Source organism: Cibotium barometz, chromosome 10 (assembly GCF_041138505.1).
Source record: "Cibotium barometz isolate CiBa-2024 chromosome 10, ASM4113850v1, whole genome shotgun sequence".
Taxonomy (NCBI): domain Eukaryota; kingdom Viridiplantae; phylum Streptophyta; class Polypodiopsida; order Cyatheales; family Cibotiaceae; genus Cibotium; species Cibotium barometz.
In genome coordinates, this window is record NC_141055.1 from 18,961,048 (window position 1) to 19,033,136 (window position 72,089).

General features: G+C 42.9%; 1 protein-coding gene across 3 annotated transcripts; it reads right to left on the reverse strand.

Moving 5' to 3' along the window:
* Window positions 1–16,341: 16,341 nt before the first annotated feature.
* On the reverse strand, window positions 16,342–48,765 carry LOC147634627 (UDP-N-acetylglucosamine transporter UGNT1-like). 3 transcript variants are annotated; one of them, XR_015266769.1, is made up of 13 exons: window positions 48,582–48,765; window positions 43,644–43,852; window positions 30,750–30,826; window positions 30,383–30,538; window positions 30,159–30,292; window positions 19,522–19,652; window positions 19,372–19,416; window positions 19,187–19,284; window positions 18,995–19,102; window positions 18,803–18,859; window positions 18,597–18,679; window positions 16,670–16,741; window positions 16,342–16,581 (listed from the first exon to the last, which is right to left on the reverse strand). XR_015266769.1 is itself a non-coding variant. In XM_086803762.1 (12 exons), exons 2-11 carry the CDS (start codon window positions 43,768–43,770, stop codon window positions 18,605–18,607), a joined length of 1,008 nt encoding a protein of 335 aa, XP_086659888.1. In that variant the 5' UTR covers window positions 43,771–43,852; window positions 48,582–48,765; the 3' UTR covers window positions 16,342–16,741; window positions 18,597–18,604. The 3 variants fall into 3 exon arrangements, 2 of the variants coding, with proteins under 2 accessions (XP_086659888.1, XP_086659889.1); XM_086803762.1 differs by having other exon boundaries at window positions 16,342–16,741; XM_086803763.1 differs by lacking the exons at window positions 16,342–16,581; window positions 18,803–18,859 and having other exon boundaries at window positions 16,603–16,741.
* Window positions 48,766–72,089: the final 23,324 nt, after the last annotated feature.

The window sequence follows — 72,089 nt, forward strand, 5'->3', positions numbered from 1 at the left end:
CGTTTTGTTTTCGCTCGATCAAATAGAGTTCTCTTGCTGCACTTCAACACCAATAACCTTGTCTTTAAAAGCCATGGATAACGGCTATTTTAAAGGTCTTGAAATTTTCCTTAATCATCACAAGCATCAATGTGATGAACCATCGACTAGCCCTTACACCACTAAGCAAAGGTTCAATGCATGTACCTTGTTGATTGGGCAATTTGGATTTTCGAAGGTTTCACATCTCTATTCAAACATTTACATGAATTGAACAGGATTAGTCGTTCCATTGTACTTGTCCATAATTTTGGAAATCTCTACAGCCGTGTTTTTGGATGAGTCACTAAGGCAGTGTGGGTGCTCTTGTGGTTGGGACCTCATTTAGTCCTTGGGCCACCCTCTTTCCTAGATTAGTCAATATGTCTAAGGTTTGGGCATTTAGGGGTTGCAAAGAGTAGCACGTCTAAAGGTTTAGGATGTGTGGTAGTGCTAGGCAAGGGACCAAATCCCGGAGGGATTGATGTGATAGGGGGTGTAAAACCCGATGACACACTTGTTGTTGACATGGCAAATGGTATTGGGAGGTGCATTTGGGGCATGGATATCAATGGCTCAAAGTCAACCATTGGGTTCAGTTTGGGTGTGGACCCACATAATCCCTCTACCATTGCCATATCTTGACGTTGCCAATTTCTCCTTGATAAGTCCACACGTGTTTTTTTTAAATAGATTTTCTTACAGTCCGTTCACAGCCTCAAGAGGCATGGCACACCTTTCTTTAAGTCAAACGAGGGTTCGTTCGCCTTAATTTTCTTAGGCGCTAAGTGCACACAAACGACCTTAGAGATATTTCTCCAAAAAAAGTGTGTGCCACTGGTGTCTCATATGGAAGATGTCTCAAAAGCGTGTGAATGCCCTCTTAGAATGAACTTTTCTGGAAAAAGTGCATGCTAGTAGCATCCCAGATGGAAGAGGAGGTTCAAAACCTATTTTCCATCACAAACTCAAGATTTTTTTAAAAAACTTCCAGAATAATTTTTCTTTTCTCGCAACTCGTTTTTAAACGTGTTCTAAGAATTTGGAAAAAAAGTTATATAGGAGAGTTGTAGTATTTTTGGAGTACTATAACTTTATCTCTCTCACTTTTTTGTGATTTTGTTGTTTAGATACTCAAAAAGTAGCCTGAATATAGAAGTGTTACAAGACACCGAGCGAACATAACCGAGCAAGCCCCAAACTCGAGCGATTGCAAAAACCATATAGTGCTCTAGGTGATATGGTCTAGAATTGAATGTCAATTTCGTGTTGGAGATATGGTGTTTTGGTTATGGTGGTTATGGTGTTTTGATTGAGATTGCTAAGAAGATCAATTGTGAGTGATGTCTAAGTTAGTGTGTTGGGCTGTGACTAGGGACAGGGTTAGCTGAAGGTCAACAGTGGTGTCATCTGAGTGTCAGGATAAGTTAGCTAAAAGTGTAGAAGGATAGAAATAAGACTTTTGGGTTGAGAGGAAGCCATTTAGGGTCAAATCTGACAGCCAGAAGTCTATCAAAGTCAGAATGAGTTTTGTGACCTGAAGGATATCAAACAAGGTCAGCTCTAGAGGTTAGCTGATGTTAGATAAGGGACTGTAGTGCTGAGTCATTGTGGGATCTAAGGTGTTTCAGGGTTTGCAAGTGTCAGAGGAAACAAAAGTGGAAAGGTCTAAAGTCAGCTAAGTTAGGGCTCAATTAAACAGGAGTCAGTATAGGCAATCAAGCAAAGGGGTGTTGACCCCTCCTTTGAGTCCTCCTTTGAGTCCTCCTCCACTAACCCCTCCTCCTCTCAGTCCTCCCCTCCTCTCAGTCCTCCCCTCCTCCTCTAACTCCTCCTCTGACTCCCCTCCTATGACCACTCCTCTGAATTCTCCTCTGACTGCCTCCTCTGATTCCTCTTCTAAGTCCTCTATTCTTCCTCCTCTGACCCCTCCTCTGACTCCTCTGACTCCTCCTCTCACCCCTTCTCTTGTGACTCCTCCTGTGACTCCTCCTTTGACCCCTTCTCCTGTGACTCCTCCTTTGACTTCTTCTCCTGTGACTCCTCCTTTGACCCCTCCTCTTGTGACTCCTCCTCTGACTCCTTTGACTCCTCCTCCTCTAACCCCTCCTCTGAGTCTAACCCCTACTCCGAGTCTAACCCCTCCTCTGAGTCCTCCTCTGAGCTCTCCTCCTCTTGGGTTTGAACCTATTGTGTGGATGGTTGAGTTTTGTGTCATAGGACACATAAGTGGGAAGGTTTGAAGTCATTTGAGTCAAGGCTGAATCAGAAAGGAGTCAGTAGTTTAGGCAGTCTCAATAGAGTGGGTGTTGACATGATCAACAAGGTTTTGGAGCAAGGGATTTGAGGGTCTAACACCTTCTCTTAGTCTTGCCCTTCTCTGATGCCTCTGACTCCTCATCTGACCCCTCCTCGTTTAAATCTGCTGCGTGGATGTTGAGTTTTGTGTTGTTAGAGGACACAGAGGACACATGCAAATTGGACATTAGGTGCAATACTAAGTGCATTTTCAACAAACTAAAAAGCCAAGATGGAGTATCTATAGGACAAGTGTTAAGGAGTTCATGATAATATTCTAATTAGATGTTCTTTACTAGGAGTCGTGGGCATCCAACCACAAACACGTGTCCATCATGGAGTCAGCACGTTTTAAGAAAAAGAAAGCCCAAGACCTTAAGTGACACCTCCAACCATGGGCACCTGTCTAGTTAGTGGCTTGAAGTTTGATCTCACAAACTTTTAGCATCACTAAGAGACGTGGAAATGGTTAATTGGTCAAAAATATGTGAGCTTCAATTTTAACTTATGCAATGGACGCATAGGTAAGGTATAATTGGGCCAGCTGGAAATGGATACTATCCGTGACATGACAGTGCCATAGTGTTTTGTGTGTTTGGAGGGTCGGTGGTGCGGGTGGGCCCGCGAGAGAGAGAGAGAGAGAGAGAGAGAGAGAGAGAGAGAGAGAGAGAGAGAGAGAGAGTGTATGGGGTGGTGCAGTCTTAGAAGGCAAATCGATGGAAATAGAGTGCATGTTCAAGAGGTCGATGATACCAAAAAGGGAGGAGAGGCCTTCATAGCTATGGCCTTCGTTGTGAATCCTCACCTGGTAGCCATCTTTCACAAAGTTGAGGAAGGCGTTCTACATGTGGGGTGGAGATCGAGGGAAGACCAATACGTTTAGCTTGGGAAGTCTTGCTTCTGTGAAGCGAAGGTTTTGTACAAAGACATCCAACAAGCTAGTGTAGGCACCTAAGTTTGAGGTGGTGAAGTTAGAGATGCCGTGTGATAAATAGCTGATGAAGCTCAGATTAACGAGCTGAGTGGCCCAAAGTAAGGTCAGCGGACTTCATAAGAGCAAACAAGCCATGAGATATATTGCATTTCTATAGGAATAATATGGCCTTGTAATCTAGTCCTAACCATTATGTTAATACTTTCTTATAGAAAAATCCTTACAAAAGTATTCTCTCTTTGCTCTTTGGATGGATGTGAATATATGGTACCTATGGCCACCACGAAAGGTTGCCTTGTGGCAAGCACTACCTGAGGGTGCAAAGCTATGCAACTATTGGGAGGCATAACAAGCACTCTCCTTAGAGATGGCATGACAAGGGCACCTATAGTCCGCTTTGTCAGAGCCTAGCATAATGCTGATTTAATAGAGCCCATCGTAAGGAGTTGACTAAGGATGAAAAATTGAAAAGGGTAAAAATGTCTCAGTTGAAGTGGTTTGGGAAGCAATTGTCTTGTGAAATGAATCACACATATTTTATGTTAGCACGAAGGGGTCATGAAGCAAGGGTGTGAACTATTCGGTCACGATTTCAGAGCTCCCACCTTACTTATGTACCTTGTAAACACAAGTGCTTTGTGTTCTTGCAGGTGCTTAATTTAGATGCACGGAATCATTCCTTCATGCATCAGGCTACTCTGTCTAAGGTGGAACTATTTCAAGCCCTGTCAGGATGCAGGTCTCACACTACGCCTTGACAATATGTCTTGATGTTGGATGCGACATCATAATTAGGACAAATGAATCCAACTTTGTGGTGTTGGACAGAAGTAAGTTTTGGGTTTGGGTTGTTTGTTCGTTATTTGGTCCTTCAAAATCCTTATAGACTATTTATGTGAAAAGTGTATTGAGATTGAATTTTCCTTGTTTTGAGGTGTTCCACAACAGAGAATTTTTATTTTTTGCAATGAATCTTTGGCTAATATGAAACTGTAAAAATTTGCTTCTATGAGGACTCGAGAGGAATATAAAGGCAAGTGAGAGTTCTATTGTAGTGTTGGATGTAGGTTTGTTTGTTTTTGATGGTGTAGTGTTTCCATTTTTGAAATGGGACTGAGATATATTTCTAGCTTGCATAGGTCAAGGGGACAATGAAGCCAAAGAGATGAAATTTTTGGATGCTTGCTTAGTGGGAAAGTTGAGCTCCACTGGCTTCTTGTATTTAACACAAAAAATGTATGTTTTGATATCATCATTGGCAAATTTGCTCACTAGATTTTTTTGCACTCGCTCAAAGATGCTTCCTGCTCGGTTTCGGTCACTCAAAGTGTGTTAATCCTCCGAATATAGTATGCGGTCTTTTTCGGGCTATTTTGGATAATTTTTCGCACTTTTAAGCCCTTTTGCCTCGATTTTCGAGCTGAATTTTGAGGCTATTGGTCAGAGACCAAAACAATATGTTTTTTCCTCGGATTCTCAAAAAAATTTTGAAGAGCTCAATTAGGGCTTTCCAATGAGCACTAGAACGTGCTCATCGGCCTCATGGTTTAGGAGATACAGGTCTCCAAACTCTTTTTTTTTTGCTATTTCACGGACCTATCTCACACCGTGAATTAGAGGCTATCTCATGCCGTAAAGTAGCTCGCGTGAGGTAGATTTTTTTTTTTTGCTACTCCACGGACTTATCTCGCGCCGTGAAGTAGAGGCTATCTCACACCATGAAGTAGCTCGCGTGAGGTTTTTTTTTATATACTACGTCACACGGACCTATCTCATGTCGTGAAGTAGCTCGCGTGAGGTAGAATTTTTTATTTTTTTATTTTTTAAATATTTTTTTGGCTACTTCACGAATCTATCTCATGCTGTGAAGTAGAGGCTATCTCACTACTCTACAAGGATAGTTTTTTTTTTAATGGAGTTTAGAGATAAATTTGAGTTTTCTTGTGGGAGGGAATATTTTTTTAATTTTAAATTAGGGAGATATGGGTATTTTTCCAAAAAGGTAAGTGGGAATAAAAAAAATCAACACTTTTATAACACCCCCTTATACCCTTCATAAATGACCCCCAAAATGGACAAGTTGACAACTCATTAGCATCTTTACATCAAATGCTCATCAGCCACTAATGAGTTCTGTAAAAAAATGTGATTAAAAATTAATCAAAGATTAACTCTTTCACTAATCTTTTTCTCTTTTGGACTAATTAAGAGCTCTAATTAACCAATAATCATTAATTAATTCACACCATTGAGCACATCGTTGAATAAGGCATGAAATTGCTAAGCTATATGCATCAACTAATGTGTAAATGAATCTATAATTAGAGATTAATTAAACTCTTAATTTTAGTCTCTTCTCTTTATAAAAAATTAAGCAAAAGAGAATGAAATTCCTCCAATTAATGAAAAAATTGATGTAATTTGATATTTTGATGCATCTAGATGCTCTCAAAACACTCAAGAACACTAACTTCAACCTCTTATGTGATTAAATTGGACTCCAAACAACATATTTATGATTTTTTTAACTCTTACAATGAATTAATCGTTCCTAAATGAGAAAAACCAGTCCATTAGCAAAGATTAATCAATTCCAAGAGTTTTTTTAACGTTTTTGGGTATTTTTTGAGAGATTAAGCTATCTTAATTGATTTCTAACACACTTATGCAAACAAATCTAACGTACGAAAATTAAGCAAAAATGAACGATTTTCATTCTATGTTAAACTTTAAAAAAAGAGCTAAAAATCACTAAAAATGCATTCTATTACATTTTTTGATGCAATGGAAGCAAGAAAGGCCTAATACACTCTATGTGCAAGACCTAGGAACATTAATAACCAAATTAACAACAAGAAAAATAATGATTTAAGCTAAAGATTAAGCAAAAAACATTCTTTACAAAATGCCAAAAAGAAAAAAGAAAAAAAAAAGAGAGCTATTCCTCACCAAATCACACACAAATCCCCATCAAAACCATATCTTTTTTATGGTAAACCATTACTCAAGACAATGGAAAATGGGTAATGTGTAGATTAAATAAATACAATGAAAAAAGCCAAGGGATGGCTTCCCGGCGTACAGCGCTGGCACAGCGGTGCCAAAAATGTTATGGCTAACCCAAACCCTCGTCAAAACACATCCAACAAGAAGATTACCTGGCGAATCGCAACTGTCATGGTGGGGATCTTTCCAATGGCCGAGCTCGTAACCCTTGAGGTTTCCAAGCTGCATCACTCCTTGAGTAGCAATTCCGGTGTAGCCTCCCCTTTAAAAATTTCATGATATCCCATGTGTAACTTTTTTCACTCCCCCTTTCACCCCTCTCTCTAAAGTTTTCAACCACCCTTTCTCTCTCTCCAATTTTATATCCCCCCCCCTTGGGGGATCCCTTAATTACCAAACTCCTCTCTGATTTTTTTTCATAACACATCCTCCTCTCTCTAATTTTTTAACACCCTCCCATGTGTGCCCTTAGTTATCCCCCCACCCTCTTCCTTTTGTTTATTTTTTTAATTAAAAAAAAGTCCCCTAGTCCCCCAGTCCCCCTTCCTAACTTTATTTTTTCTAATATATATATACACATATACAAACAAACAAACAAAAATACACAAATACATTAAAAAACAACCCTCTCCTAACTTTCTTTTTTCTACACACACACACACAGACACATGAAGATAAATTAAGTAATAATTATAATACCACCATTGGCGCTACATGGCCAAGGACACTACCCACCATGGCCCAAGCCACTACCACACTGGACGCTAGCCTAAGCAGGCATGTAGCTCACCCTTGCCTTACAATGATGATATAGGTCATTGGCCCTGTTTCATATACAAACACAATGCGAACTATAGAGAGCACGTAGATGTGGGGTTTTGACAAACAAAAGGCTTAAATCATCAATAATGCATAGTGCCTTACACACCTTAGCAAAGTGGTGTGGTTGAGAGAAAGAATAGATCTCTCATGGGGGAGATGACATGTTGTGTTGTTAAAGGTCAAGATTTACCTCATGTTTTTTTTGTTAGAGGTGATTATATGTGCCACTTATTTGCTAAACAAATGCCCCACCAAAGTCTTATAGATAATTATCCCTTATGAACCTTGGAATGATAGGAAGCCCTATATGGCTCATTTGCACGTCTTTGGTTGTATTGCTTATGCTCTTGTGCATGAGCAGCACAGCAATAAACTAGATGATAAGGCAATAAAATGCATTTTTGTGGGATACATCTAACTCTACCATCCAGCCACATCCAGCCACAAAGCATATTTTGGTAAGTAGAGTTGTCTTTGTTGAGAACTTAGTTCTTCGGTCCATGCTTTTATGCAAAAATAGCTAAATGTATGCTCATAGGGACATCTTTGATATACTCCTACTTTTATGCAAAAATTAGTAAAATGTATGCTCATAAGACATCTTTGATGCACTTCTACCTTTGTACAATGCCAAACAACCTATGTGGAGCAAATGAATGCTTAACAAGGTGTTGCAAAAATGAGCCCATACCAACTGGAATCAGCTCAAATTTCACACCACAGATCAGTTCCTATTGATGAGAAAAATATGGATGATGCATTGGATGAGGAAAGGGCAACTAGATAGGCATCCAAGAGTATGCCAGAATGGTTGGTATATACATTAAGGGATAGTAAATTAGCTACTCCTTTTCCCAATAGGATACATGTTTCTCACTATGCATCTTATTCTTTTGTGGATCATGCTCTCATTTCAAGCATATATGTAATGAAGAGAAACATATTTCCTTTAAAAAAGCACATGAAAATGATCATTGGATGCATGCCACGTAGGATGAGTACGACTCAATTGTAAAAAATGACACAATATTTGGTAGATTTTTCTTATAGTAAAAAGGCCATTGGGAAATAAGTGGGTTTATAAGATTAAGCATAAGGAGATGATGGTAGCATTGACCACTATAAGGCAAGGCTTGTTGCAAAGGGTTATACTCGAGAGAAGGACATAGATTATGATGAGATCTTTGCCTACTACAATCAGGTGTATTATTGCATTAGTGAAGTATCATGGATGGAGTGTACATCAATTGGGTATCAAGACTGCTTTCTTGAATGGTGATTTTAAATAAGGAGGTTTATATATCTTAGCCTTGTGGTTTTGTTTAAAAGGGATAAGAGTCAAAAGCATGCACATTAAGAAAATCTTTATATGGCCTTGGCAAGCTCCCAGAGCATGGTATGAGAGACATTAAGAAAAGGTTTTATGGCCTTATACAGGCTCCAAGAGCATGGTATAAGAAGATAAATGCATACTTAGTTGCAAATGGTTTTCGCAACAGTCCACCAACTAAGAGTATCCTCTATGTAAAGGAAAGTAAATATTATATATTGATTGATGTATCACTTTATCAATAGGTTGTTGGGTGTCTCATCTCTATCTATGCAATACGTGGTTAGACATTCAATTTGGAGTCTTTCACTTGAGCAAGTTTATACACAATCTTGGTAGGCTACTAAGCAAGTATCTTGATGAATCATGAATCAAGGTGGCATTAGAGGCATGGCTTTAGGTCTCCACTCTATCTTAGTTTAGCTTTTGATGGCATGGTTGTAGAGGCATGGCTTTAGGTCTCCACTCTATCTTAGTTTAGCTTTTGATGACATGGTTGTAGAGGCATGGATTTATGTCTCCACTCTATCTTAGTTTAGCTTTTGATGACATGGTTTTAGAGGATTATGGTGTGCGTTCTTTAAAACTTGGAACGCAAATGTTGGGTTTCCCATCATAGAAGCCTTGAGATTCTAGTAGTTCGATTAGCGTTAAAACTACTTTAAGGTTAACATGGTTTCACTCTCGCTCGACCTATCGTAAGACACTTTTCTATCTTACCTACCCAAATGGGCACTTATCTCTTGTAAAACGGTACTATAACATATAAAGAAGCCTTACCTTGAGCTTAATGCCAAAGCAGGAACGTCTAAAGACTTTATGTACATACTTGCTTAAGACTAGTAATAGTGGTCGTACGTCCAAGGGCTCCAAAGCTATATGTTTTTTGGACTGTGACCTTGTAATCAACACTGGACAATATTGGGTAATCCTAATAGCTTGGAATATTATGTCGGGATACTCCTTTGATAAAGGAATGAAGGAAGAGCTCTCAATGCTTAAATTTAAGTTAGGGCGAGGCCCCCTCCCCCTAACTTAAATTTAAGATTTAGTATTCACCTATATACATGGTTTTACCCCTTATTGTCAGAAATGACTTATTTACACATGACTAGTTTTCACACTAGACCGACCAAACTTAAACATGATCTCTATTATGCTAGTCTTAAGTAACTATGTACTTTAAGTCCTTGTGTACACATAACTAGTTTTCACACTAGACCGGCCAAACTTAAACATGGTCTAGCCTCTATTACTAGTCTTAAGCAACTATGTACACTAAGTCCTCAGACTTTCCCTATTTGACATGGTAAGGTTGCTTTATATATTCCAACATTGTCTTTAAGTGCTCATTTTTTTGCAGGTAAGATGGAAAAGCACCTTATGGTAGATCGGGCAAGTGAAACCATGTTAACCTATGGAATGGTTCACATACTCTCCTTCCTAGAGTGACCATATCCTCACGTCACCCAAGTCGATGGTGAAGCTACTACCAAGGTAGCATGCATGCGCATTGGGCAAAAAGGAGGTGGGTATGTGTAGAAGCTTCTTTCGGTGAAAACTCCAACACTCTGTTTTCAAAGTGCCGGCCTTCTTTGGATGGTTGATCTTTCGATGGTGGGCAAATAAGAAATCCATGTGTTGGTTCACCATACGGATTTTGGCCATGTCAAAGTGTATATCTAGGTGACTATGGAAGTTGCCTTGGAATGCGAGGTCTACATGGTTGGTGGGTATGTGAGTTGTTGTTCATGGACAGGTAAGGATGCCGTTGAGTCCATCCCATTGTCTTCATTAGCTTCTCCTTGAGTAGTCTACAGTGGTTCCTCATTGAGATTGGACCCTTGTGGAATGATTCAAGGAAGGAGGGCTCACGGATGCGGTTAATAAGGGGGTTGATAATGTCAAGACTTGGGTTGAGCGGTGGAAGAGGAAGAGGATCCCATAGAAGATGTTGTGGATAAGTTGACACGAGGTGGGGGTGGTTGTCACAAGATGGAAGTGTGCTTACACTAATTAAAGAATGGATTCTTCATCAAGCATGATTAATTTACCATATACATAGCCATGAATAAAGAAACACATCTCTAATATAAGATAACAAGGCATCCACATGAAAACTCTTCACAAAACTGTAGTGATGACTCAACATTAGGAACCAGAAGATGGGCTTCCTCCCTCCCCCCTTGAAGGTTAATTCTATTGACTTAAGGGAGTATTCTTATACAAGTACATTGAATAGGTAGCCTCGCCTAGCTATGCACCACCGTTTCTTCCAAAAACTTTAAATGAAAACAAATTAATCAATTAGCTAGCTTGCAAGTAGCCCCGCTACCCACAAGAAACAAGGTTTCCAACACCGCCCTCAAATATTGCCCAGAAATCCTCAAGAGATGGAAGCCCAGCTTCCCAAAATCCAACTATCCAATAACTGATTACCACCTTAGGCAAGTACCCAACACTTCCCAAGAGTCTTCTTGCTTGATTCTTTATTACAAATACATTAGTAACAAGTACAAGACTTGTTATTCTTCACCTCTAGTACCCTTCTCTTGTGGTTTCATACCAGAATGGGGCATAAATAAGGTTCATTAGAGTAGTTTGCCAGTAATAGAGACCTCCCAGGCATAGCAAATGTGTAGAGAAATGGCTGGAATTGTTGGTTATATAGCTCTAATGCTGTTAGACAACTTAAGGCTACTTGAAAAGGTTTGAGACAAGTCAAGAAGGGGGGCTAAAATTAGGTTGTACAACTATTGAGGCACCAAAAGGGGGCTGAAAAAAGGACACCTAGTTGAGAGGAGTGCCAAGAGAGGGCTGAAGTAGGGCGTTCAACTTTAGGCATCAAGTAGACGTGAGGAAAATGGAATGAGAGAGCTTCTCTTAGATGGTAGGTGATCTTTTATAGACTTGGATGATGGGGTAGATAGCTTCACATGCTAATGGATGAAATTACATGTAAAAAGGTGAGGTTGCATGAGCTTGCATTGCTTGTATTGTTGCATGGGCTTGCATGGTTGCATAGGCTTGCATGTAGCATGCATGCAAGTAGGTAGGCTTGCATGTGACATGTATGCATGTAAGTAGCTTTACATGTGGCATGCATCCATGTGGATAACTTTGCATGTAACATGCATGCATATATGTGGGTCTGCATATGACATGCATGCATGTAAGTAGCTTTAGATATGGAGTAGGTAGGCATGCACATGCATGAGCAAATAGTGAACAGCTGTGAAAGTAGAGAGTGGATAGCCCCTCCTCCTCTAATCTCCATAAGTTCTCCTGAGGGCTCATATGATTCGTAGAAGAGGGCGACTAGCTCTATGAAGGGCCCCACACTTCAACAAAGGTGCCGGGCCTCATTTTAATGAGTGTCAATTGTTGGCCTCATTATTAATAAATGTGAACACCTTTGGTTATAACTCTTAGTTGGCCTTCAAATACTTTGTTGTTGCACAAATCCACACACTATAGGTGAACATAAGATAGTTTGTGCAGCACACTGGCCCATGGGTGCAATCCCGATGTCCAAGAATCCATGGGCCCACATGCGATCAAATCTAGGCATTTTCCAAGCATAGAAAATAGTACACATAAATTAAAATAAACCATGCACACAATGTATGTAACTTAATACATATTTTGGAAGAAAGCCCATCTATTCAAATGTACTTGAATCCTTATAGACTATGGCATGTGGCTCTCCAAGATCCATCAAATGCTCATAGCCGCTTTCACATGCACCTTTGTGGCCAGGGTATCCAAGATGCGACTTGCACTCACTCAAGTGGCCATGTTGACATGATCTTCATGGCCAAGGTCTCCAAGATGCAATTGGCACTCTCTAGGAAAGCATGGGCAAGACATGCCATGGCTGCATGCGGTGTCGTACACCCATGTCCATGTATGTAAAAAGATTAGTGATATAATCTCAAAAAATTAAGAGATAGTTATATTCTTCATGGCTTCAAATATTTATTCTCAACTAAAAAGCTTCCAAGATTTGTTGAGGAGATCTGGATATTCTTTCAGGCCCTCCTCTTCCATCCACCTAGAATCCATAGGAGAATAGTTCTTGCTGTCACCATTTGGTCCCTTCACTAGTCTTTATCAATGTTTTGGGACAAGCCCACACACTAAACAGAACCAAGATGAAAATGAGGATTTTTTCACTGAAGGAATGTTAACCCATTTGTAGAATAAGAGCTACTGCCATTATCTTACATCAAAGAGTCAAGGTAGACACAGCGAAAGGTCATACATTCAAGATATGAAGCAAAGGTGTCCAAATCTACAACTTGGACGGACGCCTGCAATGGTCCGACGAAATACTTCTGGTAATTTTCGCTTCAAGAGCGTATGGTAGCAAGTTAGGATAAAGTCCCAAGTGATTTACTTTATGGATATATTATGAGACTAGTTATTATAATAGCATTAGGCCTCTTATGTGCCTAAAGTGCTTGACCAGCACAATTTAAGTGAGTGTAAACACTTATGGCCATGTATATAAGTGAAAATCTCTCATAATACAAAGGACTCTCCCATTGTACAATAGAGTAGCTCTTTCTAGTCCTCTTGTTAATATCTCTCTAATGCATGCTAGTAAGTGTGTGTGAGTGAAGTGAGGTGAGAGGAGGGACGAGTGCACATAGTGCAACGCGACGATGTGACAACACACGTGAGTGAATTTTTTAGAAAGAATGCTTGTTTTTAGGTTGTTTTAGAACGTGTGTGTGTGCACGTGCGCAAGTGTGTTTGGGACGAGAGAGAGACAGAGTGTGTATGTGTGTGTGCTTGTATGCGTGTGTGATATTTGTTGATGATGAACAGGTGTATAGTTCATGACTAGATTGATGGAGACATCACTATGGGATCCGGTACTCTAAGCCATGGGATTCACAAGTTACATTGTATAAGAGATTGGCATATAATTCTTATTCAATAATTGCCACACGTGCTACGAGTGACATGGAGCTATGGCATGCCCACTTTGGCCACTTAAATTTTGGCAGTTTATTATGCCTTAAAAGGTAAGAGATGGTGTCAAAGTTGCCAAAGCTTGAGACCCCTGTCCAACATGTATGTGAGAGGTGCATTTTGGGAAAAATGCTATGGACATCATTCCCAAAAGATGGATCAGTAAAGGACTATCCAAAAATAACAACTTATATATAGTGATGTATGTGGTCCTATGAGGACATCATTGATTGAGAGATATTCCTACTTTGTGACTATTATTGATAATTGATCATTAAAAGAAAAGTCAAGGGCTTTTTACATGCTTTAGACACTTTGTTTCTATGGCTAAAAATGTGTCCATATGTAAAGTTTGCACCCTTCATACAGAGAAGAGGGAAAGTATATGTCAAAGGAGTTTTATGCATATATGGCTCAAAGAGGCATGTAAAGCTGGCACCCTTCATACAAATAGAGGGAGGGATTATATGTCAAAAGGAGTTTCATGCATATATGATGGGCATGGCTTGGGACATTCTCGATCATGATGACGACGTCGATTTCAGGGATCTTCCAGCTACAATGGGTTGCACAAAGAGGACATGGGGTCCACTTTCACGTTTGGGTAGATCAACAGCAAGCATATATTTCCACTGATAATAACAGAGAGAGAGAGAGAGAGAGAGAGAGAGAGAGAGAGAGAGAGAGAGCATCAAAGACGAAGAGGTCAAAAAAGGCATCAAAGAGTAGAAGTAGATAAGAACACAATTGAAAAAAGACGGCAAAGAATATAAGTGGACAAAAACATGGCCCCAGAGGAAAGAAGGCTAGAAGATGAAGAGACAAAAGTGGATGACCAAAACAAAAAGAAAAGAAATGGAGAAGAAGACAACCGAGAAGAAGGAAAGAAAGAAGTAGAAAAGGTGACCAAAGAAGACCCAGAGGAGAGAGGACAAAAAGAGAAGAACTGGGGCAAGAAGCCAAAGCAAGTAGTACAATCCATCATAACGGCTTACATACAGTTCTTCTTGCCGATGCTAATTAGGGACAAAAAATCACTTAACATATTCATGTCATCAGCAATGGAACTGTTATGGAAAACAAGCATTGATGACATGAAAGATTTAAGGCTACTGAAAATGGAGTATGTGTGTAGCCCTAAAATGCATGGTGGGTTGAATATCTTGAATATGAATTACCATCTTCTAGCTTGGAAAAGTACCATGATAGTAACTTTTGTGAAACAAGGACAGCCACGGGAACAGATGCTAGCTGTAATGTGTACATTACAAGGTTGATTCTTTTGGGCATTGGGATCTCTCCCACTAGGATATCTTGGTAGGTCAGGTACAAAGAAAACTCCCAAGCTACCCCTATTCTTCCAGATTGTTGCATGATTGAAAGTATGTGCTCATACATTTGCATTGGGCACATAGGCCAGTGCCTCTTGGAAACACACCAAGAACTGAAAATGTGCATTGAAGCAAAGCATTTGATGCGCCATTGGTTGGGCTAAACCAAGAAGAGCTTATTTTTTAGCACAACAAAGAATTTTCACAGTGGGAGATATCATATCAACCGAAGGCGGACCATTATCGTTTCCACAAGCATGATGGCAATGGCAATTGCGAGCCCATGACCACCATGTATGGAGACTTGTTGCTCAGCTAGTAGCACATGGGGATATGTTGGATATGTTGTATATATCGATTGGGCAACGACAGAATGATTGGCTGCCAAAGAATAGCCAACCGAGTTACATTACAAAGTTTCCTCTTTGTGGAGTGACAACGGCGAGGGCATATAGATTACTACTTCTAGATAGCCGTGTATAAAGGTATATGGGAATCATGTGTGGCATATAAACAAGTCCTTAGGTTGGTAGAAAAGTAATCTCGAAAAAATGTGGCAAAACAAATTGCCTTTAAAATAGAAGGTTTTTCTATGGAGAAGCGTCACGAAAAATCCCAATAGGAGAGTATTTGACAAAGCAAAAAATTACAGCTTCAAATTATTTACGATGCCATCATCAGATGGAGAGTATTTATCATTTGTTAGGACATGCACTGACACAAGGGATTTTCTAAATCGTCTATTTTCAGATATGCTAATCAAATTCCCTGGGGTGACATTTGGAACAATGTTTTGGATCTTTGGAGGATATCCTTCAAGACTACAAGAATATGCTCTTTTCTTTGCGTGGGCTGTGCATATTGGGCTATATGGACACTATGGTTGGATCGTAATTACGAGGTGTTTGCATAACCTCCGATTGACAAGTATGTATACTTCCGTTGATCATTGCATCAGTCATTGCATGGCAGTTTTGAGTTGCAGCAGATTGATCAGCTGAACTATGAATGTTTTTCCGTTGTTTTTAGATGTACTTTAGTGAGATCCTCTCGCTTTGAGGGTCCTCGATTTGACTGTGGTTTCACAAAAAAATGTGTGTGTGTGTGTTTGTGTGTGTGTATACATATGTATGTATATATGTTTCTACATTTATATGTATATGAACATATATGTATCTATTTATATTTGTACAAAAGGAGGTATACTATATAGATCAAAGTCTCTCTCTCTCACACACACACAAACAAGAGAGAGAGAGAGAGAGAGAGAGAGGGAGGGGAGGCGGCTTCCTCTATGGTACTGGCCGCGGGGCGGGGGGAGGGGGGGGGGGCATCACCTTAAGGGGGCTGCTGAGATAAGTGCTCAGAACGGTTCTTTGACAAAACCGTATCTTCCTGTGGCCCGCCACACTGGCGCGCCTAGCAGCGCCGCTCTGCTTTGGAAGTCCGACGGTGGTTCTGCCTCGGACTGGCAGTCAGCCTCTCCTGCACCAGGATCCTCAAAGGCCGGGACCTGGTGCTCTGAATCCTGGGGGCCAGGATCCCCCCCTCCCCCCTGAAAAAGGGGGGAGGGGGGGTGTTTGCCAAGAGATATTAAACCAAAATGAGAAAACAGAGGCAACAATGTGCAGGATGAAGAGGGTAAACTTCGATATAGTAGATGAATTTAAGAGATCTTTCTGGGTTTGATCCAAAGGGTTCTTTCAGACCCCCTTTTCTATAACCTCCACTTTGTTAACAACATTACAAAGCCCGCACCATGCAGAGACACAGAACACAAGGATCATTGTGTGGTCCTTGTTGAGCACACAAGACTGATTCCCTTCTTACTTTGTGGGGAAAAATCCTACATAATACAAAGCCTGTAATGTACGGGGGCAGGCACTTTGAGTATAGCACAAATATGTACCCCCTTGCAAAAACCATTGCACGAAAACTGATTTTTTATACCTCAACTCCATAGATCTTGGTTATGCAACTCCATTCTCACATCCGTTATCTCAAGGTACCAGCTTGCACAACCTGCCATATACATCACACATAAGCTAGCATAACAAATACTGTGGACATACTGTCAGACTGCTCGCACCCGCCCATGGAATGAGGGGGGGGTTTCGATGGCAAAGCTTGCTGATCCATCCTTGACTTGACAACGAGTCCCCCACACACAGGCACAACTATGTAAGGCCCTAATAGACTATGTTACTGCATAGCTTTGAGTTATTTGATAGATTCACAAAATAAGCGAAAACACACTCCAAAGATTCAAAGCATCAACTCCATTGTTGAAAATGCACCCATGTGTGCACTGGGTTCAGAAAAGTGGCCAACTTTCAATCGGTTGGACCTACCAACTAACCTAAATCTATAGCAAGAACAGAGAGCAGACCCCAGATCATCCATTTAGCTTTCAAGTCTCCCAAGTTGTTGCATACTTCTAGAAGTGTAGAGAGGGCATGGAAGACATCACCAATAATGAAGGCATGGCTGCAGCCAGTGCTGAAGGTTCTTTGATGACAATTTCTCCACTTTCTCACCAGTTACTTCCTCTTCCCTTCTTGCAGTGATTTTCTTCTTTGGGAAAACTAAAGCAAATTCTGCCATAAAGAGCATCAAGCCTAAGGTTTTGGCAATAATGATACCCTAAAATTTTCCCCCCACATGGTACTTAGTGACCTAGGTCCACTGCCATATGGTAATTTTGGTCATAGGGGGTTGCCAAGCCTTGTTTTGAGGACATACATAAAACCACACTTTTCAAGATTTTTAGACTGTGATAATGATTAAACTATACTAATGTATGGTTGCAAGTGTAGCTTTGTACGCTGGATACCTCTTTGAGAATTTTCTCCCACAGAGGAAAAATGAAGAAGAGATTTTGAGAAGGATAGCCCCACTCAATCCAACCAAATGTTCTTTAACAATCGATGAACATTGCAAGAGAGAGTGGGGTCCACATGTAAAGTGTATACACGTTTATGTACTTGCAAAGTTTAGCCGCCCGGCACATGACCTACACATGGTCTACTTTTTCATGAGACTTGGCCTTAGAGAGCCCCCTCAAAACTGGACCTCTAGCCCCCACAATCCAACCAAATGTTCTTGGATGGTGGATAAACTTTGCAAGAGTAGGATACACGTGACATCCTTGAAAATTTTGGTCACCATTGGAGTACATTTGGTTGGAATATGCAAGCCAACGGCCTAGTTTTTAATGTGTCTTAGCCCCTCGAAATTGGGCCTCTCACCCGCACAATCCAACAAGATGTGCTCCGATGCTTTGTAAGAGTTACGGTGGAGTCCATATGACACACAAAGTTTGGTCACACCATCGAAGTACATTTAGCTCGAATGTGTAAGGCAAGGGCCTAGTTTTAATGTGTCTCTTGGCCCTTAATTGGGCCTCTCTCTTACACAATCCAATTAGATGTGCTCCGATGGTGGCTACTTTGCAAGAGTGAGACTAAATTCCATATGTACACACCTACAAAGTTTGGTCACCTTTGAAGCACATTTGGTTGGCATGTGCAAGCGAGGGGCCTACTTTTTAAAATGTCTTGGCCTTAGAGTACATTTAGCTCGAATGTGTAAGGCAAGGGCCTAGTTTTTAATGTGTCTCTTGGCCCTTCAAAATTGGGCCTCTCTCTTACACAATCCAATTAGACGTGCTCCGATGGTGGCTACTTTGCAAGAGTGAGACTAGATTCCATATGTACACACCTACAAAGTTTGGTCACCTTTGAAGCACATTTGGTTGGCATGTGCAAGCGAGGGGCCTACTTTTTAAAATGTCTTGGCCTTAGAGTGCCTTGCCTCTTTGATACTAGGCATACATTGTTTCTGTAGGCTGTAATTCTTGTACAAGTGTGTTCAATACCTTGATTGTTACTTTCCATAAAGTTTGCAGTACGCGTACATTCCTGATCCCAAGAACCCGAGTAGTTGCCCTGAAACATTCAACTTCAGTAGACACACCAGAAGACACAAAAGATGAGGTCAGATAAAAGATTTGACTTTGTATTCACTGGCTATCTCAAATGCTCTTAAGCATGTATCACAGCTGATTAGGTAATGTGGGTTTACCCAGTCGAAGGGTAAACCACCAAACCACACCCAGCCAAACACCACAGTAACCAAGTCCTGAAAACATATGGGCAATCCTTTTTAGCCCAGACAGAATCCCAAAAACAACTAAATAGCAGTAATATTTGAATACACTAAATAATACAAAGATCAAATAGAATTTTATAGAGTAGAGGCATTCTAGAAAATTACCTTCAGGTTACCACATATAGTCTGTGTGAGGGGTGAATTGAGGGTTGTGTTCAAGAATATTGTATAATTGAGGAAGAATGCCAAGATGCAAGAGGCCAGCACCACAAGCTATGACACAAAAGAGAGCACATTAAATTGTATCTCAGTGGCAACAAAAAAAATTGTATTCTTCTCAAAGCATGCACGACATACTTGGAATCCTGCTGCATGTAGTTGAGGATAGTTTATTGCTTTATCAAGTTCTCCACTAAGGATTGCCCATATTGCTAGTGCAGGTCCACAAATCATACCTAGCACACAGTTCATACTGTTAATGCATCATCGTAAGGGTATCTTTCAAGTGAATATTTCTAAAGACAGTGTGCCCTTAAGTATACCATTACACCACATGAGACCAAAACTGTTGAGCCCGCTTGTTTTGCCTATTACATCCCAAGATCAAAACACGAATAAGCATTTGTTTCCAGATAAATCTTATCGAATTCCTACGGTGTTAATGCCAGCAGAATGGAGTTCTTAGTTCTCACCAAAATGAGCAATTGTTGAAAGGTATATAGCCGTTGTTACATTTGATAAAATGACAATCATATATCCTTCCATATTGAAAGAAAGGTCCCTCGACCCAGCTACAAAGGCGCCCAAAACTATGATTCCTACACTGTTCATGAAATGCCATCAACCAGCTTAATGAGTTCCAGGCACTTACAAAACTAACAAGCACATGTGCATGCAGAAACACACATTTGCATCCACGCAGGTGCGAGCATGCATTCACGCGTATGCATACATACATAGACACTCAGAGAAAGAAAGAAAAAAGATTTTATCAACGTCTAGTAGAATATCACAAAAAGGGCCTAAGAGACAATGGTAGTCCATAGATAAACATCATACACACCAGCATATAACAAGGAATAAATAAAATGAAGCTAGCAACTGCATACTTCATCATAGCTTTTTTTTAAAGAGTACGGCAAACTATGTGAATCAAGTGTGTCCAGGATAAGAAGTGAAAAAACCCTCTTTTAAAAAAAAGGGAAGTGAAAACATGGTTACACATGCACATAGCACCACTAGATATCCGCTTGGCAAGAGGATATGCAGCCCTAGCCCCCTAGGAGAGAGTGCTCCATAAACTCCATAAATGACTCCCAAAGATGTCAAATGCCTACTCACATTCAGTCCATGATTACTCCTTCAAGGTGTAGCCTACTCCCTCAGCAACAACCGGAAACTTAATCCGAGGACTTCACGGCCTTAACAAAGATGAGCCTAAGTTCCAAGAAAAATAAAACTCAATCCCATAGAAGAAGGGAAGAGAGGAACGGGACGAGAAAAAGAGAGAAGGGAAAGGTGGGAAGTGTAACAGGTGGGTGCATTTTTTGGAATCGTATTAACTATAAACAAGATTAAGAGCACATTATCATGACATAAGCAACAACCACAACAAAATAACAGTTTGCACACCCCACTAGGGGCTGGAAGATGAGCCCATCCCCCTCCGCCTCTTTAGGATTATATTCCAAGAGAGTGTGCTTCCAAGTACAAGACCATGGGTGCCTGGGAGTCACCACCGGTCTGCACCTGATTGCTCCAAGTACATGTAATGAATACAAAACAAACAAAAGATTCAACACGTATTTCCACCCCGTGTCACATGCCCTGCACATGCTGTGCCATAAATCTCAACAGATCATGTGTATTCTCTCAAACACCTTCGCCCTGCAGAATGATCTTCAATAGTAACTTTCCGTCTCATGGCTGACGCGAACTCACAGGTCCGTCCATCCTGCTCACATGAAGTCACAAACACTTCCTTCCTGCTCATGTGAACCCACATGCATGTCTATCCTGCTCACGTAAACTCACCAGCATGACACCAACTGTCCTGGCACACCTGTATGAAGCAAAACCCTGCTTTCCAGCCAATACCCTGTATGGCCAGTCCAGCCAGCCCTCTAGATCTGTATGACCAGTCCAGTCAGCCCTGCCAACTGTAAGACCACTCAACGAACAGGCCGCATCAGACCTTTGGCACCTGTTCATCGCCAAAACACCTGTTGTCTAGAATTTTCAGCCCTGTACATGATATTTGACCAGTTTTGTGCATGGTTTTTGAGAGAGTGGTGCAGATTTGTTTTGTTTCAGGCACTTTATAGTTTGTTTTAGGCAGTTTTCAGCCTGTTTTCATTCCATTTTCGCTTCTATAACAGCCCAACAGCGTTTATGCATCTTCCCATACCTACTAAACCGATGTCCATACAGTTTGTATAGCACTCATATAGCTCTATGCAGCCTATGGAGATGGTCGACCAGCTTCCTCTTGCATGCGCCCAATCTAAAAAGTGTAAAAAACAGCCCTGGACATCTGCTTTTATCAAGCCCTGCTTTATTTGGAATGTCAAATGATTTCCATGCTTTGAAACTGGGCGCCCTTCTCATAAGTTGTCCTCATGTTTAAAACGATGTACGGTCCATGTGGGTAACTTATAAGTTTGTTCAGTTTTAAATTTATTAAGTGTGGACCTGCAACCATAAACTTTACTAATTAAATACTAAAAGCTATAAATCAGTTCATGACTGGATTGATGGAAACATCACTGTGGTATCCAGTTCTAAGTAATGGGCTCTATAGGTTGGACAAGGTGCCAGAGTGTCTCCAGCCCAATGGACAATCATAGGCAGAAATACCAGGCATTGTCCACGCAGTAAAACAAGTCGCACAAATAAATAAAAAAGTCAAGAATAGACATGTATGCATAGTGCATTTGGAGAATCACCCATCGGCTTTCTTGTACTTTTACAGGCACCGTCCAAAGATCTCCACTCGGCCTTGCTTGGGATCCAAAAGGTACCTTCCAAGGATCTCCACTGAGCCCTGCCCAAGATCCAAAACAACCTGTTGGCCCTGCTCGAGGTCCAAATATCCTGCAGGCCCGAGGATCAGACCCATCCCATGGGCCTTGTCCGATGCTCGAAACATCCTGCCATGCCCTTGGACTCCATATGGGCACGACCTATCAAAAATAGAGCTGCAGCTATGGAGGGTCAAAGAGGTACATGGCTATGGCATTGGAGCAAAGAGAGAGAGAGAGAGAGAGAGAGAGAAGACAAGCTAGAGACAGAGTGAAGTCCATGACTCAATGATGTGACTGTTATATGTTGAAGCAAGATTGGGCCATAGCATACTCACATAGAAAACATAAAAGCTTAAATAATGATTAAACCTAAACTAATAAAGCCACATGTGCACGAGAGAGGGCTACATCTTTGCAAACATTGTAATTTACATTATAACGATAGTCCTTTAAATAGGAGAGACCCCCCTTACAAGGTGTGGACATATGCTGCCACTACACATGTTGAGATGAGGTGCACACATCATTGCTTACATAAGTTTTAAGGAGTTGTTTCCACGTACAAAGAACCCTTACACACTTAGCGGTCGTTCACACAAAGGAACCACTTTATTTAAGGCCTAGTTCGCACACACTTATACAAACTTCTTTTACATTGAATTTCCCAACAAACCCTCCCTCAATGAAAAGGAGGTATGAGCCAAAGATAAAGCCTATACATGCCCAATTTGGAGCTCATGGAATGATGGCAACTGCTGGATGTCAAGCCACACGATCGCCAAGATGAGACCACGAATAGAGCCCTCCCAGAACTAGAACTTCGTAGAAGAGTGGCGAGGGATGGAGAGGTTGAAGTGGATGATTGACTTGCTCCATCACAAATAAGGAAAACATATAGAGTGATATTGGAATGTGTGTATAGGCATAAACATACTAGAGCGTAAGACCCAAACTACTAGAAAGCCGAGATGCCCAAGATTTCCCTAGAAGCTCCAAATGATTCCCAGGACCAGTGTACAAGATTGGTAGTGTGGACCGTGAAACAAGACGCCGAAGAGGTCGCGAGCAGAACACAAGTGTGCGGAAGAGGTATGGGCAAAAACACGCATGTGAGGAAAATCCTTCCCAGTGGGCTGAAAATGGGTGGGTGCCGGGTAAGCCCCAGGAGGGGGCCCCACACATGCCACATGTCGAGATGGGGTGCCAAGTGTCCACAGAGGTGGCACCTTTACACATCATTACTTACATAAGTCTTAAGGGGTTGTTTCCATGTACAAAAATCCTTAGAAACTTAGCACTTGTTCACACACAGAAACCGCTTTATTTAAGGCCTAGTTCACACACACTTATACAAAACTCCTTTTACATTGATTTTCCCACCAAGTACAAGACCTTTATAGGTACAAAGGTTCACCTTCTGACATCATTGCTTATGTCAAAGCACACATAAATATCTAGATATTATTCTTACCCCTCTATGAGGTGGTTCACACACAAACACAGTTACACACTGCCACACTCATATCACACACAGGTAAGATCTTGATTCCCAACAAACCCCCCCTCAAGGGACTGCCTCATACTGTGTCAAGTACGCTCGTGTTTTCTCATGCTAGTTTTCTTGGTCAAGGATAATGCCAGTTATGGAGTCCCAAGGGTAGAGACAAATCAGGGATTTTAGGTCACACACAAAAGAAAAACAACATACATAATGGACTAAAAAGCATCCATATAATAGTTGGCCTCATGTGTGGAAGGCTCTTCAACAACATTAGCAATGTTCTTCTTGGAATAGCAATCTTTTCAAGATAATTGCTTTTCCCACAGAAACCACAAGGATTTAGGTTAAAACAATCCTTTTCCAAGTGATTTCTTTTCTTGCATAGTCTACAAGGCTTTCCTTTGGCTTGTCCTTTGTATAAGCCCTTGGACTTTAAAACAAAACCTTGTTGTGTGACAGCTTCTGATAACCTTTGTTTCTTCTTTCTTTCTTCTTCCTATAAGGCAGTGATGATGTCATGTGCATGCACATGGACATGCAATTCCCTGGGCTAATCCCTGATGGGCAGCAAAATAGACACATCTTTTAGGGCATGAGCAGGGCACAAGGGGACACCAGAAAGGCATCCTGTGGATGCAAGATCAGGTCGGCAAGTGGCTTACAGGTGTTGTCAGTAGCAAGCATATTATTTATGGTATTTTTGCTGCTGGTATGGGATTGTCCCAAGGCCTATAAAAGGCTCAGGCTCTCAGCCAAGCATTTGTGTAGGCATTCAGTCCTCCAAGGGGCTGAGTCATTAGACTAGGGTTTTGTTTCCACCTTTTGAGGGGCAGCCAAGGGCTAGCCAAAAATGTACCCTTTTTGTACTTGGAGGGCCAAAGAGGTACATGGCTATGGCATTGGAGCAAAGAGAGAGAGAGAGAGAGAGAGAGAGAGAGAGAGGATAAGCTAGAGAGAGAGTGAAGTACACGCCTCAATGATGTGACTGTTATATTTCTTTAAACAAGTACAAGACCTTTATAGGTACAAAGGTTCACCTTTTGACATCATTGCTATATGTCAAAGCACACATAGATATCTAGATATTATTCTTACCCCTCTAAGAGGTGGTTCACACACAACAAACAATTACACTGTGCCACACTCATAAGGGTAAACCGTAAGACCTTGATTCCCAACACGACCCATATACTCCATACGCATGCTCAAGATTAACGCGCCACCTGGGATCAAAACATCCTGCATGTCCCAAAAAATAAGGGGTTTGTGACATCCCCCCGGCTTCTAATCTGTTGTCCGCAGCTAAAGGAGATCTAGGCCATGAACACACTCTAGTATCCACGCCTACCTGTCTCCTTGTGCTTGCAGTATCTTCACTCGCTCTCTAGCCTTGCTTCATACAAACCAAGTGACACTCACGAGCATGTGACCACACTTACACCACCCGCAAGTCCTACTCCAAGTCCATCATCTCCAATGCACAGAATATCCGTGACCTCTGGTCATAAATTCCTGATAGCATCAGCCATCTATAATCCTTTGGTTTCCAATCACAAAGCCCACATGGCCTCTCACTGTATCTATTTAGTATTCGAGATACATATCCAACTCTGCTTCCAAGCAAGTTGCATGGTAAGCTTTCTCAAAGCTTGCTTTACCAAGCGTCAACCTAGCAAGGTCATCAAAACCTGCACAGAATCCACAAGGCATACAAGGCAGTTCCATGCATATCCTCTCAAAATACATGCTTGCACATACACAAGCAACACATTGCTACATGTACCATACATGTAGCTGGTCTTGGTCAGGTGTGCATTGTCCTGCCCATGAAGCAGTGCCATTCCGTAGTAGTGTGAGTCCCTCTGGAATGATGTCAGGTGTTCTACGGACACCAAGCATCTGTAGGAGAAGCATGTAGTTGCATGTAGAAGGGGGGCAGCCCTTAGGGCTAGCCCAGAAGGGGGTATTGTATCCCTTGATCGGGCAAGGGGTAGGCCTTAGCCAACCCAAGGGGCCCGAGAGGCCCATGGCCTTTGCCCCCCAGCCAAGGAGGCTGTGGCTCAGTCGGTCAGCCCAAGGATGCGCTTGGCAGGCTGTTGGCCAGCCAGCCGACTTGCTTTAGAGGCCAGCCCAGCCAAGCGGCCAGGGTTTATAGGCTTCCCAGCAGCCATGCGGAGGCCATAGTGGCTGCCTGCAGCCAGCCAGGACAGCGCATAGGGCGGCCAGCAAAGCATGGTGTGAAAGTACCTATTAAAAAGGACTTCAGCAAGTCGTGGGATATTTTAACAGGCAGACCACTGTTAGGGCCAGCAGACCAGCAACTTTAGGAGCTATAAATAGCTTAGGTCAGAATTCAGTCATTCATCTCATTATTCACAAGGGGTTGTGTGTTCCAAGGGGCCAGAAACAGCCAAGGGGAGCTCTCAGCCAAGATGAAGAGTGGAGGTCAAGAACCAGATTAGATTTGCGTTATTTGTACATCATTCTAATGAAGCAAATACACCATTTGTGGTGGGGGCTCTACAGAGGGTATTTGGGACCCAAAATTGTGTCCGACTCCCTCTCTCTCTCTCTACCCCAATGGACGATAATACAATCTTCTTCTTCTTCTTCTTCTTCTTCTTCTTCTTCTCTCTCTCTCTCTCTCTCTCTCTCTCTCTCTCTCTCTCTCTCTCTCTCTCTCTCTCTCTCTATGTTGTGCGTTATCTTCGTTGCAAAAGATTGCTGAATTTTGAAAATTGAAGTTACCGATTCTATCCACCGAGCTTCCGCATGTCACATTGGTACCAGAGCTTCAGGCTGATTCTGAGATATTGTTGCTGCCCAGGTCCCATCCACCCTTACTAACAGCACCACACATGGATGAAACCATCACCCCTGTCTTGATCTTTTGGTGGTGTGGCAAAATGACCAGGCAACATTGTATCAGATTCAGGTTCAGCAATGCTAAACGCCGATGGTGTCCTAGATGAAGGTGCACGGTCCAAGGAGAGTAACACAAGACATGGAAGAAGTTCCCAGGAGGTTGGTTGGTGGTGTACCACAAGACCAAGGGGAATGGCAGTCCTGTGAATCGGATGCTACTTGGGGTATGGGGCATACCAGGAAAGGCTTTCACGCAACATTTCCAAGGGAGGATGATCCGAGAGTGCCAGATTCGATACTTAGGAAAAGAAGACCAAAGAAAGTGTTCAAGGACAGGGCATGAAGGGCTAGGGGACAAAGTGGAACAGACGCACAGATCTTCATCAGGTTTGGAGTAGAATTGGAGAATAGGGCAGGGTTTTTCAGTGAAGGTTGCCAGGAAGGGAAGGATGGCAGGTTTGGGAGTCCACGAGGAGACAAGGGGATGATGACAGTTATCCAGGGTCAAAAGTTGGAATCCCATCATCAAGTTTAGCAGAAAGGGATGTCATGTGCACGCACATGGACATGCAAGATCCCAGTGCTAATTCTTGAGAGGTAGCTGATAAACATTACAAAGACCAGATTTTGGAGCTTCAGCAGCTTTATGAGGCGCGGAAGGATTTATGGAGGACCGGTTCCTTGTCGGCCAGCAAATAAGGATTTGGCAGAGGTCGTCAGAGGCAAAGGGGATTTTCTAGTCCAAGGAACTGGCTGACAGCAAGTAGGCCAATTCACATATCCCTCAAAGGCCTATATAAGCACTTGCTTGGCTCATTGTTGATGATTCAGTCCCCTTCTTGGGATTGAGTCATAGACTAGGATTAGACTAGGCTTTTCAACCTTTTCAAGGGCAGCCTATGGTTTGCCAAGAATTGTACCTTTTTGTACTATCTTGAATATACTGAAAACTCAACTATCTCTCTCTTCTCTCCATCTTCTATTTGTGTTTTGCATCAAGATGTTCCTAAAGGTGTTTAGGGCTGAAAGAAGACTCCCAAAGGTTCCGCATGTGACATCTCTGGGCATTTAGTTTGTATTTGTATTCCTTGTATTGCTATTTGGACAGCCCAAAACTAATGTGTTTGCTCCCTGGCTTAGTAGCCGAGTCATCTCGTACATCTCTAGCATCTTGGGCTCAATCTTAGGTGGCAGATGTCCACCCTTTTTCTGCTTAAACCAACCTTAAACTTGCCCTTATTATGACCTGAAATTTTAAGGATCACTTCATATGTGAATTCTCAGCCACTCTCGCCAAATGTATCAATTGCTCAATCATTTGATTCGGGTACACATCCAAGCTCTGTTGGATTATGATATGAAACCCCGACTCAAATTTCCTCTTCATCTCATCATCATATATCTGCATAAATGCTGTTACCTTGAGAAGAGTATCTTGGGAGAGGCAATCCCACTCTTTGTGCACATCCTTTGCAAAGTTCAGTGGTAAGAATCAGGCATAAAACTATGTTTTAAATTCAGCCCACGTGTGGGCAGCACTTTTATCTATAATCTTGGCTAACCACCAATCGTTGGTCGTGTCTTTCAAGTGCATCCCCACATATCTAAGCATAAACTTTTCCGAAAAGTCCTCATTGCACAAGGCAATCTTAAATTGAAACTAGTGACAAAAAACGCTCTCCTTATGAGTTTACGGGACACATTTTGTGCAATGTAAACCCCAGCTCGTGAAACAAAACAAAACAAAGAAATCTCAAATTGTCGTATGAAAGCAAGTGCCTTTGTGGTATCCATTCTGCCATTGAAGTTCTCTAACTTCGCATCCTTATCCCCTCCGTGTATTTGCATCCTCATCATGACGGTGATGTCATGTTGGGAGTCATGAATCCTCCTCTCTTGATCTCGGGTCACTCTCAGAACAAGTGGTACCCTATGCATGCAAATGAACATGCTGTGATGGCTCATAGCGGGAGTGTGTAGAAGTATCCTCAATCCTACTCCTCCCCCTTTCTAATTCTGTGTACCATCACTGTTAGCCAAACAAGGTGGTTTTTTCAAGAACAACTTGCCCTCAGCATTTGCAACCACATCACCCCTGCTGATCAAATAAGCAACTGCAAGCTCTCCGGGTCCAACGCCCATCTCTGCTGCTGTGGTTTATATTTTTTAATAGATCCTTCTATTACTTAAAAGCAATTCCGCCAAGAGGTGTAATGCAACATTGTCAATGATTGTAGGAAAACAAGAAAAATAGCCTCTCGGAGGGAGGCTGCGTCAGAGGGGAGGGAGGGGGGCATGTGTGTGCCCGGGGGGGGGGGGGGGGGCGGGGGGGAGAGAGAGAGAGAGAGAGAGAGAGAGAGAGAGAGAATAGCCATTGGGTTGTGGAAGCCAAACCGATGGCCTGTAATGCCAAATGACCATGCCGTCCTTTTCAGAAGAGAAGAAGGGTCCACCAGTGCTCCAGGTGTGGAAGAAAGCAGCCCGCTCTCTCTACATGTGCACTGAGTCCCCCGCCAGGCGCTCCAGGCGTTCCCACAGTCCAGATAGCTCGAATGGTCTCCACGGCAGGGGGGGGGGGAGGCACTCATTGCAGCGTGCTCACCCGATGTGTCAGGCAGCATGGGCGCAAATGAGCTCCCAACGCTGGCATGTGCATTTCTCTGGGTCAAATGTCGCGGACAGGGGTTGTGGCCACTGTCGCCACTGAGATGCAGCGGTGCGACAGTACAAGAGTCACGCCATTTTCGTCATCCTTGTAGAAAAGTGCTGAAACCGTCCCCTCATGTGACCGTGCGGGCAGTGGCAAGGTGTGAAGTGAAGCCAAGACACAGGGTTGGTGAGAACCATACACGGTGTGAAATAGCCTTCACTACCCAGGACTTGATAAGAGTTGAATCACAACGTGAGTGAAGTTCACTGACGGCGGGTTCACTCTTATCAAACCAAACGGATTTAATAAGCTGGATCACAGCATGAGTGAAATTCACTCAGGGTGGGTTTGATGCAGATGGATTTAAGGTACACATAAAGGGTAGGCCTCCCACCAAGCCGACAATCAGGATGGGAATCCCCAAGCCATCCAATCATCGTCCAGAGGGTTGGGAGAGGGGAGGAGCCAGTCGGCGGGGGGGAGGGGGGGGGGGTGTTGTGGATGGCATATCGAATCCAGGCAGGTGGCTGGATGGGAGGCAGAAGAGAGGGTTCCAAGCGATGGGCTGGTGCTCTCAAGCCTTCTTGGTGGACGGGCAAGGGAGGGGCGCAGGGGGGGGAGGGGGGGGAGGGGGGAGTTTGTAAATGCTAGGTAGGCAGAGGTCAAAGCCCGGAAGAGGCTGGCGGCAAATCTGTCAGTGAAGGAGGTGCTGAACTCTCTCAAAGGGGCCACAGAAAAGAACCGTCACACATCTGGAGTTCAGGGGCCACCCGAGATGGGAGCCAAGTAGAGATGCAGGAACTTTCTGTCCCGGCTCACGCAAACGCACACGCCTGTTCGTCCTACTCACACGAACTCACAGGTCCTGCTCCTGTGAACTCACAGGCATGTCTGTTCTGCTCACGTGAACTCACTGGCAGGACACCAATATCACTCTGCTATGAGGCAGAACCCTGTTGTCCAGTAAATACCCTATAAGGCCAGTCCAACCAGTCCAGTCAGCCCTATCAACTGTGTACGGACAAGTCCAAATCAGCCCTCAGCACTTGTTCCTTGCCCAAAACACTTGCTGTCTGGAATTTCCAGACCTGTATGATAAGTGGACCAGCCATGTGTGCAGACTTGTTCTGTTTTAAGTACTTTTTAGCATGTTTTAGGCCATTTTCAGCCTGTTACGCTCTATGTTTCATTTTTAATCCCCACCACAGCCCTTTCATTGTAATCAAAGTGCACAGCTTCATCTCAACCACCTCGAATTCAAGGTCAACAGAGAGAAGATGAATATAATACCTGGTGACAACATATCTCGAATATTTTTGTCCTGCAAGTACATATTCTATAAACATGGTGAAGAAGACTGTTGTCCTCCTCAGTGTCGTATACATTGGCACATTGACTCCTCTAATCGATGCCATACCAACAATCTGAAACAATTCCAATGTAGAGCCTTTAGTTACACCTCCCGGAAAAGTCCAGTAACAAAAAAAGTCATGACTCCTGGGTAGAAATCACACCATATAGAATAAGTATGCAAATGAAAGAGGAGATGTTTTCAGAATCGTTCGGTATGGTACAAGTCCTTTCAAAGAAACATCTGTCTTTGGATCGTTTCCAAAATTGATCAAATTCCAAGATCTCAATGCAAACAGCAATACATTTGAGCAGATCATCTGAACAAATCAGTGTATGATCAGACCCATAATTAATTGCAAATACCACATCTGAAAATATTGCTTTAGTAAGGATAGGACTAGTACACAAGCTCCATCTTGTATCACTTAGGCAAATCCACTATGATGTTAATCTAGATATTCATCGGTTTCTAGAAGATACATATGAGCAAATGTAGAAGTTAAGTTGCTAGACCATAAACGACACCACCTGAAGCAAGGTAATAACGTTTGCACATGGAAAGCCGTAGGACGAGAGTGCTGCCTTGTTGAACATCACCAACATTACTGTGATCCAAAGTCAAAAGTCAATTCTAGTTGAGACACGCTCCAAGAAAACTGTTTCTAAGCATTCATCAATCCGTGCAAAAATAAACCTCCCTAAGCCTCTATCACAACACTCCGAGATGTAAAACCAAGTTTAAACTTGGACTTAGCATCTGAAAAAAAATAACAAAACCTCATGTAACATGTATCTATATATGTATATACATACAGTTATGTGTGAGTCTTAATGTGTATACACATGTGGACGTGCATTTATGTCTGTGTTGATAGGCATGGATGCATGTAACGCATGTGTGCAAGTATGCTGTTTGTATATGAATGTACACCTACATGACTATCAATGTATATCTAACCATGTAGGCAACCATCTCTATAACACAAGCATATACATGTAGATATACATGGCTATATAAGTATGTGCTTGAGTAAGCAAGAGCATGCAAGCGCATGTAGTGAACTACAAATTCAATGTGCATGTAGTCTGTCTCTTTCAATGAGGTTGCAGCCTTGGCAAAAGAGCACATTTCCAGATGGGGTTGATTTTTGACCAGTTGCCCTGCCCATCAAAATCACAGGACACCTCGAGAAAAGACAGAATTTAGTGTCATTTTTGTCAGGGAAATCACAATTGATGCAAGTTAAAAAATGTTTGGAACATTCAAAACAGGCCACAAAAATCAATGCTGTGCAGTCCAGAACCCACTATAGATCAAGGCTTTTTTGGCACTTGCTAGTTTACGGGTCTTTTAATATATCATTTCTTTTGTTGCAGTAGCATGTAGGGATGCTTTAGGCATCTTCTATAACAGATTGTATATACCTACACCTTTTTGGTTTGCCCCTCTGCATAAGTTAATCTCTCTCTCTCTCAGTTTGATGGTTCCATTGTCTTTTCAGGGAGCGATTTGGCCCAGTCTCAAGTAATTGATTTCCCAGACCAGCAATGCCTAGGACTCTACCTGATGGAGCTGCGCCACCACAGAGATCAGCTATGCAAAGAGGCATGGATGCAGACCCCAGATGCCTCAGCCCCCCATCACGAAGTTTCTTTAATCCTACCTAGGATGGAGGCCCCCCAGTGACAATCACGAGAGAACTGTGACCTGGATGCGCCTACTCGATGGACCAGGCAGCACACACTGACAGTCCATGTGCAATGGCATGACCTGCCGCCTCCCAGATGTCTCTCTAGACAAGGTGATCCAGATGAAAAGACCTAGACCCCTAAGACCCACTAGTCCAAGGAGATGCTCCACCCAACAATTTCAGATCTGAGAGATCCTCCAAAGACACAGAAGTACCACAGAAGTGCCCCTCCACATCCAGTGGACCTGGAGAGCCTCTATACAGTCGTAGATGTCAAGGACCCACTTTGATCCCTCACATTGTATCATTGGAGCATTGTACCAGTAGCACTCACATGGCTGTATTTTCTTTCAGCTCTATATGTTTTTTCCATGATTCAATCATTATAACACTTCCAGTCTCATAGACCCTTTGGTCTTTTGTAGACGTTACCAGAACTTTCTTTCCTTCTTTTTCAAGCTCGTGGAAGAGCTACAGAAAGTACTATACAAGATCAGCTTCTAACAGTGATGACATATGGGTTAATCCACACGCCAGGTTACCTAAAAATTCAAACATCCAAAGCACTAAGGATCTCCATGGGCCAGCTCTGGGTGTCATCATATAGACTCCACATTAAGGCAGAGACAGGTGTCATCCACACATGAGAACCCAAAGTTCTGCAATGCATGTGATATGCATAAGTATGATGCCCAGCATACTATGCAATTAGAGGCCACTTTCACTGCCTGTTCACAGAGAGATTTGTTCCTCTTCGGTGTGTCATAAGAGTATAAGGATCATCGGTGTGTGACACTCTTTCTACATGAGAGACGAGATAAGGAGACTGACTCATGAGAGGACAGAGGAGGCGAGAAGAACAGAGCCAATGTCAGGCACTTCTCCCATTTTCTTCCAGAACAGGTAGATAGCATCAAGCTCAAGATCCAGATGAGGAGGAGGAGGCGGCTCAAGAACACCGGTTGCACATAGAGAGATTTCAGCCACCCAGAGTTTCCATCCTAACCTCTAGATGCCTAGCTGCATGCTGGGAACCCTTGAATGACAGCACATAGAACAGATCAAAGACCAAAAGCTCAACAAAAGAGATCACACCAATGCCACACCCAAACACACACACCTCCTCTGGGGCAAAGGACCATCTTTGATCATATTGCAATCTATGTGTTTGGATGCCCCTCATGTATGTCACTAAACAAGGTATTGAGACAGCTTTGTGACCCTGTTTGGCTTTGACATACCATGCTTTATTGTCCATCACTGTCTTCTTCACACACGTGACGATATCCATCTACTTTTGTTTAGATTATACTTTGTTTGGGTTATAGGGGAGGCTCACACAATGTATCATCATTTATCTCTTGGGTCATTTGAGTCCCCCCAAAGACATTAGTAACTCTCTCTCTCTCTCTCTCATCCCGCCTATAGCGACATAGACCCTCAAGATCTAGGACATTCTGCAGCACCACCGACCAGCTGGACATTGCTTCCATGTATACAGTCATAGGAGGGGATGACACATGACGAGTCTGGACACTAGGCAGTGGATGTAGAGAGTTTATATGAGACCACAAATGCTAAGAATACAAAATGATCACCCCTTTCCCAGAATAAGAGCTTGTACATGAGATGTTCCTTCCCTCTTCTTACCTGGACAGTTGCCTCCCACCACATGCTTCAGCCATTACAGGGCTACTTTATAAGATTGTCATTCACAAAGCTGTTCTTTGATTCTTTAGCTAGATCGGTTATCTTTTCCCATGATACAGTTACTTCACGGATGTATCATGTATTATAACACTTTTCATCTCATATACCCTTGGCCTTTTGCAGACATTAATACAACTCTCTCTCTCTCTCTCTCTCTCTCTCTATGCCTTCAAGGCATTCCGTGGACGTTAATATGACTCTTTCTTTCTCTCTCTCTCTCAAGTGACCCGAGATGACCAGCTCCACAAAATGGAATGGCCTGCAAGGCAGGCTGAAGAAGGTCATCGCCAAAATGGAAATCCATATCAATGCAAGCACAGAGGAAAATAACAGCTCCATGGGATCCTATGCATGGGATAGATCATGGCTTCGTCATCCTCCAAGACGTTTCTGATGTTTTATGAAGACTCGCATGACAGGGAAGTAGCTGAGTTGAAGGAGGCCATGACCAACAACTTGCCAAACTGAAAGAGCAACATGAACAGGACATGGCAGCACTAAAGGTTGAAATGGCAAAACGGGCTCGGGAACCACAGCAGGCAGCCCACATTTTGATCGTAAATCAGATCAAGGAAGCCACTGCCAAGTTCCAAGAAGATATCCAGACCACCACAACGGGCTTACGCAGACACTGAGAGTACCTCCCAATGGGGCGAGGTGGTCAAGAAACACAAGACCCCAGTGAAACACAGAGGCAATCATTACCGCTACACTCAAGTAAGACATATGTTGGGGTAAAGGCATTATGCCCACCCTTATAGTGTGTACAAGCCCATAAGTTATAGTACATAGTACACTTAGTACTTTTAATGTACTAAGTGCACTATGTGTACTAGTGCAATATACATGTGTGATAGGGGAGTCACACACTCATTCCAATGAGTTGACTTATCCCCACAACTCACTCTCTCTCTCTCTCTCTCTTCTTCTCTCTGTGTGTTTGTCTCTCACATGAAACCCTAAATCTCCCATCAACTGGTATCAGAGCCCTGGTTTTTAGGGTTTTGTTCTCAAGTGTGTAGAGCTGGAAATCAACTGGTTGTAGGCAACGTGAGCAGTGGCAGCAAGGTGTTGGGCGCTGCAAGACAGTGGAAGTCGCCTGTGTGCGTTGGTGGCCACAAGGCGCAAAGCAGCGTGAGCAGTTGCAGCAAGGCGTCAGACTCCTGGCCACAAGGTGTAGCAACGCACACCACAGGGCAGCAGCGCTCGCAGCAGGTGAGGCGCCCAGAGCTAAAACGCCGCCAGCAGCTGGCAGGTGATTTTCTCGAAGCGTAAACGTAGGCTACTACGAGCGGCAGTTCTCCACAGCTGAGCTCGTGCGCTTGCAGCAACGCGTTGGGCGGATAAGCGCATGCAGGCAGGCGGGCGTCCATCCAAACACACCTACGAGCGAGCCCCTATATCCGCCAACTTCGGTGAGAGCCGTCGCGTGTAGCGCTGGCCCTGGGCAAGTTACGCTTCGCTCCTCGTCACTTTCTCCAAGGCGTAACAGCAGCGCTCACAACAAATCAGGCGTCCAAAGCGAAAACGCCTCAACTAGCCTCCATTTTTTTTGGTCTATTGTTGACACCAGCTCCCCTTTATTGCTGCAGAGCTCCTCAGCTATTGCCCACCTGCACAGCAACAAATACGAAGCCCTCCCCCTTTTCTTGCATCAGAAATCAAAAATTTACGAGGTATTTGCTTCAATTGTTTTTGGGATTTGCAATTGAGCAGGTACAGGTGCCAAATTGCTCAATTTTTGAGCAAAATTGGCAAAATTGGGTGACACTGGTCACAATCAGGATCAATTTGCAGGAAATTGGATGTCAAAATTTGGGGCTTTTGATGTAATTGTGCCATTGGGCATTCATACATGTATGATGTGAGCAATCTCACATTCAGGCCAAAATTGCAGGAAATTGCAGTGCAAATCAAGGGGCTTTTGTGCCGATTGGGTTGATTTGCATGCAGGCACTCGCATTTGATGCTTTGGGCAATGTGTTGATGCCTATCAAGCACTCAATGTGCCTGTAAATCAAGGGGCTTTTATGTATTGGATGTATATGTGGCCAGGGGGAAGCATTGTGAAGACTCTGAATGCCTTCATGTGCGCTAATGTACCATGTATGATCAGAAATTGATCTTAAATCAAGGGGCTTTTCAAGATTTTATGCTTGTTGAGCTTGGCAAAGCAGTAGGCAAGACTTTTATGCCTTGAATCCTCAGAAATCAGCTTGTAGTCAAGGGGCTTTTGCCCAATTTCTGTTCGGGACTGTTGTATGCAGTGGTCGTGACTGTAAAAGTCTGATTTTCACTCATTTGGACAGCCAAGAGAGCATTTATTGCTACTGTACCTGCTGGTATAGATTTGGTACAGCTTTGTACAAGTTTTGGCATGGCTGCACATTGATTTGAGTGACCAAAAGGTTCATTTTCAGCTGCTGTACTTGCTGGTATAGGTTTGGTACATCATTGGTGAGCACTTAGTACTGCTGTACAGTACAGTACTTTGGAAGGGCAACAGAGCACATTTAAGGGGCTGTCCTAAATCTGCAGCAACCAGATTTTGGTGATTTCATCACATACAGTGGGAGTAGAGTTGCATTTGTGCTTCCACAGCGGGAGATAAAGCTTGGGAGAACAACTGTGAGCACTTTGTGTGCTTTTGGTGCAGTGTTTGCACATTTTGCAGGGAGTCAGGCATTGACAGGTTGCATATTGCTATGGCAACCACAGGTGAGAGCTCTTCATTGCTTCACATCAAGAAGCTTGAAGGCTCACATAACTATGATATTTGGCAAACCCAGTGCTATAATGTGTTGCTCCAGAAGAAGCAGCACAAGCCCATCAAAGAAAGGGGTGTAAAGCCCGCTTCTCTTACTGCTGAAGAGTGGGAAGATATGGATGAGCTGGCAAGATCTACTATCATGTTGTCTGTGTTAGACACTTTACTTTTCAGCATTCGTGAAGAGAAGATAGCTTGGGGAATGTGGCAAAGATTGCAAGACTTGTATGCCCAGCAAAGTGCCTCAAGCAAAGTGTATTGGTTGAAGAAACTCATAGGTCTTCAAAAGAAGGAAGGGGCGTCTATGGCAGCCCATCTAAATGAGTTTAATGGTATTGTCAGCCAAGTTATAAATCAAAAGTTGGCAATGGACGATGAGTTCAAAGCCACCTTCTCTTATGCACTTTGCCAGAGAGTTGGGACACATTCAGGACAGCCACTAACAATTCGAATGCTATGCTGTCATATGCAGATGTTGAGGGTGCTCTCCTTCAAGAGGAGATGAACAGGAAAAACAACTCTGTTGGAAAGTCCAATGCAATGAATGCACGTGGGAGATCCCAGCAAAGGGGTAAAAGCCAAGAACGGGGAAGGAGCGAGTCCCGCTCCAAAAAGGACTTGGAATGCCATTATTGTGGCAAGAAGGGACACATCAAAAAGCAATGCTACAAATGGAAGAATGATCAAAAGGAAAAGGGAAAAGGCAAAGACAAAGACAAAGATGAAGCCAAAGATGCAAAGCCAAAGGGCAAAAGTGGAGTCAAGATTGAAGAAGTCAATGTGTCACATGCAGGTGACAGTGAGGATGAAGTCCTATTCACATCTTCACTTGATGCCCATTCACTTCTTGCAGGAGATGGTCATGGTATGCACTCATGGATCATTGATTCAGGTGCCTCCTTTCATGTCACAGGTTGCAGAGACTTGTTTGTCAGGTATATTGCTGGCAATGAAGGAGTAGTTTATTTGGGTGACAACCATGCATGCAAGATTCTTGGCAGAGGTGATGTGAGACTTGTGTTTTCAGATGGCTCACAGCTTATGCTCCATGATGTCAGGCATGTGCCTGAGATCAAGAAGAACCTGCTTTCTACTGGACAGCTTGATGATGCTGATTATGTTACCACATTTGGTCGTGGAAAGTGGAAGATTAGTAAGGGCTCATTGGTTGTTGCCAGAGGCTCTAAGGTGGACACTCTTTACTTCATGCATGCAGGTGTTTGTCACCATGCTAATGTAAATGCAACCGAGCTGCCGGAAATCTCTATGTGGCATAGCCGGTTGGGACACATGAGTGTCAAAGGAATGGAGCAATTGTCTCGTTTTGGTTACTTGCCTTCTCTAAAGTTTTCAAGTTTTTAGTTTTGTGAGCATTGTATATATGGCAGGCAACTCCAGTGCCCCCACAAGAAAGCTCTTGGACAGAAAGATGCTCAGTTAGAGCTTGTGCATACAGATGTATGTGAGATGCCTCAGCTTTCTTTGGGAGGGGCAAAATATTTTGTGTCTTTTATTGATGATACCACACGCAAGGTGTGGGTTTATCCTCTTCGTTTGAAGAGTGATACATTCTCAGTGTTTGAGAAGTTTGTTGCTCTTGTTGAGAATCAAACTGGCAAAACACTGAAGGCTTTGCGTTCCGACAATGGTGGAGAGTACATGTCCAAACAGTTTCAGGACTTCTGAGATGCTAAAGGCATCAAGAGGGAGCTCTCTACTCCTTATGATCCTCCACAAAACGGGACAGCAGAGAGGATGAACAGGACCATTCAGGAGAAGGCCCGTTCTATGTTGTCACATGCTGCATTACCTCATGGTTTTTGGGCTGAAGCTGTTATGATAGCCGTTCATCTTATAAACCGGTCACCTAACACGAGGCTTGGTGGGAAAGTGCCAGAAGAAGTATGGACAGGGAAGCCTCCGTCATACAAGCACTTGAGAGTGTTTGGTTGCGTTGCGTACGTGCACATACGCAGGGAAATGTGCACCAAACTTGATCCTAAGTCTCACAAATGCATATTCCTAGGATATGGTGACAGAGGTGAAATGGGGTATAGACTTTGGGATCCAGTGAATAGAAAGATTATACGTAGCAATGATGTCATTTTTGATGAAACATGCATGTATAAGGTGCCTGCAAGGCAACAGGAGCCTGGCAGAGTCATCTTTGATGATGATGGACATCATGGACAACAACCAAGGGCTGTAAATCAGCCATTACAGCAGCAAAACCAGCCCTTAAATGGTGCTGAAAATGGTCCAAATGGACAGCCAGAGATGGCAGAAGATATCCCTATAGATATCCCACAGTTAGAGGAGATACCGGGCATGATATTTCAACCTTATGGCATGGAACAGGAGCCACCTATAGGTTATATGCAGGCTGGACAGCAACCTGCAAATGATGGTCATTGGGTACGGAGGTCCACAACACCCTCCAGAGCCCCTGACAGGTTTGTTCCAGGGGTTGACTACTTGATGCTCACTGACTGTGATGAGCCCTCATGTTATAAGGAGGCTTTACAGAGGGCAGACAAGGCTCTTTGGGAGCGTGCCATGAAGTCAGAGATGGATTCTCTGCACAAAAATGGAACATGGAAGTTGGTGCATTTGCCTACAGGCAAGAAGGTTTTGCCAAGCAAGTGGGTTTACAGGCTCAAAGTTGCACCTGATGCAAAGCCAAGATACAAAGCCAGGTTAGTGGCTAAGGGCTTCACGCAGGAATATGGTGTGGACTTTGATGAGATCTTCTCTCCAGTGGTCAAAATGACCACACTTAGAGCTGTATTAGCTTTGGTTGCTCATGATGATCTGGACTTGATTCAGATGGATGTGAAGACTGCTTTTCTTCACGGTGATCTCCATGAGAAGATATATATGCAACAGCCAGAGGGTTATGCAGTGAATGGAAAGGAGAAGCTTGTATGCAAGCTGAAAAAGAGTCTTTATGGGCTCAAACAGGCACCAAGGGAATGGTATCATAAATTTGATACATTCATGAAATCACAGGATTTCAGGAGAAGTGACATAGATCACTACTTATACACCAAGAAAGCTTTGGATGGCAGTCTATTGATCCTCATCTTGTACGTTGATGATATGTTGATTGCCGGGAAATCTCGTAAAGAGATGGATGCCTTGAAGAAGAGACTGCATCAGACCTTTGATATGAAGAATTTGGGTGATGCAAATCACATTTTGGGTATGCGGATACTTCGGGACAGAAATCAGCATGTGTTGTATTTGTCTCAGAAGGAATACATTGGCAAAGTTTTGCAGAGGTTCAATATGGATGGGGGGAAGAAGACTAGTACTCCTTTGCCTCCATATGTGAAACTCAGTGCTATGGACAGCCCACAGTCGGATAGTGACAGGGCTGATATGGCCAAGATTCCGCATGCTTCAGCTTGTGGGCAGTCTCATTTATGCCATGGTTGCTACTAGGCCAGACATTGCATTTGCAGTGGGAGTGGTTTCTAGATACATGGCCAACCTTGGCAAGAAGCATTGGGAAGCAGTGAAAGGTGTCATGAGATACCTGAAGGGCACACAGGATATGTGCATATGCTTTGGCAAACAGGATGCATTAGTGCATGGTTACACGGATTCGGATTATGCAGGTCATCCAGATAACCGGAAGTCTACTACCGGTTATGTCTTTACATTCACAGGAGGTGCTGTGTCATGGATATCCAGGATGCAGAAGTGCACTGCCTTATCTACTACAGAGGCCGAGTATATTGCAGCCACAGAGGCTTGCAAGGAGGCATTATGGCTATCTCGGTTAGTGGTGGATTTGGGTTATACAGGGGATATTCCATTGTTGCATTGTGACAGTCAAAGTGCCATCCAGTTGGCAAAGAACCCTGTCTTTCATGCAAAGACGAAGCATGTAGATGTGAAGTATCACTTCATCAGAGAGGTGATAGAGAACAAGCAAATTCAGCTTGTTAAGATTCATACGGATGACAACCCGGCTGATCTGTTGACAAAGAGTTTGCCTCCAGAGCGATTTGCTCATTTTGCAGACACTTGATGGACATTGGATGAGGCCAGTTTCAGCCTTGTATGGCCTTGTATATTATCATGTACATGCTGATTTTTTCTTTTCCTTCATTTAAGGGCACTTTGCCTTTAAGTGGGAGGTTGTTGGAGTAAAGGCATTATGCCCACCCTTATAGTGTGTACAAGCCCATAAGTTATAGTACATAGTACACTTAGTACTTTTAATGTACTAAGTGCACTATGTGTACTAGTGCAATATACATATGTGATAGGGGAGTCACACACTCATTCCAATGAGTTGACTTATCCCCACAACTCACTCTCTCTCTCTCTCTTCTTCTCTCTGTGTGTTTGTCTCTCACATGAAACCCTAAATCTCCGATCAACATAGAAGGTGTGACCGCTCCCTCCAAGAGGCCTACAGATCGGAAGACAATATACACATATTTAGAACACTTAATTTAAGTGTTATTAAACAATGGAAACAACATCAGCAACACAAATATTGGAGCCCCCCCCCTCAATACTTTTTGTATTTCTTGGAGTATTTATATTTGTACAAGTGTCACGGGCCTGACAGGCCAGATTTCTCCACAAGGGAGTGAAAACAACCAAAAAGAACTGGTTTCAAGTCGATGAAGAGGTGTTGGGCAGAGTAGCCCCAAATCACAGGCTCATTCCCACCTTCACTGAGAGGACACCTGCCTTTCACTGGTCTTCCGGGACTGTGCACCAACAAGCACGCCCATACTGACGCATGCCAAGGAGTACACCACGGAGGAAACGTGGCCTGGTTCTTCCCAATGAGCTTTGCTCCCAAATTCCCTGGTGAGTCTAACCTTCATTGGCTCTCTCAGAAGCTCTGAGAGCGCGGTTAACAACACCATACAAGGAAATATACTAACCACACCAGGAAGAATTTCTTGAATATGGTCAGCATATACATGCCATGCTCCTGCACCACACAACTTAAAGCATTTTTTGAATTTAAATTAGCAAATTTCAGATTTATACAAATGAGAAAAAGAATATAAGAGCACCTGGTACGGAGAGTTCAATCCAAATACAACCGGTACAATTTGTAGCAGGTATAATCGAGCACATTAGGTACTTCACACATGTGCAGGTACAACCAACCAAGTACTATGCAAGTACCTGTACTTACAACAACAGGTGCAACAAGTACACAAGGGCAGCCAGCAGGTACACCAGGTACACCAGGGGCAGCCAGCAGGTACAATAGGCATACCAGGGGCTGGTATAGGCAGGTACAAGTACTGCATGGCTGGTACAGGTGGGTACAACAGGTACTTAGGTACTACAGGTTCAGCAGGGGTACAGCAGGTACTGCAGGACTGGTACAAGCGTGTACAACAGGTACTGCAGGGCTGGTACAAGCGTGTACTGCAGGTTCAGCAGCCAACAGGCGGGTACAGCAAGTACTGCAAGGCTGGTATTGCAGGTTCAGCATCCAACAGGTGGGTACCACGGCAAAATTCAGGTGTGGGCAGCCTTAGGCGGATACAGGCGATGGGGAGTAGGCTGCAGGCAATGGAGAGAAAGAAACCACCAATCCAACACGTGGGGAATTTTCAATAAATGTTCCATGCAAAAGCCTTATCAAAGGTTATAAAACCTTAGATTCAATTTAATACTATGGACACCATCAAAAGGAAATGTCCAGCTCTTCTTTTAAATGTGTGTGAACACATTAGCTTATAAACATTAAAGTTAACCATAGCTTATGGATTTTACATTTTAAAAGGAGCAAAATGACAATACTTACCACCTGTTCACACGCCACACCACCAAGTCAACAAACAGCATTCCACGGTACACTGGGGGCGTCCCCGTCCAGTGTACGGGCACGGCATAACATGCAGACACACGCAAACAAGTCATGCAAAAACAAATTTATGAATGCAGGCATAAATGCATGTGCACAAATAGTGGACGAAATCTCCCTTTCATGAAACTTGTACAAGAGATTCCTGTCGGGCACAAAACTGGCGCGACAAATATAAATAAATATGTCCTGGTCTTCCTATGGAGTGACAGTCCCATAGGTAAGACACCATCCTGGCTATACACGGGTGGCACCAACAGGCTCCCGTCCATATAGCACGAAGCAAATCACACACGGGTGACACGAAACTGGTTCCCGTCCATGTGACGCAACACTAGTCGCACACGGGTGGCACTAATCTGGCTCCCGTCCATGTGACACCATAAAACTGGCCCTTTCACATGGGACACTGGCCTGGCCCCATGTGAACATGGCACAAAATTGGCCGCTCTATGGAGTGACAGTCCCATAGAAGTGGCTCCAGAAATGGAGATGGACCAAATGGTGATAGAAGGGCACTTAATGTGCGCATCACAAGGCTTCCAACAAGGAACTCTCCTAGGGAGGATGAAGTAACACTATGCCAGCAGATGGGTGTGGAAGGGGCACCCTTCATTGATGCATGACAAGCCGGTAAAGATATCAGCACAAAAAGCGCCCCCACACCCTCCCCCGCCCCCCCCCTACGGGACACGAGAATCTACATTGGTGATAACCTTACACCACTACAGGTGAACGAAGAAAAGCCAGGATGACCATTACTTCCTACCCCATTTAACTCAAGTTCAATAGGAATGTGACAGGCCCTTTGTACAAGAATCAGTTTTATGTTGTGTGAGTACAGAGAGTGCTAGCAACTAGGCAGAACAAGTACCATAGTCTGCCATCCTTACGGTTGATATCTTTTTCCTAGGCTCCCATCATCTTAGATGAGAAACCAGAGGTTGGCACAAGGGATTAGAGCTGAATAAGACCTCCCAGGCATCCCCCTTTGTGGTGCAAGAAACTGAGCAGCATATCTGGAATGCCCTGCCTGTGATTCCATTCGCATATGCTTCACTCGCATCTTTGAAAGACTGTTGCCATTCTCACTTTCATCGATTGTCAAGCAGCACTGCATGGACCCTTTTCCACACGCAGTGCAAGGCATTACCAAACAGTCATCTAGTCATTTTTCAGTCTTTCGAAACATTTGAGAAACTTCGTACTTTTGATTGGGCCTCATAGGCTGTATTTGGCCTCTGAAAATGTTAACATAACTTATTTCTTACACACGTATAGGTGCATGGAGGTATATGCACCAAACAAAATGAAGTTATGAAAACATAGCTCAACATGAACAAAAAACAGTTGTCATGTCTCAAAAAAAACATATGATTCAAAGGCATATTACAAGAATGCACCTGCACAACCCATATATGCCAAAGCAGCACTTATCCCTCTTCTACTCATTGTCGATTTTCGGTGCATATCATCCTTTGTAAACCCATTCCCAAGTGAGATGGGAAGTGTCCCATTTGCCTTATCCATATATTACAAGGTGTAAGTCGTACTAAACAATGTAGCCGTCTTGAAGCTCACAAGAACCCTTACTGTAGCATCAATCTGATACCTAAATCAAAGAGCCACAAAGAAATTTTGGAACAGAGAACATAGTTTATCCACTTGTAAAAATCTTTTGTTTAGAAAGTGATTCTATAAGTTCAGATGCACTTTCGTTTTCTTGCCTTTCTTTAAAATAAAGCACATTAGTCATTTTTCACTAGCTAAGATTCAAAATTACAAGAACACAGAGACCAAAACAGCAAATTAGATCAGTTTGTACCAATTCAAAGCTGAGACTATTTTAGAATCGACAAACAAGAGAGTGCAACCTTTGACTTCATGAGACTACCTAGAAAAGTCAAATCATCACTTCCCCCAGAATAGGTGCTAATGGGGAACTTGAATGATCAGGTAAGTGTTGGCCAATTGTGAGCCCTCTTTGATAAAGGGATATAGATTGGACTGACGCTGTCATGTGCAAGACATGACAGCATAACAAGACCATAGCACTAGAATGTGCTATGAATATGCCAAGACCATCATACATGCTTGTGTTGTCATTGTCTTTGCTATTTGATGTAGAATTATAGTGGAAACTCTTGTTAAAGCCAAAATGGGTAAACATTCCTCCCTTCCTGTTGTTGTCGATCGCGTTCTCATGATCAAGTAGAAGATTGTGTTATGGGGGGAGAATTGAGAAGTTATTTTGTTTATTCTTATGATATTGCATGAATATTCAATGATATCCCTGGCAAGGGGTCACACATATAAGCAGTTGGCTATTGAGCGAGCTGGACAATCATCCCATGTGTATTGATCAAAATAGCACCAAAGTCCTATACAAGTAAGGGGTGGGCTCACAACTCACTGTGTTGAGCCCACCTTGTGTGGGTCTGGATCTAGATTAGCCCTGAGGTGGGGCTAGGACTGCCGAGCTTTGTAGGCTGGTCACCCTCACCAAAGGAAAAAAGGTCAACTAGTGACGGTGAGGTTAGGTTAGCGGTTTGCACGAGAAGGGTAGGTGCACAGCAATGACAGCTTCTAGCCACACAAAGGCACTAGTGACCTTAACAAGTCAGGAGTGGGAGTCTACAGAACATGCAAGACAAAAACAGAGAATCTTTGGGAAGTGTGTGTCCATGCGGAAGCTCTGGGAGTCTTCTTTCAGCCCTAAACACCATCTTGGAACAACCTGATGCAAAACGCAAGTAAGAGAGATGCAGAGAAGAAAGAAAGAAAGCTCAGTTTCAGTATATTCTATAGTACAAAAAGGGTACATTCTTGGCTAGCCCTTGGCTTCCCCTCAAAAGGTGGAAACACCTAATCTAAATCCTAGCTATAACTCAGCCCAAGGAAGCCTGAATGCTCTACAAGAACTCAACACAAAGCTATTTATAGGCCTTGGAAAACCCATCTGGACTGGCCAACCTGCTGTCAGCCAGGTACCTGGACAAACCCCTTTCGTTTGCTGCAGCCGACTCACATACATCTCCGTAAATGCTGGCCAATAGCCCCTTTGGTTCCTCCAATGTCTTCCCTGCCCACACTTGCTCCTGAATCTGGTCCAAAACTGGTTCTTTATCTTTTGTCCTTCAAGGATCAGCCCTGGGAATGAGCATGCACATGTATTGCACATGATATCCCCCTCTGCTAAACTTGATGACGGGATTCCAACTTCTATTCTTGGATGACTGTCATCGTCCCTTTGTCTCTTCCTAGAGTCCAAAACCTATCATCCTTCCCTTCCTAGCAACCTTTTCACTCAAAACCCTGCCCAGTCTCCAAATCCACTCCAAATCTGAGAAAGATCTATGCATGTGTTCCATCATGTCCCCTATCCCTTCATGCCCTGTCCCTGAACACTTTCTGTGGTCATCTATTCCTAAGTATTGAGTCTGGCACTCTCACTTCACCCCTTGGAGGATCATCCTCCCTTGGAACCGTTGCCTAAAAGCCTTTCCTGGTGTGCCCCAAGTGGCACCCGACTCACAGGACTGCCAGTCCCCTTGGGCTTTGTGGAACACCACCAACCAACCTCTTGGGAAATTCTTCCATGTCTTGTGTTGCTTTCCTTGGATTGTGCACCTTCATCTGAGAACTGAATCAGTGTTTAGCTTTCCTAAGCCTGGTGCTCTGATACCAATGTCACATGCCGACGCTCTAGGAGTCTTCTTTCAGCCCTAAACACCATCCTAGAACAACCTAAAGCAAAACGCAAGCAAGAGAGATGGAGAGAAGAGAGAGAGATAGCTCAATTTCAGTATATTCTATGGTACAAAAAGGGTACATTCTTGGCTAGCCCTTGGCTGCCCCACAAAAGGTGGAACACCTAATCTAAACCCTAGTCTATGACTCAGCGCATGGAAGATGCTCTACAAGAACTCAGCACAAATTTAAAGGCCTTGGAAAACCCATCTGGAGTGGCCGACCTGCTGTCGGCCAGGTCCCTGGACAAACCCCTTTCATTTGCTGCAGCCGACTCAGATAAGTCTCCATAAATGCTGGCCGGCAGCCCCTTGGGTTCCTCCAATGTCTTCCCTGCCCACACCTAGCTGCTGCAGCTCCTGAATCTGGTCCAAAACAGGTTCTTTATCTGTTGCCCTTCCAAGGATAAACCCTGGGAATGAGCATGCACGTCTTGCACATGACAGTGCAAGTTGTTCAAGAGAGGTCCAAAGGAAGAACAAGGAACCAAATTCAGCTACAGAAAATAACCAAATGTGGCACATGGGAATCGTCCAGAATAGCCATGTGGAAGGGGCCTAAACATGCCCCACGGGCTACATTGGAGGCTTAAATGCAGCTCAAAGTCCATGGGAAGTGACCTCTTAAGACCCTCAAAAAGGGTCAACCTGGGCGCCCATGCACACACCACATTGCACAATGTGGACCTAAGAGCCTATAAAAGGGCTCCCCCACTCCTCATAATCGTAAGATCTACTCATTGAGCAATCGGCAGCCTGTGGTAACATCAACGCATGCTCTGGGAGACAGAATTCAGTGAGACAGAGATTCTGCTTTGTAACTTAACAGATGAAGTAGACTGACCAGACAGTCATTGACAGACCGTGACAAAACTATTGACACAAATCTGGCAGATGGATCAGACAGGAAATCTAACCGACAAATCTAAACAGAACAGGACTGAAGTTGACCAAGAGTGGGCGAAAAGCGATGGAAATCTTCAGTGGGGGTTCCAGTTTCCCGGTTTGATAAGCACTTTGATAGCACAGTAAGGTAAAGAACATTCAGCCCCTTTTTACTTCCGTTCTCACATAAATAAGCAAATACTCCCTCAGGAGGGGGACCAATAGGCCATTAGGACCCCGCCAAGGTGTATGTGTGTATGGATATGTGAGTGAATGCCTTTTACTTTCCATTGTTAAGCAAAATCATTAAGTTAATTAAGTAAATAATCTAAACAAGACAAACTGACATAGTCGGTCTCTGACTAGTAGATTATATGTTTTTATCATGATAAAATAAAAATGTGGGGAAACTGTGATTTGCTGAACTGAAAATCCACGTTTGTGCTGTAACAGCAGGGATGCAACACGATTCAAATCGTCTAAGATCTGCAAATTAATGCAGCCGCTTACATAAATCTGCAGGCTGCCCCTCCAAGTGTTTGAGGCTGAACTGCTAATTTACAGCTTAGATAATCTTTCTCAAGACTGGGTGTATCCTAATTTGCCATTAGTGCTGTCCCTTTCTTAAACCTGCTCTCTCTATTCTGTATTGTGTCTCCACCAAAGGTGAATATGTCAGGTCTACACTCCAGACCACAGTACCCACTTCCAGCAAGTGGTGTCAATGCTTTGTCGGCTCACACAAGAGCATTTCCTGTTTGTTGTGTCACGATCAATTTGACAAGTATACCAAGGGTGCATATCAATGAATCCAGATTGCAATGCTAAGAGTTATGCATGAGAAGAGATCATAGCTTGGGCTGGTGACAGAAAATAGCTCCCATCAATGGGGTCGCATCCTAGCGGCACATCCATGGAACTCCACCATGAAGATTTTACAAGTAAGAGGAGGCATGCTTTAGGACAAAAAATTCCCCCAGGCATGTAAGAGGAGGAATCCGTGAGTGTAGGTCTGCCCAAATTGGGTACTCCACCGTGAAGGATTTAGCTCAGTTGGTCAACATGAGAGAAGGCCTTACATCCAATACTAGGGCCTCAACACGAAAGGGAGTGCAGGCATAAGGTCAAGTTTTTGCACTCCCCTCTTATGGACCTCCCACAATGTGCACAAAGCAAATAAACAGGCAACCTTACCCATTCAACTGCCCACCCCTCACAGGGGCAGGGGGAAGTTGTGTAACCAGCCTTAGTCCTTATTTTGTTTTTTTGAAAGGCGGTGATTATAGCTATACTACTAATTAGGTGTGATAATATCTGCCCACCCCTCACAGGGGCAGGGGGAAGTTGTGTAACCAGCCTTAATCCTTTTTTTGTTTTTTTGAAGGAGTGTGATTATATCTATACTACTAATTAGGTGCCAGGGTTTGCACCGCAGACCTCTGTGTCATTACCGCGGGACTTTATCACTCGGACTAGAGCCCCCTGGCAGCCTTAGTCCTTTCTAAGGCACATGCACTACCACAGATTCATGTGGCATTTTGCACATGTAGGTTAAACAAGGGCAAGGCATGATGCATTAGCAACATGTAAGTGGGTGGGTGAATCCATTGTTTTGTGTTGTCTGGCATGTAATCTTGGTGTAATTTACTAGAAAAACATGTTTAAGTGATAAGCTAATCATAGAAACAAGTGTAAGGGCATTCCTACCTGCAAATTCATATGAAGGCCAATTTAGGTGACGCCGCCTTGGTTGAAGAAACGAAACCAGAATGGCTAGGTTTAGCGAAACGATGAGATAAGCTCCTAAGCTACCCACAATCTGTGACAGAGTCTTCCCTGATCTTACTTTTTCACGTCTGGGCCAGCTCAATAAAAACGTTTTTTTCCCAACAAATCAAAATCAAACTACTTTTCATTATATATATATAACTAAATTCTGGTTTAAAATTCCACTCTTGACATTGGTTTTCACACCCATGGGCTTTAGAAGTGGTTTCAAATACGGGCGGCAACCAAGCAAAGACATGCGAGTCTATGCAACAAAATGTTGAATGTAAAGCTTTTCTCCTAGCAAAACAAAAAGGCATTGCATGCCTTCTATACTCACGAATGTCTGGCATTTGGAGCATCACCAAGGCTCAAACCATCAACTAACAGATCATGCCACAACGTCAAACCTTGAATGCTCCATACAATCGAAGCCCAGTGTTGTCAAGTTCATGGCCTAGGCCAGTGTGCGTAAAAAACCCGGGTACAGTGTAATTGCACCTTCAAATTTTGAAAAATACCTTCAAAATTAAAATTAAAGGTATAAGTATATGTAAATTTTGAGAGGTTATAGAACAAAAACCTTTAAATCTTAAAAATTTCTTTATTAATAATTCCTCAGGTTTGTAGGTGAAGGTTGTGTAAGTTTTGGGAAAATAATTTTTTTCGAGCACTGGCCTAGGCCTAATATGTCCTAATCTCTCTTGAAGATACCTACCTAGATGCATCACACAAGGGTTCTCATGATAGGTAAGGGGAATGAGATGTCCAATCATCAGGTATGTACCCCTTCTTTCCTTGGCACAAAGTGATCTTATGTTTTCTTTGCATAGAAGATAAATCTTTTGGGGCTACCCCACATATCAATTATCCATATACAAAACTTGCAACAAAGAATGATGTCATAATAAATCTCTATGAACAAATTCAATCCCACATATTAGTTATCCATATAAAAACCTTGCGAAGAATGATGTCATAATAAATCTCTATAAACAATTTAATTCACACAACCATTTTGATCGACCTTTTGAACCCATTCACAAAACTAATGTGTTTTGAAGGCATCAAGCATTTATGATTGTAGAACACATTCAACCAAATTCACAATAACCAAAGAACTTTGCATAGCCAAGATACCCCAATATTAGGTTGATTGCACCCACCACAAAAGTGATTCCAATGGAAATAATACCTTATCTAAAAGAATTGTGATTATGAAAATTAATGGGCATTGATGGTGTAAACTTTAAAAAGAATCGCACTTATCCAAATTTAGACTTTGCTTTTTACGCAATATAAAAGTCAATATCTTGCCTTCTTTTTTGAGAAAGTCATTGATAGCTCATCCTTTCCATGTTGTTGTTTCTTCAATTCATTTTTGGCAAAAAGATTGATAGGCTCTAATAGACTCATCCAGAGTCTTTATATAGCCTTAGCTTTGAGCCTCAAACCATCAACTAATAAATCACGACACAATGTCAAACCTTGGTGTTCCATACCATCGAAGCCCAATCTTGGCTAGCTCATGGCCTAGGCCTAATCGGTCCTAATCTCTCTTGGAGATACCTAAATACTACACCTAGATGCATCACATAAGGATTCTCATGATAGTTAAGGGGAATCATCTTTGTGGTGTCCAATCATCAGTCATGTACCCCTTCCTTCCTTGGCACAAACTGATCTTACATTTCCTTTGTATAGAAGAAAATTTCTTTGGGGCTACCACATATCAGTTATCCGTATACAATCCTTGTGTAGAATGATGTCATAATAAATCTCTATAACAAAATTCAATGCACATAGAAGATAAATCTTTTGGGGCTACCCAAAATATAAGTTATCTGTATACAAACCTTATGAAGAATGATGTCATAATTGTTGAGATATTAAGCTCAACTAGTGTTGCAGACATTGATGGACCCACCTAGGTGACAGCTTCCACACTTATGCCACTAGCACGATTAGTGAGAATATGGTTGATATGTCACCAGTGTGGATGACAAGTTGTGTGACAACCATATTTGGATTACTAGAGTATGGCATAGTTACAGCACCAGCTCGTGATGATTGATACGCTTTGACTGCGGATGATACAATCTGTAACCCTTGCTCTCAGCACTGTAACCAACAAAAATGCATTTGACAGCCTTATCATCCAATTTTCTGCATTGTTGCACAGGCACTAAAGCATAGGCCAAGCAACCAAAGACACGCAAGTGACCAATAGAAGGCTTCCTGCCATGCCAAGCTTCGTATGGAGTAATAGACTGCAAGGCCTTAGTGGGATACCTATTGAGTACATATGCAGCACACATGACAGCCTCAAGCCAAAACGCATGTGGCAAAGCTTAGCTCTTGACCATACATCGTGCCATCTCCATAAGTGACCTATTTTTTCTCTCAGTAACACCATTTTACTGAGGGGTATACAGCACTGTACATTGGTGTTTTATCCCATGACTAGCCAGAAATGCATCAAACTCTTTAGACAAGTACTCCCCCCCTCGATCAGAACGGAGGGTGCCCACAGTACAATTGGATACATTTTCAACCATAAGAAAAAACTGTTTGAAGCACAAAAACACTTCGGACTTTGCCTTCAGTGGATATACCCATGCATGCCTTGAGTAATCATCAATGAAAGTCACGAAGTACAAGTGTTTACCAAACGACGGAGTTTGTATAGGCCCACATACATCACTATGTACTAGTTGCAATTTGCGAGTGGCCCGCACAGAACCATCCTTTGGAAACGCAGAACGCTGCATTTTGCCCAAAATACAGCCTTCACAAACATGTTTCAATGGTGCCTCGAGAGGGGGCAATGAAGCAACCATATCAAATTTCTGTAAATGCAGCAAACTAGCAAAGTTCAGATGACCAAAATGAGCATGCCATAGTTTTGCATCTGAAACTGCCTTTTCATCAGAAACTGCATTTGCTGAATCTTCCACACACTTGTCATAAGAATTGAGCCTATACAGCCCACGAAACAAGGTGCCAGATGCAATAATCGTATCACCAGAAGTCAAATCATGAACAGTACATCTGTCATCCACAAATTTGACTACAAATCCAAGTCTAGCAAGCGCAGAGACAGACAATAGATTCTTCTTTATTCCTAGCACATACAAAGCATCTGAAAGTGTGAAAGCGCTGCCATTTGCAGCAGTAAGCATAATTTTACCAACGCCCTTCACTGGGTAAGAAGCATTATTGGCACATGTGACAGTATTCCCATTAGAGACAGTCTCAAGACAAGTGAACATATCACGATGTGAGGTAATGTGCTTTGTAGCACCACTGTCAAAATACCATACATTAGAGTCAACAGAAACTGCCAAACATGCATCATGTACAGATGGGTCATACTGGCAATACACGCTAAACGCCCATTCTGTATCCTACACAGATGAGACAACAGAAATGTGCTTTTGACAGTGGTGCTTTGTAGCACCACTGTCAAAATACCATACATTAGAGTCAACAGAAACTACCAAACATGCATTATGTACAGATGGGTCATATTGGCAATACACGCTAAACGCCCATTCTGTATCCTACACAACATTTGCAGAATCTGCATTTGTAGAAGCATCCGCTATTCTGGCTGCATTTGACTCTTTCTTCTTTGCCTCTTTAGCCTTTAGCTTAGGGCAATTCTTAATGACATGATCATTTGCCTTACAATAGTTGCACCTGGTCTTTTTCTTGCCTTTATCAAGAGCCTTCTCAGACTTATTGTTGCTACCTGTGGAAGGAGAAGAAGTTGCAGACCTACTAATAGGAGAAGAAACAGTGGAAGGGGCTGCCTTACCACTTCTTCTCTGCTGCTGGGCAGCAATAAATGCTTGATCAACTACACGCTGCCTGGTCCTGTTTTGCCTGGACTGCGCTTCTTGCAAGAGCTTGTTGACTAAAGTATCATACTTGACAGCATCAGGTCTGTCCTCAGTAATAAGAAGTCTCCACGTAGAAGCAAAAGTCTGATATGTCTCAGGTAAAGCATCAAGAACAGTCTGCACAAGAGAATGATCAGGAATAATCTCACCTGCAGAAATCAACTGTTCTTTGAGCTCTTTAATCTCAGCAAGAAAAACATTCATGTCATCATCTTCCTGCATAATCATCAATTATAGCTCTTTACGCAAGTAAGAGATTTTTGCCTCGTTACGACCTGCATACAAACTAGCTAGAATATCCCAAGCCTATTTTGTTGTTTTAGCTAACGAATATGTGGGGTGATGTTACGTTTGACAGAAAGTGCAATCAAGGCATGAGCCTGCGCATCTTTACGATCCCAACGAGCTTGTTCAGTAGTGGGTAAAACAGCATCAACAGTAGAGCTGCTAGAACCTGTAACATCCTCAACAGATCCTACATCCACAGAACGTGGACGTACATCCATACCCTGCACAATGTTCCACACTCCTTTTGCAACCAAAACATGCTGCATCATGTATGCCCAAAGTGGGTAGTTGCTGTCTCCATCCAGTTTATCTTCAGCAGGCAGACAACATGCGAAATACATCATTGTTGTTATCAGCCATGGCCACTGAGACTGAAACAGATGCAAAAGCTGCTTGTAATGAAGCAAAGACTGAACAGAAAACAACTCGTGCTATGTAGCACGGTCCACAATAAAATACGTATGCCTGTTTTGCAAAAAACTGCACTGTCGAATTTCTGCAAAAAATGACGAAAACACCTGTGCAAAACTTGCAATGCAAAAACGGAGCCCGAAACGACCTGCAAGCGATCGTGAAAGTTCACCTCAATCGGAGAACGTGAGTCGGAGGGTGCTGGCGGCATAGCCCTGGGAGCCGATGCCTGCTCTGATACCAATTGTTGGAATTAGGGTTGCAGGAAAGCACACAAAGCTTGGAGAAGAAGAAGCAAGAATGCACACAACACACAATGTATTAGATTGTGTCAATATACAAAAGATGAGTTAGCCCTAGAAGGATGGGCGTATATATAAGCCGAGGGAAAAAACCTCCTAAAGAGGGAAAAAGTGCCCCGGCGGTCCTAAGTGTGTTCACACACATCACTGCCTATATATATATGGCAACAGTTTGTGTGTGTGTGTGTGTGTGTGTGTGTGTGCTTGCAAGGAACTCAAGCATCCCTCTCCCATACATTCTCTTTATGGTATTAGAGCTCTGGTTCGTGTGAAAGCTAACGAGGCAAGCAAGAGGCAAGAACAAGGTAAGCAAGGAAGCCGTACAAAGGTAAGCAAGGAAGCGGTACAAAGGTAAGGTTGTTTCCATCTCTTTCCCTCTTTGATTTTGCAACACCTTTGGTAGTTGTGAGAGCTACAACAAACAAGGAAGTCATTGTCTTAGATTGAAGCATCCTCTTGGGTAAAGGAATACGACAATATTGTGTTTAGTTAACTTAGTTTACAAAATTTTTGCACATTTCGGCATGATTCAGGCCTCATTTTGGCTTTGCAAGTTTTTTGAGACACTCTGTGAAGTATCAATTTTGATTGTGTATGTCCAATTTCTAGTTTGGTGCAAAGGTACAACAAAAAATTGGTTATAGGTTGTGCAGAGAATCTAAGTGTTATAGGTGTTGGTGAGATAGATGTTTGTTTATGTGGCTGATTCACATATAGTTCCAGTATAAAAGGTTTACAGTACTGATGTGTTGGAGATTATAAGTTTGTTGTAAGCGTAAAAGTTTTTTAAAAGCACCATTTGGTAAGTTGCTACAGGTAATTGTGTCTGACAATCTATCCCAGATTGTGAGCGAGAAGCTATACAAGAATAACTTCCAAATGTGGAAGTTCAAGATGACCAATTTCCTTATGGGAAAAGGATATTGGGAGTTCATCACACGTGATTAATTTTCTTATGGAAAAAGGAAATTGAGAGTTCATCACAAGTGATGAAAAGGAGCCAGAGATTAGTGAAGAAAAAGCCACCCTCACAACAACAGATGTAGGCATATAAAGCATGGCATGAAAGAGCCAGAAAGGTGATGTGTTTGTTATCTATCAGTGTAACAGATTCTATGATTGTGCATATACAGGATGCACAAACGCTTAAGGAGGTTTGGGACACCTTGGGGAAGATATACAGCACAAACACCCAAGCTTGGAAGATGCAGCTAAAGTAGGAGTTGCATAATAAGACTAGAGGGAAGCTAAGTATAAATGATTACTTAGTGAGATTAAAGGGCTTGTAGACGACCTTGCTTCTATTGGATCACTAGTAGATGATGATGATGATGATATGGTGTCGATGATCTTGAATAGTCTTGGCAAGGAATATAGCTAGTTTTAGAACTCCACCAGAGTTCAAGAGAACTCTGTCGATGACCTTGAATGGTCTTGGCAAGGAATACAACCAGTTTCGCAGAACTCCATCGGAGTTCAAGAGAACTTTCCTAATTTTTAGGAATTTATTGCTCTCTATTGAAGTATGCACAGGCGGAAGCATAGACAAGGAAAAAGAGAGAGAGCTTGTTGACAAGATCACCTTTTATTATAGCATGAGGCTTTCACAATGGCAATAGCTAGCAAGAGAGTGCAATATAATGTGCTAGGAATGGATGATGGGAATGAATATGAAGAGGGCCCTTATATAGTGATGTAGGGAGCATGTTAACTACCCCCAAGAACTGGCCGACTACTCCACGACCCACTAAAAGGAGAAGAAATGGATAAAACCCCCAATAAATAGGCATGGCCCCATTACACTGAGATGCACAATATTCTAACACCCCCTCTGCAACTCATAGTGTGCAAGAATCTAAAGAGGATAAGTTGATGAAGATACAACCATGGACCCTCTAATACTGTAGATATCGGAATCACCTCGGAGAGAGCACCCGCCAACCTATTTTCTCGAAAACACAATGCCGCCATGAACAGCAAAGAACTTTGATTGACTCTGAATTCCCACACCAGTGTGCAGTCGACTCCTAGAGTAAGATAATGAACTGTCCAAACACCGCGCCCATTATCCCTCAACAGTGGACTGTGAACACATCGCATCCCAAAAACCTCGAACAATGAACTCAAAAATGATCATGTCCATACTCTGCTACACCAAAGCTGACCTTGTCCTGTCAGATTTTTAATGCTTGGAACTCCAATTCACAGTTCCCATGCACCAAAAAATGGAGGTACTACCAGTCCCCTCTCCAACCCACAAGCCTCCTCTCGCTGGAAGCACATGGGGAAACTTCATGTATACTAGAGAAGAACACCATCTTAGTGTACACTATCATTCTCTCATTTTATTATGTCATTATGCTGTCCATTTTATTAGTGATGTAATTAGCAGTAATCTTAGCATAATGATGGAATGTATATCGATCATATCTCAACCTATCAACATGGCATCTAACCCTGTACACCTATGTACGCCTAGATCTCTACTAGGTGTCCTCAAAAAAACCCTCGTAGACCTACATATACCTGGATCTCTACTAAGTGTCCCCAAAACAACCTTGGTTCTCCTTGCACTAGGAGTAACCATTAATGGAATATCAAGCTCTATGTGGAGCCACTAGAATCACCATCCACATCTGAGTGACCTAGTGATAGATTAGGCACAAAAGGTTGATCTACCTTTTCCTTCCCTTTTCATGATACATGCGTACCTACATCTATCCTCAACCTGCCTGACCATGGACTAACATTGGATCCATTGTTGGGGGACTTTTCAAGTCCACTAAGCACCTATGATTACTTCTCTACATGATGGGGGCAACATCATTACTTCTTACATATGCATCTTTTGTTTCTTTCACTAGAGCATACCAACTACTCATCTCATCAAACACAACATCTTTGCTTACTTGCATCTCACAAGTGATAGGGTTATAACATCTATAAACTTTCTGCTCCAAAGCATACCCAATGAACATGAATTTCTCTATCTTTTGATCCAACTTTATTCTCACTTCATCATCAGGAACATGCACATATGAAATACATCCAAACACTTTTAAGTGAGACACATCTAGTTTTATGCTATATACTTCTCTTCAGGTATCAAACCATGAACAACTATAGTGGGGTCCTGTTCATAATGTAAACATCACTTACCACTACTTCCATCCAAAAATAATTTGACATATTCTTTTCAGACATCAAGGCATGTGCCACTTCTATAATGTGCCTATTTTTCCTTTCTGCAACATCATTTTGTTGTAGAGTGTACTTACATGTAAACTATCTCTCTTGATTCCCTGCTTTCTCAAGGAATCATTGAACTCATTGGAAAAACACTCTACCCCACCACTTGATCTCATGCATTTTATTTGCATACATTTTTCCTTCTCGAGACCAAGGCTTTAAATCTCTAAAAGTGAGCAAACACCTCACTTTTCTTCCTCTCATGAAATAAACTGATGTGCTTTTCACACGGGAAAGTATGTTTAGCTTGCTTACTAAGTTGGCATGCTTCACATTATGCATACCATCAACCTTAAACTTCGGCAAACCTGCAATAATATTTTTTTGGCTGACATCGTTGTATTATATTCACATAACCACCAGTGCACCTATACCATATGCCAATATTTGCAATGACACATGTCCCATGTGCAAACATGGCTGCCTTCACCTTAGGCATACTCACATCCAAAGTAAACACCATGCTATTTTTGTTACCCTTTGCAAAATAAGCAACATTGATTTTTGAAGTCTTCCACAAAATACCCTTGAGGATTAAACCTCACACCCTGCTCAACCATTTGTCCAAGTTCTTTGTAATATTTGGAACATGAAGTACATATGCCAAGTACTTCTTTTTGCTATCCTACATAGACAAATGCACTTTACCAACATGCACAATGGGGTGTGTATTATCGTCACCTACTTCTACATAACCTCCTTATTCCATTTTCTACATTTCTCTAAACCACTCACCACCACCATGACTAGTCATGTTGAGTGGTTTAGAGATATTTAATATGTGGATTCTCGCACCTCTGACCACTATTGGAAGATAATACACTTCATCAATTCCTCTTCATCTGTGCTTTTTCTTGTTGGCTACCTCTACTATTGTGTTACATGCTGAGCGTCCAAGGTAAGCGTCAAAGTGCTGTGTTTTTTCAATAGTTTTGTATAGTGAATGGTTATTTTTTTTGTCTTGGGCAACAGCTGAAGGTGTTTTGTTTACGTGCGGAGGTGCCTACCAACAAGCGATTCTTTCTGGTCCTCCACTTGGGTGTTTCCAGTGTGTTTTTGTGGATTGTTTTACTATTGTCTAGCCTCTTTCTCCCCAAGATTTGAGAGGGAGCTGATTGATCCCCATGCCTATTTATTGGGTTTTATCCATTTCTTCTTCTTTTAGTGGGTCGTGGAGCAGTCGGCCAGTTCTTGGGGGTAGTTAACATGCTCCCTACATCACTATATAAGGGGCCTCTTCATATTCATTCCCATCATCCATTCCTAGCACATTATACTGCACTCTCTTGCTAGCTATTGCCATTGTGAAAGCCTCATGCTATAATAAAAGGTGATCTTGTCAACAAGCTCTCTCTCTTTTTCCTTGTCTATGCTTCCGCCTGTGCATACTTCAATAGAGAGCAATAAATTCCTAAAAATTAGGAAAGTTCTCTTGAACTCCGATGGAGTTCTGAAACTGGTTGTATTCCTTGCCAAGACCATTCAAGGTCATCGACGGAGTTCTCTTGAACTCTAATGGAGTTCTAAAACTGGCTATATTTCTTGCCAAGACTATTCAAGATCATCGACACCATATCATCATCATCATCTACTAGTGATCCAATAGAAGCAAGGTCGTCTGCAAGCCCTTTAACCTCACTAAGTAATCATTTATACTTAGCTTCCCTCTAGTCTTGTTATGCAACTCCTACTTTAGCTGCATCTTCCGAGCTTGGGTGTTTGTGCTGTATATCTTCCCCAAGGTGTCCCAAACCTCCTTAAGCGTTTGTGCATCCTCTATATGTACAATCATAGAATCTGTTACACTGATAGATAACAAACACATCACCTTTCTGGCTCTTTCATGCCATGCTTTATATGCCTACATCTGTTGTGAGGGTGGCTTTTTCTTCACCAATCTCTGGCTCCTTTTCATCACTTGTGATGAACTCCCAATTTCCTTTTTCCATAAGAAAATTAATCACGTGTGATGAACTCCCAATATCCTTTTCCCATAAGGAAATTGGTCATCTTGAACTTCCACATTTGGAAGTTATTCTTGTATAGCTTCTCGCTCACAATCTGGGATAGATTGTCAGACACAATTACCTGTAGCAACTTACCAAATGGTGCTTTTAAAAAACTTTTACGCTTACAACAAACTTACAATCTCCAACACATCAGTACTGTAAACCTTTTATACTGCAACTATATGTGAATCAGCCACATAAACAAACATCTATCTCACCAACACCTATAGCACTTAGATTCTCTGCACAACCTATAACCAATTTTTTGTTGTACCTTTGCACCAAACTAGAAATTGGACATACACAATCAAAATTGATACTTCACAGAGTGTCTCAAAAAACTTGCAAAGCCAAAATGAGGCCCGAATCATGCCGAAATGTGCAAAATTTTGTAAACTAAGTTAACTAAACACAATATTGTCTTATTCCTTTACCCAAGAGGATGCCTCAATCTAAGACAATGACTTCCCTGTTTGTTGTAGCTCTCACAACTACCAAAGGTGTTGCAAAATGAAAGAGGGAAAGAGATGGAAACAACCTTACCTTTGTACCGCTTCCTTGCTTACCTTGTTCTTGCCTCTTGCTTGCCTCGTTAGCTTTCACACGAACCAGAGCTCTAATACCATAAAGAGAATGTATGGGAGAGGGAGAGCTTGAGTTCCTTGCAAGCACACACACACACACACACACGCACACACACACACACTGTTGCCATATATATATAGGCAGTGATGTGTGTGAACACACTTAGGACCGCCGGGGTACTTTTTTCCTCTTTAGGAGGTTTTTTCCCTCGGCTTGTATATACGCCCATCCTTCTAGGGCTAACTTATCTTTTGTATATTGACACAATCTAATACATTGTGTGTTGTGTGCATTCTTGCTTCTTCTTCTCCAAGCTTTGTGTGCTTTCCTGCAACCCTAATTCCAACAATTGGTATCAGAGCAGGCGTCGGCTCCCAAGGCTATGTCGCCAGCACCCTCCGACTCACGTTCTCCGATTGAGGTGAGCTTTCACGATCGCTTGTTGCAGGTCCCTACACATGCATCCCAACCTTCTTAATGGTTCTCTCGGGGCTGATTTAAGAACTTGCTAACCAACTATAAAGTTGATATCATAGGCCATGTATTGCATAGGAAGATCATAATCCCCACCAACTTCTTGTACTCCTTCATATCCACAAGTGGAGAAGTATCTTCTTCAACAGAAAGCTTCACATCAACCTCCATGGGTGTAACCCCACCACTGACTTGCAGCCATGCCAATACATACTTTTGCTAAAGAAATGAAGATGCCATCTGACTCTTGCTAGACCTTTATTCCTAAATAAAAATGCATAAGCCCAAGGTCTATCATATCAAATTCTAAACTCGACATCTCATGTGTCTTACCAAATTTTCTCTTCATGGTTCCCTGTCCATAATGAGGTCATCCACATATAGGATAATGATCATGTACTTGCCTTGCTCAAAGAAAATATTTAAATTTTCATCTCATGGGCATTTAAAAAGACTAATACTTACAAAGAAAGCATCTATCCTAGTACCATGCCCAAGGGGCTTGTTTTTTAGCCTATACAATGTCTTCCATACCACTTTGTTTTTTAAACCTGGGTGACTACACCACATAGGCCTCCTCCATGAGATAGCCATTTAGAAAAACTGACTTCATATCCATTTGTAATACTAGACATTTCCCATGAGCGACCAAGGCAAGTACTATGTAAATAGTGTATAAAGAGTGGTCAATCGAGCTTCCAGCCACTTCCCATGAGACGGCCAAGGCAAGTATTATATGAATAGTGGTCAATCTAGTTATGGGGATGAATTTCTCTTGGAAGTCAAACCCTTCGACTCGTGCAAAACCCTTCCCCATCATGAGCCTTGCCTTGTACTTATCCAAATGTATCATCAATCTTGTACTTGGCCTCCCAAACCCACTTGGTGCCAATAACCTTTCATTTTACAAGATAATCCATAAGATCCCAAGAGTGGTTTCTCAAAATTGAGTCTTTTGACTCCATAGCCCCCCTTTAGTTTAGATCTACTAATGCTTCCTCCAAGTTGGCTCACTCTTGTACTTTCCTTATCTCAGCCATATTGATAATGTTAGTAGAGGCCCTTTTCTGCTTCTCTATTCAGTTAGATTTACAGATAGATGCTGGCTCTTTTGTGATTTCAAGTGGGAGCTTTCCCATCCAAGAGCTGCTTCACCCATTTAGGATATAGCCCCCTTATGAGGTGTTTCAAGCTTTGTTTCTTAATCATATGATGAATCCACCTCTTGTGGAGTTGGTACCATCACTGCTAGTGGTTATTTCTACTAGGCTACTTCATTGAAGGATAGTGTGGATAGAGCCCTCTCCTACACCTAATGAGGCTGTTCCTCGAACACCATGCTGACAATTATCTTCTTTACCTCTGTGTTGTATAGTCGATAACCCTTTCACTCCATACTATACCCCAAGAAGATACCCCAAGAAGATACACTTTCTGCTCTTAGAATCCCACTTGGTTCGAGATAAGTCTGGAACATGCACAACATAGTCACAACCAAATGTCCTGAAATATGCAACGAAGGGTTTCTGCTCCATACTATACCCCAAGAAGATACACTTTCTGCTCTTAGAATCCCACTTGGTTCGAGATAAGTTTGGAACATGCACAACATAGTCACAACCAAATGTCCTGAAATATGCAACGAAGGGTTTCTTACCTAAATAAGCTTCTTGAGGTGGCATGCCCTTCACTGCTTTTATGTAGCTCCGGTTAAGGATATGCATTCCAGTGTTAACTGCCTCCTCCAAAAAAGAATTATGTAAATTTTTTAATCTTTAAGCATACTATGTGCCATCTCTACCACTATGCGATTCTTACACTCTATAACCCAAAGTATGAGCAATTGTTAAATCTCTCTTGATCCCGTGCTCCTAGGCATTGAACTCACTTGATGTGAATTCTCCTTCTCAATTTGTTTGAAACTTATTTAGCCTCTTTCCTATCTCATTCTCTACTAAGTTATGCCATATTTTAAACTTTCCCCAAAAGCTCTAGCCTTATCTTCCCAAAGAAAATACACCCACATCTTCCTACTAAAGCTCCAACCTTATCCCAAAGAAAATACACCCACATATTCCTAATAAAGTCATCAAGATCAATAACAAGCAATAGGAAGAACCACCCAAAGAAAATACACCCACATCTTCCTAATAAAGTCATCAAGATCAATAACAAGCAGTAGGAAGAACCACCCAATGCAGTGGTTAGCATTTTACCCCACAGAGATCTACATGTACAAGCTCTAGAGGAGCCTTCACATGATTCTTGCTTTCTTGTGGAAATCATTAGGGAAAAACGGAGCTCATTTTGGGGCCCTGTAAGAAATTCACTATTTTTCGATTTATTTCTCTCCTAAAAGATCTCAAAAATAATAAAATATGGAAACGTGGCTCAGAACTGTCAGTAAGGACCACTGAACTGTCAGTTCAGAAAAGAATAAGATAATCTTTTGTCTAACTAACACGATTTTGCATTAAATATCTTCTTAATTTTTTTTGTTTCTCGAAGATTTCGCATCTCTTTTGACGACGTGTGCAGGCCTCTCATAAAGAATCCATCACTGAACTTAATGATTGTATGGATACCGCCACACTTCCACAATTCATGTTACAAAAAGACTATGAGATTGACAAGCCAACTTTGCAACCTCAGAAGCACAAAAATGGCCGATACTAGTGAGTTATAATCTCAGAAGAAGCGATTATACCATCTTCACATCGACTTAGAAGAACAATATGCTCCAGCACAAAAAAGACGAAAGGATACGGTGCTAAATGCTCAACAACGGGAAAATATGAGAAGAGAAGGGCTCCAACATATTGACTTATGGTGTGATGGAAGTATATATCCAAAATGTCTAGTAAAAAACTCTACACCTCCATTTGTCAATCCAACCACACTACTGAGGTTTGCGGGCGATGGACAAAATGGACTTCTTGGTTATATTTCAGCACAGTCTGCATTTGCAGAAACATATAAAACAATGTACCTACAAGAAAAGGGAGCCAGGATTCAAGAGATAGCTATTCGTGCAAAATTGGAGCAGCAGTTTGCAGAATGAAATTGAGGAGCATTCAAAGAGTAAAAAAGAGTTAACAAGATCAAGAAGGAAGAGAACCATGCTTGGAGACAGACAACGAAGCAGGAAGATTAAAAACATTGCAAATTTGAAGGCTGGGACTGGTGGATGCAAGCGAAGAATTCAGGAAGCAAGGTTAGTTTGTAATTTTTTATTTTTTAAACTCAAAAATGCTCTCAAATGACTATATCTATTTTGTCCATTAATGCAAAACAGGATTGGAAGTGTTGAATAATATAGGCATATTGTGTTGTTACTATATTGTTACTATAGGAAATTATTGGAGCCTGCAAAAGAAAATATGGATCCCAACCTTCTTCCAGTTAAACAAATGAAAGGATTGCTTTCTTGTGGTGTAGCAAAAGGTTTGATTGAAGAAAAAAAATACAAAACAATCAAACGCAATGTTGTAGAGGACTTTATATCCAATAATCAAGTTGATGGTACTACAATCCAAGAGGCTCTTGATGTTAGTGGAGTTAGCAGGAAGGGATATAGTTCGATTTTCCATGCGATATCCTCAACTTTGAGAGATCGAAGGATTAAACGAGTTTTACTGCCAAATCCAGCAACAGTGTGGAAGATAAGAGGTCATTTGAATGAAAGTATAGATGAGTTTATTGGACCATATATCCATATTGAAGAAATATTTCATGGTGCTAAAGGAAACACTGTGTATGACCCTTGGAACAATATATTTGTAGATCTACAACAACTTCAAAGAAGAATGGTCGAGTTTTATGGAATAACATTTGAAGAGTGCAAAGGCATTTTGAAATTTGTTATCAAACTGGATGAGTGTGAGGTTGTAAAGGAAAAGAAAATGGAAAGGATTACTATCACATTGATGAATGGAGCACTTGATACATCATTGAATGAAGCGAGTTCGAAGTATTTTAGTGTGCAGTCGGAGAAACACATATGGTGTTATATATCCGTAACGCCGCTATACGGGCGTTACCACGAGAGGGGACGGCCTCTGGCTCACCACCCAGCCATAGAGGAAGAATGAGGATTGCCCCTCATCCCCCAGGCTATACAGTGTGTGGCCTGCCATCCACACTAGCCTGGCCGCCCATGACTCTGCATGGGCGTCCTCTCCCACTGAACCCCGGATATGGCCATCCGGTCTGCCGTCGGTCACAGGCATTACAGCCTACGTGACATTACCCCCCCCTTAAGAAGAGTTTTCGTCCTCGAAAACAAACTGGGGAAACCTTTTGAAAATTGCACTACGGCGTTCCCAGGTAGCTACCTCCTCATCCCTATCTGTCCATTTAACAAGTATCTCCTGGTACACTTTTATGTCGGGTCTGTCTATCACGATACTGTAGAATCTTTTTAGGTTCATGTGGTATCTTTGGTGGTTCTATCAAGTCCACCAAAATCTCTGGAGAAACTGCGTTCTCTAACCCGTGAACTGATTTCTTCAGTTTACTGACATGGAAGACAGGATGGACTTGAGAACTCTCTGGTAACTCAAGTTTATATGCTACGTCCCCAATCTTCTTAAGGATTTTAAAAGGACCACAATATCTCGGAGAAAGTTTATCACACTTTCCCGTTTTCATGGTTTCTGACTGCGCAGGAACCTTGAGGAATACAAAGTCACCTTCTACAAAGGTCACCTTTCTTCGTCCTTTATCTGCATAAGTTTTAGCGCGATCCTGAGCGCTACGAATGCTCTCACGTGCGGCTCTGAGCATATCATTCATATCTTCAAGGAAATCCTTGACAGATTGAATCTTCTTCTTTTCTAGGCCTACAGCCATTGGAGATCTCGGCTGGAATCCATACATTAACATGAATGGTGTAAATCCAGTTGCTGAGTGTTTGGAGATGTTATAGGCAAACTCCAGTAAGGGTAAGTACTCTTCCCAATTAGATTGCTTCTTACTAACATAAGAACGCAACATATCCTCTAGAATTTGGTTAACTCTTTCAGTTTGACCATCAGACTCCGGATGATCTGCCGTACTCATACTCAGAGTAGTATCCAGCTTTTTGAAGACTTCCCTCCAAAAATGACTGTTGAACTTTCTATCTCTATCCGACACTATATCTGCGGGCAGGCCATATAGCTTGTAGAGATGTTCAATAAAGAGTTTTGCCAACTCTGGCGTTTTAACAGTTTTCTTCGTGGCAATAAACTTTGCCATTTTAGTTAACCTGTCCACTACCACCCACACCGAGTCATTCCCTCGACTCGTCTTGGGTAAACCAGTAATGAAATCCATGGAAATGCTTTCCCATTTCCCTTGAGGAATCTCCAGCGGATGGAGTAGTCCTCCAACCTTAAGACGTTCATGTTTATTGACCTGGCACTTATTGCATTTCAGCACATAAGTCTGGACGTCCTTAAACAAACTAGGCCAATAAAACTGTCTTTTTACCAGTGCATAGGTCTTCTGAATCCCGGGATGACCCGCACTTGGACTATCATGACTTTCTTTAAGAATTTGGGCCCGAAAGTCACCAATAGTTGGTACACATATTCTACCCTTGTAGAGTAAGTACCCGTCTCGTCAATGGAGTAATTAGCATATTTCTCCCCCCGACGAAGTTTATCACTCCCCTTTGAAGCCGTGGCAGTCAAAGGTGATGAAGGGCCTATGTCAGAACTCTCCGGTTCCAAACTATGCCCAGAAGACACGGCTAGTCTCTCCGGACTAACTCTCGCTTCCCTTCCCGTTGCACCTTCGGCCAGTCTCTCCGGACTAGCAATACGTGCCAACGAGGGAGGTGGTCGCGTCTGTGAAGAAGTGCGTACGCGTACAGCGCGCCAGACCTCTGTAAAAGATGGATCGTGCTCACATAAACCACGTAGGGACTCCAAGAAATCATTCTTGAAGACTGTAAAACTAAGTTCATTAATCTGTGGCATGCAACTAAGTGCATCTGCCACCACGTTATACTTACCTTTCTGGTAACGTATCTGAAGGTCAAACTCCTGTAGAATCTCCGCCCACCGAGCTTTTCTACCCTTCAGTTCATTTTGACTTGAAAGCCATTTCAGACTTTCATGGTCCGTCCGGACCTCAAAAGTGGCACCATATAAATAGTGTCTCCACTTTTTCAGTGCATGAACTATCGCTAGTAACTCTCGCTCGTAAGCCGAGTAGTTATGCTGCGCACGATCTAACTTTTTACTTTCAAATGCAATTGGGCGTCCCCTTTGCATTAGTACGGCCCCAATGGCCTCATTACTAGCGTCTGTTTCCAAAACAAACGGCTCATTCGGATCGACAATTGTCAAAACAGGTGCAGCTGCTACGGTCACCTTGAGCTTGTCAAAGCTCTTCTGTTGGGCGTCCCCCGAACTAATGTTTTTTGTTTTTGACCGTAACTGGTCAGTCAACGGGACTGCGATCTTCGCGTAGTCCTTCACATACTGTCGGTAGAACCCCGACATGCCAAGAAAAATCTGCAGTTCCTCGAGATTCTTCGGCGCTGGCCATTTAAGAATAGCCTCTACTTTTTCTGGCTCCATCCGCGTACCATCGGCGGATATAATATGGCCAAGATAGTGAATTTCTGTTTCAAAAAATTCACATTTGCTCTTCTTTGCAAATAGTTTGTGCTCTCGCAACAACTCGAACACGAGACGCAAATGCTCTATGTGTTCTTTCTGTGTCTTACTGTACACAAGAATATCATCTAGAAAAACTACTACGAATTTTCCCAGATATGGACGTAAAATACTGTCCATCAGCGTCATAAACGTCGCTGGAGCATTGGTTAACCCAAATGGCATAACCAAAAACTCAAAATGCCCGAAACGGGTCCTAAATGCTGTCTTCGCAACATCTTCTTGTTTAATTCTAACCTGATGATACCCCGATCTCAGGTCTATTTTTGTGAAGTATCTCGATCCATAGAGTTGATCAAACAACTCATCCATGCGTGGCATCGGATACTTGTTCTTAATCGTTATCTGATTAAGAGCCCTATAGTCTATGCACATCCGCATAGATCCGTCTTTCTTCTTTACCAGAAGAATAGGCGATGCCCACGGACTTGAACTAGGCCGAATAAAGCCTTTGTTCAAATATTCCGTTAATTGTTTTTCCACCTCCTGTGCCTCGGAGTGGCTTAATCTATAAGCAGGTTTGCTTATAGGTTTTGAACCTGGCATAACTTCGATGCCATGGTCTACTTCCCTAGATGGTGGTAAACCATCTGGTAAATCATCAGGAAAAACATCCTGAAATTCCTCTAATAAATTCGTTAAAGTATCTACGTACTTTTTCTTTAATGTTTCATTCACCTTGGATTTTTTCTTGTTTGAATCACATGCATGCCAAACAGGGTTTTCAAACAGTGGGTCTCGTCCAAGGTTATTTTGTTTTTCTTGTTTGTCTACGCAAATATCATTTATCGTTTCATCTACGGAAACAGAATTCGAAAGAGGGTAACAAGCATATACCTCTGCTATCTGGTCTCTGCGGACCGCTATACACAGCTCCATGGAGGAAATAAGTGGTGTGGCAGGAACAGTACGGTCGCCCTGCAGGGTGATGACTCTACCTCCATGCTCAAAACATAGCGTGTTATGTAAGTAATTCCGAGCTAGACTAGGGCCCAAGCCATACAGCCACTCCCTGCCTAGATATACGTCTGCTCTGGCTAAGTGCATGACCTGAAAGTCAAGCGGAGCCTTGTAGTCCTGCATAGATAATGGGACCCCCAATACTACGGTATTCCATACCGTTTTGTCATATCCGTTGGCTAGGCCAACAGTATACTCATGATCACTCCGGGTCTCAGTCAATCCCAATTTCTTGACTAACGAGTAGTTCAAGAAGTTGTGACTAGCTCCATCATCAATAAAAACTGTGACTCTACGGCCACCTATGGTGCCATACATGCGTACCATGTCATGCGGACCTACAGTAGGCTGCCACATCGCTGGTGTCACTGAACAAGCGTGATGCTCATCACAATGACACACTGTCACCTCTCTGAACTCTGCGGAGCTGAGAGGGAGTCTCTGCACTGTATGCAACTGCCTAGAAGATTTACCATCTTTTTTGGGCTCGTTGCCACTCGTGCTTGCTTTAGGCTTTGGACACTCAGCCTTCGTGTGTCCTACTTCATTGCAATTAAAGCAGCGATTTTCTTTTCGCGCTTTAATATATTGCTCTTTCTTTTGGTTTTCGGGGTCTCTTTTTTTTCTGGATGGTCGCGGTTTTTTAGACCAATGACCACCTTGTCCTTCCTGGTCCGTCCTATCCCCTTGTTTCTCACTGCGGAACCCTTTTCTTTTGAGGCCTGACCTCCTCTTTTCACTACCCTCGGCCCTGCTAGAACCACCACGCGCACTACGGCGCTTGATGTCATCGAATATCTGTGCATATTGAATTGCCTCTGCTAAGTCTTTAGGCTGTAGGGGTTCTACGTACTCAAGGTAATCATCTTTGAGGCCTCTCTTAAAGCCCCGCAATGTTTGGAATGCATCGATTCCTTTTAACTTGAGTACTATCTCCCTGTAGTTTGAGATGTACTAAGTTAGGGATTTGTTCTCCATCGAGCACTTGTCCCATAACTCCCAGCTTCTCTCTGCCTCATTAACAGGCAAAAATTCTTTTCGAAACATTGTTTCAAATTTCGTCCAAGTGTGGCAGGGCGAGTTGTCAAACTCATCCACCACTTGTACGCTTTGCCGGTTAATGAGAGGCTAGCCTCTACGGGCTGTATACGGCTAGGCTGCTGTCGCAGCGCGTGCAAATCTGACCACTTCGCTAGAAACATATTGACTGAGTCCTTATTTCTCTCCTTTTCCTCGCCACCAAAACTAGGCGGCTTTAAGTCTTTTAACAACGACGAAGCTGTCGCTACGGACGGCCCCGCAGGCGTATCGGCCTGTATTCCTGCAACCACTGGCGAGGCTACACTCACCCGTGCTGCAGGAGCTCGGCTACCACGAGGAGTCGGAGTATTAGCCGAGGCGGCTGTCAGTGCATCTAACTGTGTGGAGATGCTCTGTAGCATCGTGACTAAATCAGCCTGGACTTTACCCATAGTATTCAATTTGGCATTAAGATATTTAAACAGTCCACTAGAGAGCCCCGTCTCTGTCAGGACATCAGCAGGGTCCAGTAGGTCATAGTCATCGTCGTCATAATCCAAGAGGTCCTCCTCGGTCCCCTCGGCGACGTCAGTGTTCATGTCCTCTGGCTCATCGGCCAGAAAGGGGTCATCAGCCAATGCGGCCGCTGCGGGCTCGCTGGGTCCTAAGACGGGGTCAATAGATGAGGAGGGCGCTGGCGGATCACGAGTGATCGATAAGCGCGCTCCGGACCGAACAACAGTCGGGCGTGTACGGCCTGACAATTCGGTCGGGGTCAAACCCGCGACTGAGGACAAGAGACTGGAAAAACCTAGAGAAGTAGAAGGCGGTGGGAACACACTACGCCTAGCAGACATTTTTAATTCTTGCAAAAAATAATGCGAGAACTCGAAAATTACTAAAAAAAAATGCTAATAAAAATGAGCAATGGTGGAGAGAGAATAATAGTCACCCCTCTTTTACGGTCGCCTGTCGATTTGTTGCGTTGCGAGCCTCTACAAGGACGCTTCCGGGATGCTCCGATCCACGAGAAAATGCCTGCAACTCATAACAAAAATTAACCCTGGAAACACTTATCCCTTTCCGGGATTTTTTTTTTTTACGGGGATGATTCTCCTCCCCAGCCAAGAGAGAGGGTTCCTTGAATTTTTCATTTTTAATTTTTTCAAATTGAATAATGAAAAAATATATATATATATAAAAAGAAATGGTTTTTTCTTTTTTCTTTTCTTTTTTTCTTTTTTTTTTTGGTTGTCTCTGGCCGCTGGTGGGCGTCTGGCATGTGCTGGGCGTTGTGGCTTTGGCCGCCACCGCCGTTGGCTGGCTGGCGCCGCCGCCACTGGCCGCCCATGGTTGGCCTGGCTGGCTGGCCGCCGCCGCCCATGGCTGGCTGGCGCCGCCGCCTGCTGGCCGCCTAGGGCTGGCTGGCCTCCACCGGCTGGCCTGACGCCGCCGTGGGTATGGCTTGCCTGGGTGCAAGTAACTCCCCAACGCTGACGCGTTTCTTCGCTCACTCAACGCGGTGTATAGCAGGGCGCTACTCTGGTTTTGATTCTCCACGCAGCACAACACCATTACGAGATGTAGGGGCTGCTATTCGCCCCCCCCCCACACACCGCATTCACGCATCTCGTGGGACTGGCCGGGCTGGTCTTCGCCCCCCCATCCCACACAGAGTTAAATATTTTATATATTTTGTGGGGTTGGTCTGCGCCCCCCCCACCTCGACACACAGGTCGTTTGCAAGGCAAGCCCCCCACGCAGCCTAAGCTACTGGGTTTCGCCGTGGGTTTCGTCGCCTCACACACACACGGGTTGGTCGTGGGGGTGGTCTGCGCCCCCCTTAACCCATACGGTGTATTTCGTGGGGTTGGTCTGCGCTTCCCCCCACCTCCACACAAGATTTTTCTTTTGAAAACCTTCAACGCAGAGTATTTCGAAGCGATTCAACGCAGAAAAACAAAAGAAAAATGAAAACAAAACAAATTTTGCTTACCTCGATGCTGTGTGTGATGGGGAGAGAGAATGAGAGAGAGAGAGAAAGAGTTCTTCCCTTCAAAAGTCTTGGCCCTCCTCCCTCCACACATTCCCTTGTGGAGATAAGGGTGAGGAGATTGTGGATGAAAACCACCGACGGTCCCCCGTTCGCGCGCGGACTCTCACGATCCCTTCGAACCATGCTCTGATACCAGTGTTATATATCCGTAACGCCGCTACGGGCGTTACCACGAGAGGGGACGGCCTCTGGCTCACCACCCAGCCATAGAGGAAGAATGAGGATTGCCCCTCATCCCCCAGGCTATATAGTGTGTGGCCTGCCGTCCACACTAGCCTGGCCGCCCATGACTCCGCATGGGCGTCCTCTCCCACTGAACCCCGGATATGGCCATCCGGTCTGCCGTCGGTCACAGGCATTACAGCCTACGTGACATATGGTGGTTGGGCTCATTCCAGGTATGATCATTTTTTATTTCGTACTTGATTTTAGTCAATGTTTTCAAATCTTTTATAGTAAGACTTTTGTTTTGTATAATCACAGGTAAAGACAGAAGACCATGAAACACTAGATTGGGTGTTTTACCACATGAAAATACCAAGAATAATTAAAAGACAAGTGCAAGGAGAGAATCTCCATGTTGCAGGAAAAGGTGATTTTCAAGTAGAGTGGCATATGGCGGGGGATCTTAAAACACTTAAGTGCATGTATAACGTTAGTAAAGGAGGTAACTCAAAGTCTCCTTGTCTTTACTGCAAAGAATCAGCGCAAGTAATGGATTCCAAATGGTGGAAGAGAGCACCTAATAGAGATAAAGTTGACCCTGACTTCAAGGCCATTCTTGACATTCCACTATGTAATGTTCACATATGCACATTGCATGCTCTATGTCGAATTATTGAGAAATTGGTATTTTTGTATATTAGATTTGCTTGGAAACTCCGTCCCGAAAGAAATAGAAAGGATGCTCTTCATGCATTGGAAAAAGTGTTATCTGATATAGGTCTGCATGGAGGTGATGTTAATATCACAAAGGATTTTAAAAACTCTACCAATGGCAAGGAGGTACCAATCAAGCCCTCTATTGGTGGTGTTAAGGCAAGAAGATTCTTGTCTCGACCCAAACACAATAGTAAGCAAGTAAGGCAAGGTAGAACAGTTTCAAGGATTAGTTATGGATTGTGGAAGCAAGTCCATAATGCCGTGAAAGATCATGAGGCAGATGGGGAAGCACAAAATGTGAATGCAGAGGTGTGGAGGTCTCTTGATCAACTCTTCATGTTCTGTGACAATGTAACATGGACAAAGAGTGATTACAAGAACTTTGAAGAGGCAATTAAACATTTTGGGAAGTCAATGAAAGACGCATGGACAGCCTGCAATATAACTCACTACATGGTAAAGTGATGTCTTCTTCTTTTACTTAAGTGTGATCCTCTTTTCTTTTATAACTTACTATGCATTCTTATGTCTTTGTGAAAACAGCATATCATCTACAACCACCTTCCCTATTTTGTCAAAAAGTATGGATGCCCAGCAATTTGGTCTACCCAAGGCATGGAGAAGTCTCACTACATGGCA

Bases quoted from the DNA above. Each gene is read 5' to 3' on its own strand.
- LOC147634627 (XM_086803762.1), bottom strand. From the start codon at position 43,770: ATGGATAAGGCAAATGGGACACTTCCCATCTCACTTGGGAATGGGTTT. The intron at 19,417-19,521 runs GTGAGAACTAAG...GGGATGTAATAG, and splicing joins TTCAACAATTGCTCATTTTG to GCAAAACAAGCGGGCTCAAC. The intron at 19,285-19,371 runs GTATACTTAAGG...ACTGTGTGCTAG, and splicing joins TGGTCTCATGTGGTGTAATG to GTATGATTTGTGGACCTGCA.